The sequence below is a fragment of the Vicugna pacos genome, unplaced genomic scaffold (genome assembly GCF_048564905.1).
Source record: "Vicugna pacos unplaced genomic scaffold, VicPac4 scaffold_19, whole genome shotgun sequence".
NCBI lineage: Eukaryota > Metazoa > Chordata > Mammalia > Artiodactyla > Camelidae > Vicugna > Vicugna pacos.
In genome coordinates this window covers 43,263,625-43,335,713 of record NW_027328740.1, presented here as the reverse complement: position 1 = coordinate 43,335,713, position 72,089 = coordinate 43,263,625, and the positions used below count along the sequence as shown (strand labels likewise).

The 72,089-nt window shown below is 41.6% G+C and overlaps 1 long non-coding RNA gene across 1 annotated transcript; it reads left to right on the top strand.

Moving 5' to 3' along the window:
* The first annotated feature begins 31,263 nt into the window (after positions 1 to 31,263).
* LOC140693297 (uncharacterized) lies at positions 31,264 to 62,539 on the top strand. The gene is made up of 6 exons (XR_012069018.1): positions 31,264 to 31,388; positions 38,812 to 38,964; positions 39,722 to 39,829; positions 58,938 to 58,997; positions 60,897 to 60,969; positions 62,346 to 62,539. It is a non-coding gene; the product is annotated as an uncharacterized lncRNA (long non-coding RNA).
* Positions 62,540 to 72,089: the final 9,550 nt, after the last annotated feature.

The window sequence follows — 72,089 nt, the reverse complement described above, 5'->3', positions numbered from 1 at the left end:
AATAGTCTTTTATCAGATATATCTTTTGAATATGTATCCTCCCAATCTGTGGCGTCTTATCATTCTTTTGACAATGTCTTTTGCAAAGAAAACAAATTGTAATTTTTTTTAAAGTTCAGCTTAGAAATTATTCCTTTCGTTGATCATGCCTTTGGTGCTATATCAAAAAGTAAAGTGAACAAACTCAAAATATGGACTAGATAATCCTTTAAATAGCAGAAACTAATTTCCAAAAATGGAGCAAAATACCATAATGAACTTATAATATAAAAAACAGTTAACATGACTATTTTCTTGATATAAAGTAGAAAATATATATAAAAATATATAATTAGAAAAAATTTAACTATCCTTGTGTAGGATAGAATAATAACTATCAGAAAATAACAATAAACAGGTTGTTTTTTATATAATATTGGCAAAACTGGATTAGAAGACAGCTTCTTGAAATGTATGTTTTGTAGAAAAGTCATCCTGAATTTTAAAATCTAGAAATAGCCAAAATATTATACAAGTATGAAATAAATGAAATTAACTTCAGTGGTATAACGAATGAGGTGTTTAATGCCTGAAAAACACATCTGAAGGAAAAACAAAAGAAAGTCACTCAAAAAAAAGAAAATTAATGAACAAAGTTATATGTGGAAAACAAAATAAAGTCATAAGTAAATTAGTCAATAATACATATGGATAAGCCTAAATTGAGTCAATTTTCCTATTAAAAGATATTAAAATGAATTAATTCTCAGATATTTGGGGGGAATCTCTAGGATATTTGCAAGAGGAACACTTAAACATGCTGCAAAAATTATTGAAAATAAAAATATAGAAAAAGAAACACCAGAAAGAAATACCTATTACTATAAAATGTAGTTATATCAGTTTTAGTTTTAAGCAACATAAATGAGCAAGAGTAAATATATTGGAAATGTCATGTTTTATTTCTCAGTTTGGGTGGTAGAGTAATGGATAAATATTTTATAATCATAACCTGTATGTATCAAATATTTCATAATTTAGAAATGCAAATAAAAAATATAATCAAATCTTACTGTAATGTAACAAATAAAGAATTAAACATTCTTTTTTGTATGTAATTCCTGGGTATTATGTGTGTGTATATTATATATATGTATATTTTTGTCCTAGAATCAAATTATGCACACAATTTTGCTTTATGAACAATAGACATTCTATATTGAGAATCCCTGATGGTTTTCAAAGACTGTAAATATAATTATTAATAACAAAGTAACTTTTTATTTGTGAAAACCATAAGAAATATAATTACTCAGCTTTACTGATGTTGTTACATTGTTTTTAATGCTTCACACTGTCATTTTTCTATTAAAATAACCATTCTAATATCTCTTTATTTATACATTTGAAATGATTTTAACTTTGTAACTAAATTCTTAAAAATCTTTAGTGAATAATATAGGTTATGAAATTTAGAAACAGAAAAAATATTACTCACAAGCCCATAATTAACTAAATTTAATCTTTGATATAGAGACTTCCAGAATGGTATCATTAAAAATATACTCATTATTTTAATTATAAATTTTGCACAGAAATTTTAAAATGTTTTACATATCCAAGAAGTCATTAACTCTGTTTTCCTTTTCTTCTTTTTCCCCACTACTTATACCTGATAGGGATCAGTCTTGAAGGGATCATCAAGAGGACATGACTACTGGAATGTGTTTCGCTTGCCTTCCCTGCAGAAGCCCCACCAAGTACTCAGCCTTGTGACAGTAATGTGCTTGTTGCCGAGACCATCGGACAGTATTTTAAGGCTTCTATATAAACTTTTAAGATTCTGGTGGGGTTGCAGGGAGACTCTTGTGGCTGCTCAAGACAAGTCTCATAAGTAAGTTATCTTGCTGATAAAACCTGCTGCCCACTAAGCTGCAGGGCTCTGCTTCTTTCTATGGTCTCTCCTTCCCCTCTGTGTTGGACCAGATTGTAGATCATCAAGCAGACTGGGCTGAAGTACATCCTCCAGAAATTCTCTCTGTGAAGATGTCTGGGTGTAAATTTTTTTTCATCCTTTTTATTTCTAGAAGTATATTTGGTTATTACTCTCACAACTGCTAATTTGTCCAGATGCATAGTTTTAAGCTTCGAGTGATTTATCTTCCCTTCATCATGCTGAAAATGTCTCTCCTTACACAGATTCATTATCATGGTGGCCCAGTTTTTTTTTTTTTATTTCAATTTGAAATTATATAGGCAGAGGTATCTTTTCACCAATTGTTACATCAATGTTTTGAACTATTTTAATATACATGCTGTTTACTAAAATAAAATTGTATAACATGAGAGTTGTTTTATTTGGGGCAAAATGAGAACTATAATCTAGGAGACAGCACCTCAGATGGCTCTCAGGACCTTTTCTGAAGAGGCAGGGGGAAATTCAATATTATATATGTAATTTTAGTGAAGGGGAGTACGTGCAATCAAACACACATTGAGTTCTTTTGCCAGATATGAGGAGCAGACATCACCATTAATGAATTTAATGCTCTTCTCGATATAAGGAGATGCAAGAATTGGGGCTTATAAAATCTTCTCCTGAAAACATCTATCTGAAGCTCTATTTTGTCAGTTTTCCCACAGCACAAAGTGCTCCATTCCTGATCTCCACTGTGAACTTTTAGGGAGTGTTGGAGGTCAGTGGCTACAGTGGCTTGTGATTGGTTATAGTACCAAGCAGAGGTAGATGTCAAATGTTATAAACGATTATTCCCCTTAACATTTTTATTTGAATCATTTTTGCTTACTTTTTTCTCCATTATAATTTTATATTTTACTGAAAATATAAAGACTTATGATTGATAAAAAATTCACTGTTTAATCTTTTATTTGTAAATATTAGAAAAGAAAGTTATTTTTGCTATCTCAACTTTTTTATAATTTTCTTTTAATTGTATCTGTGTTATTAACCATATAATAATCAATAATGCAAATTGATATAAAGTAACATGCATTTACAAAATCAAACAAGTTAGACGGAAGTATCATTTTAAGAATTACTTTTATTTATTGGCATTTATTTTGAAATATTTTCAAAATAGACGTGATCCTTATTTTGTCTACCTGTAGAATCAATACCCTTTAACATAGCATTTATATAATCATATCGTACTTCTTAAATTTTAAAAAATGTATCCTTTTCTTAGTATTTATATTTATTTTTTAGGGTAAATATATAGTTACCATTCCTTCTGATTCTTTGAATGTCTTGGTATTACTTTGGCTTAACTACAAACATAACAACATTAGTGGTAACACAATTATAGAATTATAATATTTTTTCTTAAAGCTTTATAGCTATTTCCATAATATTTGGTGGCTAGTCAGTCTTTAATAGAAGAAGACAAGGCTATTCTTTGTTTTCTCTATAGAAGTAATTTTGTTTTTTGTTTTTTTTCTGGTCCACTTTTAAATTTAATATTTTGAAATAGATATAGATATATATCTATTTTGCATTATAATTAAGCTTTAAACATGGTATATTCTTTTACTTATCTTGATATGCCTATTTCCCTGCCCTGGGAACAAATCTGGATATCCAACAGTTTGGCACATTTTCTTGGTTGTTCTCTGATTGCTTAGAGTCAGGTCATACCCATGCTTTAGCTACTGCACTGGATGACTGAATTTCTAATGCTATTTCCGTCTTTTGAGCTGCAGTTTCATTAAATTTATGTATTATTTATTGTAGAAGCAAATAAAAGCTTATATTTGTAGGTAAATGGCATAAGTTTTAGTGCAATGTGGAGGTCACAATACAAATGTTTAGTTGATATAGATCTTTACTTTAAATAATGATGAAGTTTTTTGATGTTAAGTTGCCTTCCTGCTTTCCTTCCCTCTTCTTTTCTTTCTTTTTGATTGGTATTTTTGGCTCTAAAATTTATTTTTTTGGCAAAATCTTATTTGAATTGATACAGAGATGAAGGATACACACACACACACATAAATGTCTATATAAACTCTGCTAAATAATCATAAAATCTCTGTTTCTCGAATCAATTCAAAATATTTTAAGAATGCTGCTTTCCTTGAATTAAACTTAATTCTTCTCACTTATTTATTAAGCAGCATTCCTTTGTCATGCACTGACTACAGCCTTGTTCTTCCACTAAGTAATTGTGTTTTATAAATTTGCAAGCAACCAGAGTGATTTCAGAATTTGTTAAAGATTTACAAAAAATTGACATGATCTTAACCACATGCTGCTATTGCCAATATGCCCGTTAGAGTGATGATTTTACTAAAAGCAATGTCAAACTCCTTCACATTCCTACAATAATGGCCTTACTATTATACTACAAAAGATGACATCTTCAAATAAAAATGTCTAACTCTATAACAATATTCCATGAATTCACTTATTACACAATATTAACAAACTACTTAAAGAATGAATCAAAACCATATAAGATATTATTTCACATGTATTGGAAAAAATAATACGATGAAGTAAATTAAATCTAATGGTGTTAAATTATTCACAGCCTTTCTAATGATAAAAACTTTAAATATAAAATATTCTGCTTCAAAAATGCTTTCAGAGATGTTATAAATGGTGAGAGGATTATATATCATATATAGTTTTCTGTTTATGAATTTGATTATAGCAATGGAACAGTGCAGTATTAAATTTAAAAAAATGCATATCAATTGAAGATATAAATTAACCTCAAATTTGGGTTGTAAATAATTTTATATTTAGCTTTCAGTTTTTTAATGCGTTTTTATATAATTTCAGGAAAATAATTATCATATACAAATGTACAGATCTGAGTTATTATCTAATATGTCTCAATCTCAAGAGTTCTAAAACCCCTCCATTTCCTTCTTTCCTTCCTCCCTTCCTTCCTCTTTCCTTCTTTCCTTCCTTGGTATAAAAGTTAATTGTTGGCAATATTTTATCAGAACTTATAATGTGAATGAAGGATGAAAGATATATACATATATACACACACACATATAGTGATGATCCAACTTGGAATAAATATTTCCATATTTCTATGAAAAAATATGAATGAATTTAACTATAGTATGTAATTCCTTAACATTTTTCATAATATACAGTATATGTACTTACAACTTCATACAGTGAACTTAATTGTTGAATATCAACCTTCATGCATGGAAGCGTTTTTATGTTATTATAAAGTATACTTTAATAATTGTGATAAAGGAGAATTACATGGTGTTTAGGAATTATGTTAATGTAATGGGCTTTATGAATTCACAAATTAGCTGAGCAATGAGAGTGATTGGAATTAGATAGGCAAATCCCTTGAGGGGAGTAGGGGATTGATCTGTAAAAGATTATTTCTAAGAGTGAGAATAGCATGTGCATGCCCCTGTAGCATGAGGGAACATAGTTAAGTACGAGGATTGTCAGAAGTATATCTATGGTAATGATCCTGAAGGTGAACAAGGAGTGATTTGAGGCTACTAACAAGGGTAAGGCCAAATATGTAACAGTCAACATATTATAGCAGGCTGTCCGGCGAGCCGGCCCTCCGCCCGCGCCGCGGGGTGGGAAAGCGCCCCGCTGGGGTCTCGGGCTCCCAGCCCACTGCCCGGCCTCCCTGCCACATGCTATGCGTCATCCGGGGACACCCCTCGCCGAGAGAGACCCTCAATCACAAGTCACCCGCCCTCCCCACCCTCCTCGCCGTGCCTTGCAACCCCGCCCCCGAACCGCCCTCCCGATCCCCGTGCAGTACCCCCCGCCCCTCGCCGGGAAGAACGGCAGTGACTCCAGCAGCCGTGGCGGCTATTTGAGCCCAATGGGCGAGCGAGGCAGCCATTGGCGGAGGCCGCTGACGCTGGCTGTCAATCCCGCGGCCCGGCCCCGCCCCACCGGCCGAGCGTGGCAGGACGCAGAGCCGCGGGGACTGTCGGGACGGCTCCAAGATGGCCGCGCGCTTGGGGTCCGCACCTGCTGGCGTCCCCGAGCCCCGTTCACTGCCACCGCTGCTGACCGGAGCCGCCGGTCGGCCCGGCGACTCCGGGGGCTGTCCCCGCGTGGCGGGAGGCCGCCATGGTGAACCTGGAAAAGCTGGCGAAGGCCTTCGAGTGCCTCAAGTCCTTCCAGCAGCCGCTGCCGCCTCAGCCCCCTCAGCCGGCACCGCAGCCGCCGCCGCTTCAGCCGGCACCGCAGCCTCTACCGCCACCGCCGCCCTCCCAGCTATGGGTCAGGAGCCGCTGCACAGACGGTGAATCCCTGCGGGCCCCTCCCCAGCGCTGCGCGGGTCTCCGTCCCTCCCTCGGCCTCCCACGAAGGCCCCGAAGCGGTCCGGGCCCCACGCCTCTGCTTTCCCGGCTGCGAAACTCGGGAAGGAACGGGTCTGTGTTGTGATCCGAGGCCGCGCATCCTGTTTGACTTCCTCTGAGCCACTCCCCACCCCTCTCCTCTGGGCCAGGTGTAACATTTTGTCTTCCCTTTTCAACTGACGGTTTAAAACAGTGTTTCAGATAACTGTCAAAACACTGTATATGCAAAATACTAGGTTAACTTAAGGGAAGGAGTAGGAGAGAAGGGGGAAAGGAGCGAAGTTCACCGGTCACTTCTGTGGGGGTGGGTTAGGTGGTCACAGTGGTGAACGCGTAACTGCTACATGGCCCCGTGCGCTTACCATCATAGTCGTTACTGTTACTAACCCCAGACAGCCCTGGTATTAAGGAGGCATGACCACAGAACATGTGCTCATTGAGCTTAATTTTACACAAACAGTAAGATTTCCACGGAATCAAGACAGGCAGTAAATGCCAGCTGCAGAGGACAGCTTGTGTAGGGCTGGGAAATAGCATGGCATGATCAGAACTTTAGTCTGACTGGCTTGAAATGTAGAGGGAAAGGGAAACTTCACACTGATGAATCAGAGAGGAGATAGCTGTTTTTTATTAAACTAAAATGGTTGAATGAGCCTTGTTGATTAATGATTTACCTTAGCAATTTGAATTTGGATTCTGCAAGTATTTTACAAGTTCTGTAAGAAGCTTGTTTTAAAACTTCAGAACTCTTAAGGTATTAGAAGTCCAGTTTTATTTTATAAGAATTTTTAAAAAGTGTTTATTTAACTCAATTAGAACAGAGTTCCTTTAACATAGGAGACTTTATTATCTCATGTATTAATACCCTCTAGAGGTACACAATGAAAAATGTGATTTATAAACAGATACATACAGACACAAGGAAAACAGAGCATGTAGCTTCAGTAACAGTTTAAGAGAAAAGTCAGAAACAGAAATTTTCCCTGGTCAAAATATCAGAAAAAGCACCTGGGGCTTATATCCCTTAATTGATTTGGCTCTAAATGGACAAATACACATTTAAAAAAAAATTGCTAAGAACAAGATTCTTTTTCATGTTGAGTAATAATTTTGGAGTTTAAATAAATACCAACAATAGATCTATGAGGGAGGAAAAATATAAAATACTGATTTTTTTTTTATTTCACCGTAAGGTGCATTCTTAAATACATAGGAGAGAACTGTCATGATTTGCGCAACTCGCTTGCAAATAGTTCAACAGTATTAACAATGATTGAATTTAGGTGGTGGGCATATGGGAATTTATCATCCTATTAAACAGTTTTCTGTACTTCTGAGACTTATAATAAAACATTGGAAGGAACCTGTTAGACATAATGCTCTATGTGAAGTAATTTGTTCCCTTTGTGAAATTCTAGGAAGGTTAAAATGCATGTTCATAACATCAAGAAAATCACAAGCATTTACGATGTAATCAGAACTACCTGAGGATCTGTGAAACTTGGTAAGTTGGTGAATTTTTTAAAATGTCTTAAAACATTTTGTTTTTACAAAGATTACAGGAGTAAGAGAAGATAAATCTTAATCAACTCTTAATATTTTTTTCCTGGTTGATGTGATATAATTAAATGTGGGGAAAAAAAGATAAATTTTAAAAGGAGATACTACCTTGATGGTTTTGTATGGAGGAAACTCAAGCAGGAGGAAGTTTAATTTAAAAACATAAATTACTGCTCTTTATAATACATTCTAAGTTGTCATTCTTTTGAATGCCTTCCTTTCCAGACAGATGTGTTATTCTGGGTGATCATCAGGACCTCTGGGTATTTGGAGGTATTGACCTAACCAGTGGAACTGCTGATTTATAAGAAGTTGTCCAGAAATTTGGAAAACTGATTAGTAGAGGTAAATAATGTTTCCTTGGCAAGTGATGACAGAAAGTGACTTCAGTGAATTTTCCTTTGTTTTTAGGCAGATGTACCTAACCATGTATGTTAACAATGATTACAAGCTGGAGACTGAGAAGAACTGCCATTTTTGCCAGCTGGGATGCAGAAAAATTTGGACTTCTGGGTTCCACAAATGGGCTGAGGTAACTAAGACAGTAAACATATCTTCTTGGTCAACATGTATCTCAGGGTAATCACAGATGTGTTCCATTACCTGATACTGTTTTAATTTGGATAAAAACAAGAAAATTTAAGAAATAGAGTTTGGTTTTGCTTTTACATCAGTTTGGCAAAACAGAACAACCTCTTAATTACTAAGCACAAACCAACTTTTTCATTATTTTTAAAATATTTTAGTTTCTATTTATATTTGTTTTGTGATAACTAAGTAAAATCTGTAAGCTCAGAAAATAGTCAAACCTAGGAAGCTGCTTCTGACAAGTGAATTAGCCTATTGAAAATCTGATTTAGATCTTTGGCATTAATTTTCAAGTTTTTACAGTTTCCTCGGATTTCTTCTATCCAGGAAAACAACATGCTCTTTTTAGATGACTATACTCTGATTATAGTCTCTCCTTTATGGATTCCATACTAAATTGTAACCATAGGTATATTTTACCATTTACAAAAGTGTCTGGTTGGGAAGTATAGTACAATGATTTTGTAAATTGAATTACTCTAAAATTTCAAGGATTTATTTTTAATTCAATTATGATTAATTTTCATTTGTCACTGACTCAATGCTTTATTTTAAAGTGTCTCTCATAGACCCCCTTCTTTCATCTTCTTCCCTTAGGCTCTCTGTCCAGTAACTCTAAGTTCTTACATGTTCAAGGTAGGCTTGTGTATTTTTTTAAAGGCAGGTGCACCAAAAAGCACTTTCCTGTGACTATCCTCTGTTTTGTTCATCATTTATGAGTCCAAATTTTATAGAATTGATTTAAAGAATGTCATATCTTTCTTATTATTGTGAATGGTTTTTAAAATGCTTTCCTTCTGACTCATTTCTGCATACTTTAAAGTAATAATATGAATCAAATAAGTATGAATCAAATAAAATCACAGTTACTTGTATCACATTTGATTCCATTTATATGGCAAAGTCTTATTATTATGTTGGTGTTATGAACATGCATTTCATAATACACTTATTTAGATGAAACAGAGCTTATTCATTAAGGCCATTTACTTTTAGAAATATGTAATTTCTTGTGAATACATGTATATAGAAATACATGTGTCTTTTTATAATTTAAGCAGCTTAAAATACAGATAAAATAAATCCAAGATACAAGATAATATGCCTTGCATTAATTTAAATTCATGTGAGTTAAAAGACAATTTGAATATTGTTTCCCATTTTCTACTAGCTTCTTGATCATATTCGGCAGCACATTTACATTTACATATAGTTAAGGAATCTTTTTTATTTCTACTGTAGCTCTGTCATAATGGAAACACTGCAGCAGAATCAGCTGTTATCTATCCCATGTGGTAAAGTGCAGAGGTGAGAATTCTCATTTGTGGGATGACCACTCACGGCTTTAAATGTTTTTACTGTAACTGCTTTTATAAGTTAGCAAGCTAGAGAGAGAGAGAGAAACAGAGAGAAGAAAAGAGTTCTCTCTGCATATTCCCATGTGTGTGATGGCATTAGTCTTCTTCAGCTGTATTTCTCTAGAATGTGTGTGCGTGTGTGCATGTATGTGTGAGAAATGTCTTGTCTTTGTCCTAATAGCCACTCTTCTCTCCCTCTAGCTTTTTCTCTATCCTCCCCTCCTATATTTTTCTTTTTCATCAATATCTTCTCTTTCAAAAAATTCTTGATAAATCAAATTTCCAACTTCCTCACTTTTAATATGGTAAAGTTACTTGGATCCCCAACATCAAGTGATCTCATACTTTAATGTCTGTAAGGATTGCCAGGGACACCTTTCAAAAATACAGATTTCCAGGCCTTACTTTGAGCAGTCCTCTTCCAGTAGATCCAGGGTGAGGCTGAGCATCTCCGAGCCTTCCCCCTTCATATTATGGTGCAGGGGATCAGGGGCAGTTTTCCTCTGGGTATCCCTGCTTTTGCTATGAACAGTGGCTACAGCATCACTAATATTTTTCTTTCTTGTTTTAATTGCATTAATATTATCAACCAGTTAATAGCATTTTCTTAAAATTATGGTCAAAAGCATAGGTGTTTGATTTATAATGGTATCTGCAAACCACTCTTTTACTGAATTAATTTGTTTTGCTTGTATTTCCAAAATTGTAAACGCTGTGAGTTAAATGACTGCTTTGCTTCAACTACAGGAGAATATGAAAACACTCCAGGAGAGAGAGGTTGCATATATCAATGCAGACTCATACACAGAAGGTAAATTTTATTTCAGATTGTCATTAAATAGTATACCAGTATTTAAGTCTATCAACTCCAACTCATAAACTAGGATTATCCTCTTTCTATGAGATGCCTCAATAATACCTCCATTTCTCCATTTTACCAGAGAGAACATTATTATGATTCAAATGAATCAATATGATTCATAACTAAGCTATTGATCCTAATTTCTTTAGTCTATTTACCATTTGCGTATCTTGGATTACTACTTAAAACTTTAGTACTTTTGACATTCTTCCTGTGGAGCTATTTTTACAAGTTGGGCTAAAATATTTCATACAGAAATAGTTCCTGTATGTATTGGAACAACTCAAATAAGCACCCACTACAGACTTCCTTTTGACCCTGACATGTGGCATGTGCATCTGTAGGCTTTCATCGTATTATGGTTATTTCTAGGTAAGTGTCACAGGACACATGTTAGTTACTGACATGCTCTAGTCTAAAGTCTTGATATTGAATTGAATGAATGAATAAAAACATGAACATTATGGCCTTACCACTTCCTTTGCCAAAGACCCCTAGGTACTGCTGCCGTAATGAGCAATGACCCTTACTGTTACTGCAGGAGCTGCAGCCTTAGCAGCAGAGTCTGCCTCTGCAGTCTCCTATCCTGAGTGTGTGCTGCAGCCTCTCTGGCTCCTGAAGAGTTATTTCCACCTTGTGTTTTAGTTTTAGCCAGACTGTCTGCCTGTCTGTCTATTTATCTCCCTACCTATCTATCTATTCTAAAATTGTATTTATTTCTTTTTACTGAAGTACATTTGATTTGTAATATTAGTTTCAGGTGTACAGCAAAGTTACTCAGTTATATACATATACATATACATATACATATACATATACATATACATATACATGTTTTTAGATTCTTTTCCATTATAGGTTATTATAAGATACTGAATATAATTCCCTGTGCTATACAGTAGGTCCTTGTTGGTTATCTGTTTCATATATAATAGTGTATATCTGTTAATCCTGAACTCCTAACATATCTCTTCCCTTCCCCCTTTCCCCTTGGGTAACCATAGTTTCTTTTCTATGTCATGAGTCTATTTCTGGTTTGTAAATAAGTTCATTTGTATCATTTTTTTTGTTTGTTTACATTCCACATATAAGTGAAGGAATGTGATATTTGCCTTTCTCTGTCTGACATACTTCACTGAATATGATAATCTGTAGGGTCCACCCTATTTTTAATTCTCCAGGAATGATGCCTTCAATTTGAAATCTGTTATATATTGTTTATAATTAGAAAATAAAGTTAGAATTAAATACAGGTTTGTAGTCCATTTGGAGGTATTAAGATTCTCTTTTATTTATTTTGCAGGAATTATACTCTCAGAGTTGACTGTACACCCCTTCTTTTCCAGTTGGTATATAAACTGACAAAAGAGGTATGTAAGTAGATCTTTCGTAATGATTTCTGATGAGTAGATAAATCAATATCTTTTGTTTTCTAAATTACTAATATTTAAACTGGTGACAGACAGCTGATTTGTATAAACAAGAAATCAGAACGAGCTTTAATACACTACTTATGTGACATAACTATGAGAACAGTAGTGCTAGTCTCTGTTCTAATAATAGTTCCTAATAATTGTATACATTTGTTAAAATGTGCAGGGTCTATTGTTTCATGAGGCAGAGTCTCTTTGATATAACAGAAAGAATACTGACCTGGGTTGGGGAAGCCTTGGCTGTGAAGATTGCCTTGGCTATTCATTCATTTATTCATTCATTCAGGAAGTATTTATTGTGTGGTTACTATGTATCAGGTCCTATGAAAGGAACTCTAGCAGCAACAGTGATAAAAGGACAAGGTTACTGAATCCAAATACTTTGTAATCTAGAGAGGCCACAGACCTGTAAATGAGGACTCATACTTCACTTGAATATTGGATGCTATATACAGTGGAGGACAGTTGCAGAAGAGAGAAGTTAAAATCCTGGGGTAGCTGGTGAGGTTGGAAAGCATTAGAAGGTGTTTAGAGAAGGATTAGTTTTTAGGCTGTAAAATGGAAGGATGTGAAAGTGGGGAGAATGTTTCTCCTCAGAGGACACAGGACCTAATAAAGATGTGGATGTGTGAAAGAACATTTCCTGACCTCTGGGTAATGCAATATAACCTCAATGTAAGGTGTTGGTGAAAAAGCTGGTAAGAAATGGGGCCTGACACATAGGCCTAAATGTTCATAAATCTGGTGATGGTGAAATTAAAGAATCTTTAACAAGGTTGTACATTATCATTTTTATTCGTTAGAAAAATTACTCTGTATCAGTGCAGTGAATAGGTTAAGCTGTAGTAAGTCTAAAAGCAAAATGGAAATAATTCCACATACTTATTTAGCACACAGGAATTTATAAATACTAGTTATTAATGTAAAAAGTACTCTGAAAATGCTACTGCACTCTGAATCTCTAAAAATTATGTGATCTACTCATTGAGTATATGTGTGCTTCATTTAAATAACCCCCCATTATAGAATTTAACTGTAGAAATGTTTCTTTCAAGTAGGTATCACTTAGATGACAGTGGGAAGTAGATGTCACATCTCTGTGGTCCTGTTTCCAAATCGCCCTTCGTCTTGCCCTGTCCTTTTCACTGTTAGTGTCTTTAACATCTCATCCTCCCAAGTGAGCATCCTCCCATGCCCATCACAACTCCCACCATACTGGGAAGCTTAGGTCCTTGATCCTTTTATTGAAATGTCCCATAAAAACATCTAAAAGCACGCTGAAAAGACAGCCCTTGTTGGGGAATCCTTCTCAGGAGATACATTTACTCTCTGTCCTACAGAGGAGGCTCCTGCCTTTATAGGAGGGGTAGTAAGAATTTTAGGGCCAAGAAGGAGAAGCTTAGGTCTATCCCCTTTGTACATTTATTTAATAAGTATTAAGTGTGTAAGTGGTTACCATAGTGACAGGATAAATCAAACATAGTTTCTATTAGTGTGTTACCTGTGTAGCCAGGAGAGACTATGATCAAGAATTTTCAAACCCAAGATAAGAGATTAAAATCACCAACGCGAATACAGATAAAAGTTTGGGAAGCAAAAAAATAAGTATCTTAGTTTATTATTTTACATGTTGGAATTAAACAGCCTGCTTAATGGGAAATTGCAATTTTTTTTCCCATTTTAAAGCCTCTTTTATGTTAATTTGAATTTAATTTTCATGCCACTTTAGATACAATATATTTGTCTTTCAGAGTTTTTGTTTTAGGTAGATTTTAACAGTTTAACTGGGAAATTAAAATGTATATTTAGAAGTTACATTATCAGGATGAACTAATTAATTGTCCAGAAGAGAAGAGTGAGATTTTATAATCTTGTTTGATTTGATTGTTAGTGGAAGAATCAGACATCATTCATCTGGAGAAATGCTATTGGTTGCTGAGGGCTCAATCCCAAACTGGATGATTTGATTTAGAGACATTTGGCCCATTGGCTTCACCACCAATTCGTCCATCTCTGAGTGAAGGTGGGAATCCTTCTATTTTCTACAAATGTTCTTTGCTAAACACGTGAGCCTTGTTCCACCTTTGGAGCCTTGTGTAAGTCGGTTTACCTTTCTGCACTTGAATATTCTCATATATAAAATCAGTTTGACCAAGACAATCATTATGAAAGTGTGCTTCAGTGCGGTGCCTCAGCATCTGGTGCAGGGTCAGGGTGGTGGACACTGAATAGGCAAAGCTCTAGCTTCCACACATGACCCCACCTCTTCCTCAACTGAGGAGTGTCTATTGTATTTCTTTTATATAGAAGAAGGTTCCACTGCTGTATCCTTCCCCCACCCTTAAAAAATTAAGAAACCACTAGACCATCTTTAAGGTCCCCACTTAGCTCTAAACTTTTCACTACTATTTATTTATTTATTTATTTATTTATTTATTTATTTATTTATTTATTTATTTATTTATTTATTTATTTATTTATTTATTTATTTAAAATGAGGTTTACAAGGAGCAGTTGTGGGTGATAATCCCAAAAACTGTATTTGAAATCTGAAAGCTTGGGTTTTTCTTCTGATTCAGACCTTTTTAAAAAAATTTCTTACTTTTAGCAAGTCATTTAACTACTTCTTAGCTCCAATTTTCTGCTCTTTGAGGGCACAGAATTAGATTCTTGAAATAGACAGTCTGTATTCTTCAGGTTTCTAGTGTGTTTTAGAAATATTTATTTGTTAGGGGAGCTAGAACAGACAGGGTTTCCACTTCAGCAGTGCAGTTATGTTTTTACCTTTTTATAATTAGAGATTGAGAAATCATTTCATTTGAAAATAAAATGATTCCTTTTATTTTTTATGAAAAGTTTAAAAACCACAGGATTAGATTATAAATTGCCCTTTATTTCTGAAATTTAATATATTTAGTTGTACAGATTAAGTGGTACAATGAAGACTGCAGTACAGAATTTCTGTCTCTTATAATATAGTGTGTTAGTTTTCTTTGCTTCATGAAGGAGCCGTATGAAGCTCATTAATAACAACACAGTATATCTTTGATAGAGTTCAACTTTTCTTCTTCCTTTTTCCTTTTTCTTCTTAGTCTTTCCAAATTAGGATAATTGTGGTCTCTGACTTTTTTCCAGTTAAATTTTTAAAATACATTTTTATTTTTTACATTCTACAATCACTTTTGACTTTTGGAATTAATATAAGATAGAGATAGGTATGCAGACAAAACCAAACACTAAATGATAGTATTTTCTTCTAGGAAGTTAAATTTTGGTTATAATTATGCCAGGGGAAAAAAAATAAACTTCCTAAGACAGTGGAAACTACTGATAACTTTTAAAAACTAAATCAGTTTATGCGAGTCATGCCTCCTTTCATAAGCATGTCATTATTAACAGGAAGTTTGTTGGCTGTGATTTATTCTGTCTGTGTTCCTATTTTACAGGTTTATTTAATGCTTTTGGTGGAAATCATGACAGCCACATAGATTTTAAGGAGATATCCTTTGGGCTATCAGCTTGTTGCAGAGGACCTCTGGCTGAAAGACAGAAATGTAAGTGTGTTAAACATCACAAAATTTGGAAGCTATACAGAGAAAAACATAGCATCCATTCATGTAAAAAATCATCTGATTAAGGCTTGAATTTTCATCCCTTTGGCAAATAGCAATCTCTTGCTGAGGTTTTACTGAGGTCAGTGTAAAGGTTCAATCATCTATTCTTTTTTACTGTGGAGTAATTTAAGATCTTTGTTATTAATAATGGTTGATTTTCCAGATAAATGTACAATTCATGATAAATGAACTACATCAATCATGATGTGTTTAAAAATGTTAAGCATATAGAAAATATTTTCTGGTAGTCTATATAGAAAATTTGTCTTGCTTAACTTGAATTCCAACTTATTTTCTATCACTGTGCATATTGATATTTTATTAGCAAAATTAAATTTATGATAAAACAATTTTATTAAGTACTAAATTTATCTTTTAAACCTATCTAAAATATTATGGCATAATTTATAAACATATTACATACCTAAATCTTAACCATATTTGTTTAGGAAAATGCAGCAGTTTACATTTAATTGGAACATAATTCTTACATATTCACTAGGGTAATTATCTCTGCATCTTTCTAAAATACAGCTTTACAAATACTGCATATTTTGGGTATGATACTTAATAGTTCAATATTCTTTAGTAATGTTGTACTGTGATGCACTTAGTTAATTTAATAGCATAAATATTACATGGGTGTGTGAAGTAGATAATTATTTAATCTTAAAAATTTAGATTTCTTTTATCTTCCCTGATAGTATACCATTACTCTAACCTGGCTTTGTGATAGATTATTTGTTCACATTAAAGTTCTGGTATTAAAGAGGCTGAAGTCTTTGTTTCTCAATTGAGGTTAATTGTTGTCTTAAATTTTTTTTAAATTTATTTTTTTGCCAGTGGACTAGTGGAAGTTAACCAACTAGACTAACTAGCAATTTTGCTGATATTGATGTTAATTAGCAAAGTGCTGATATTTTGGATTTTTAGCTTGTTGTATATAAACTTCATTGAAGATTTGAAATTGTTCTTAGGCAAAAATATTGGGTGCACATTAATTACATTGGAGAGGCAAAATCGTTATACAGTCATCTCTCATTATCTGCTGAGGATTGGTTCTGAGACCCCCTCAGATACCAAATCCATGGATGCTCATGTCCTTATGTAAAATGGCATAGTATTTGCATATAATCTATGCACATCCTCTTGTATACTTTAAATCATCTCTAGGTTACTTGTAATACCTAATACAATGTAATTATTTGTAAGTACAATGTAAATGATATGTGAATAGTTGTCAGTGCATAGCAAATTCAAGTTTTGCTTTTGAGAACTTTCTGGGAACATTTATATATATATATATATTTTGATCTATTGTTTATACCTGTGAATGCAGAACCAATGGATACGGGGAGCTGATTGTAGCAGCTTTTTGCTGATTCTTAATGTAGATGGAATATTTTCAGCATTGTAAGAATCAACTCTGAAGTGATCAGTTATAAATATTAGAAATTAATTTAAAAGCTTGAATTACCTTCTCAAAATCTGTGAGATATTCTATAGTAACTTGGCCCTTCTTTTTCAGTTTGCAAGAAATTTAACTTTAGGTTTAGGTGAAGGATAGAGTTCTCACAGCTGGCTAATGATATAAGGAGAGAGACTTGTGAAGTGTACAGGAATTCCTACAAGTTCAAAGGAATGTAATGACACAATCTCCTCCAAATAAGAACTTAATCCAGAATGTAGTTGTTTGAGGAACTAAGTAATTTCACTAGGGCAGCTTGTAATAAAATGTATTATACTTCAGAATATAAAAGTAATTTTCCTCCATAAGAGTTTCTTTTCTTTAGTTTGCTTCAAGGTATTTGATGTTGACGGTGATGGAGTTCTTTCTAGGGTTGAACTGAGAGACACGTGGTTGCACAGAGGTCTGGAAGGACAACTGCACCAATGATACCCTGGTAAAGTCTGATTGTATACATCTTCTTGCATGTAAACTTCCAACAGGAACATAGAGTGAAGAATTTTTTAAAAGAGGTTGAGAAAAAGATTTCTTACTACTTCTAGGTTCTATACTATGCTACTCAAAATATTCATAGCCAAAGATGCAAAATTGGGAAGAGAATTTGCCTTAGAAAATTTAATAAACTGAATGTATTATGTAAAAAAAAAATGAAACCACTGGAAAATTGTCATAAATTTTTAAGGTAAACGAGCAATCTATTTCTGGAATTAAAAAAAAAAAAAACTTGACCGAAAAAATATTTTATACTTCAGCTACTGGCTAATAAAAATGATACCTTCTCTTTCCTAACTACTGATTTGGGTTTCTGGTTTTAAAGGAATTACTTGTGGATCTATCCAACATTGTAGAAGACACATAGAATGCACATGACACCACAAAGGTGAGTCTAGCAGAGACTAATTTATTCTTTTCTAAAAATACATTATATTCTGAATTGGTATACATACCTTACATATACATACTTGAATCTCTTCTACATCATCCCTGCTAAATGCTTATTTGGACCTGTGGTTACAATAACTCTAAGTTGTCCCTAAGGAAAGCCCATTCGACCTTTAAACAACTCCATTAAGTGTTATTTACATAAAAACATTATATTTTATAAGCTAGGCATTTTGTAAAAATTAAGTAGATACAACCCTTGCCATCTGTAGTTTATAATCTTTACTTCTCCCAGTTTAATACATTATGGTAAGACAAAACTTATATTGAGCAAAAGAAGCCACAGAATAAAAGAACACATTGTACAATTTAATTTATATGGAGTTCTAGAACAGAGACAGAACTAATGTTAATAAGTGTTACAATAGTGATTTTGGAGATGGGTGACTTAACTGAGAAGGACCATAGGATATCTGGGATGATGGAAATTATTTTTTATCTCAATCTGGGTGGTGTATATAGTTTTTAAAATTTTTTTTCAATAATATTGGTGAGGGTCTGTCCTAAGTTCTTTAATAGCAGCCAGAATAAGTGTATAATAGCAGAAACAAGCATGTACTTTACAAAGAATAAAGCCTTGAATTTTTTTAGTTTCACAACATTTATTAAAGATATTATAATAGGTTTGCCTTAATGTCTATGTATCCCTGTGAAACTGAAGATAATCCGTATATGTGAGACACATATGAGTTAATTTGACCCTTTCTATTCAAATGTTGACATGTACCAAGTTGCAGATGGTAGGACGTAGACCATAGTGGCCTTACACAGGCTTAGAAAAATAAGTAACATTTTTTTCAATCACAAATCCAGAAGAAATCATCATAGTCTTATTAACTGACACTCAATAGAAATAAATAATAGAAATGAATTTTTCAGGGCTTGATCTTTGTTTGGCAATTCAGATAACCGTCTTCATTTACTTTTCTGCCCAAAACTAAGGTAGCCATTTCTATTTGGTATATATGAAAACAGAAACACAGGAAAGTTTCTACTAGGAAATACCTTATGTAGAGATACAATTTCCATCGCCTTTCTTCTGGGTGTTTGATAAGTATGAAGGTTATCATTGCTGTCTATTTTTATATAAGACCGAGTTTCTTCTTATGGCTGTACTTTTGAACATTAAAAAAAAGATCATTTAGCTACTCCATCTCCATGTAACCATAATAATGAAATGGTAAAAATTTAGAATAGAATTTGGACCTTTCAACCAAACCTATTACCCATATTCACTGGTGACTAGACGGTGACAATATTACCCATTATTTTGTACCATTACGTTGGTGTTAATATACTTCAATGGAAGTTGCATCATGAAAGCCAATAATTACCATCACAGTGCTTTAAAATCTTTCCTTATAATAAATGGTAATATATATTGAATGAATACATGAATATCATTAATAATAAATATTATTATATATCATTAAATAATAAATCATTAGATAATAAAAATATAATTAAGTAATAAAAGCTAAGAACATTATTATTCATCTAGGATTGTTAAGGTGATTGTTCAAAACATGAAGTAAGAAGCATTTGGTTATATTTTTGCCTGCCAAGAAATATTGTCTGCTGTATATAAATGTAATTTTTGGTACATTTTGACACCAAAAAAAAAAAATACTGCTTTACTCAACTTGTGAATGTAATGTTAAATTTTATTTTGAGGAAATGTTAATATAGATACTCATTTATTATATATATTTAGTTTTTTTAAATCTCTTAAGAAGTCTAATAATATTGCCAGATGTTTTAAAGATCTTAGAAAATTGTTAGGGTCAAAGGGCATAATCCAAAGAGTTTGGAAAAATGCTTTCAAAGTTAGTAAATAGTCCTTTTTCTCTACCCAGAACCTTTTGTGGGTTCTGTTAGTAAACTTCACCTTGAGCCAGAAGATACTGAGAGTTATTTCCCAGGTCTTACTTGAGGAAGATTTTTGGTGATAAATTGCCCACGTTATGACTGACTACTTCAGAGTTTGGTTACTTTTGAACTTACTCTTGCTGGCCTACTTTCAGATGAATACATAGCATCTACATTAAATCATTAGTTTTCTTTCAGACAAATGACCATTGCAAGTTTAATAAAACAAATTTAATTCAAATAATATAAGAAAATGAAGATTTAAGATATTCTTAAATATTGTTTCTCTTTCAGAATGGCCATCTTAACTCTAGAAGAATATCAGATCTGGACTGTGAAAAATGTTCTTGCCAATGAGTTTTTGAATCTACTTTTCCAGGTATGTTTAAGGTAAATAACAGAGACCGAGGGCAGTGGTACCAGTAGTTCTACATCTTTTCCATTATGTAGTAGTTAGACAACTAGACTACAAAACCATATATTGTCAAAAGAACTGCATTAACCTGTACACCACCTGCAGATGGTAAGTTAGAGTGTGCCTGCTTCTCAGAGTCACAATGTGCATGATAGGAAAGTAGAGTATAGCTGATAATGTCTATCTTAATTACTCTTGATAGAGCAGATTGTAGACACATAAAAAAGAATTTAAAATGAAAAAGCCATTATAATTTGCTATTTTTCTTTACTGTTTTTAAGACCCTCCCTAACAAGTAAGGCAGTGTGGACAGAGACATAGATCATAAGTTGGCAGCTGTAAATTTTTCACAAAGTATACCATCTTTCCAGTTAGGAGGTTATTTTAGATGCAGAGCTGTTTCTTAATTTTCTTTCTTTCTTTCTTTTTTTCTTTTTTGTAATTTAATTCTTTAGAAGGTCCAATAAAGATTGAAGGAGAAAGGAGGAAAGAAAAGCTGTCAGGGGTGAACATGAAATCATAAAACTTGCCAGATTTTAACTATTTTCCCAGTTAAAGTAGTTCTCTTTGCTCCAATTGAAAGAAACAACTTATAGTTTCCCATTTTTCATAATTCTTCAAAAATATATGTTGATTTAATAGTATTTTACAGGGGGGAGGGCTGTGAGTAGGGACAGACTGGAAGTTCAAGATTTGTAAATACTGACAGGTATATATAGAATAGATAAACAAGCTTCTACTGCATAGCACAGGGAAATATATTCAAGAATTTGTAGTAGCTCATGGTGAAAAAATATGAAAACAAATATACGTATATTCACAAAGGACTGAAAAATTGTGCTGTACACCAGAAATTGACACAACATTGTAAATGGACTATAACTCAGTTAAAAAATAAAAGATAAAACTGTTAGAACACTATAAAAAAAGTAGTATTTTACATTTTTCTTATTTTATTCTCCTTTTCTTATAAAAGCACCCCTATGAAGATCAATAAGGCTTGATATCTTCATATCTATCATGATCCTCCATTGTGAATACAGAGTAACCTGCCTGTGGCACAGCTATGTTAGAATAAATGAAAATTGAACTCTTCCTGACAGCTAATAATTAATGTATATTTAAAGCATATGAAATCTGATAAGCCTGTGATGCCCATTTAAATCAATCAGTTGCTCCACTGTCAGTTATCTGCCAGGATCTAAGTTGATGTCTTTATAGAATATAAATACATGTAAAAATAATATAAACCTACTATAAACAGGAATGACTTGCTTAGTAATATGAAAATTGAGCAGCTATTTTTATCTCATTTAAAACGATGCCCTCAATTACTTTGTTATCATTAATTATATAGATATTTTGACCACTTAAGTTTGTGTCTGAGTCATCTGGCAGCTCTTACATAGCAAAGCATTTTGAACTTTTATATTGTCTTTCCTATTTTCTCATGCTTATCAGGGACTTGCATAGGCACTATTTTTTCTATGACTCTATAAACAGATTTATGCCTGAAATTTTCTTTTGTGTCTCAGGGTTTCTAGCATTATATTACTGACAGATTTCTTGTTGGTTACCAATCTCATTTTTTTCTTGGTATATATAGTCCTTTCAAATATATATATATATATATGTAGTCAGTTTACAATGTTGTCTCAATTTCTGGTGTGCAGCACAATGCTTCAGTCATACATGAACATACATATATTCATTTTCATACTCTTTTTCACCATAAGTTACTACAAAACAGTATTGGATATAGTTCCCTGTGCTATACAGTATGAACTTGTTTATGACTTGGGAGTTTGAGATTTGGAGGTACTAAATATTAACATTACATTTTATGATGCTCACTTTATCCCATATTCAGACATGCTTTTAAACTTTATGTTCACTTAATATATAAGTAAGCAGACTTACTCTAAATTGTTTTATTTTCTGTCTGTTTCTAAAATAGAATTAGCTAATAAATTCAGTGATAAAAGCTTGAATTATTCTTTTATTTTATTTGCCAAGATCCCACTCCTGGCTGACCATTTTGGGTATTTAAGTATAAAGTAAGTAAATGTCAGTAGAATTAGGAAACCATTCCTGTGGTAATATTATTTTCAGTCCTTTCAAATAAACTCAGTGCCCAATATTTTGCAGAGGAAGCATTCTAAACATGATCAGGATCTTCTGTCTTGTACGTTTGTCAGAAAGCGTGAAATGTTAAACAGTTTGATAAACAGAATAGTTCACCACACTGACCCCTACCTATATCCATGTTCTAATCCTGAAATCTGTGAATATGTTATTTTACATGGCAAAGGGGATTTTGCAGATGTATCAGGTTAAGAACTCTGAGACAGGGAGATTAGCCTGGATTATCTACATGGGCCTAGTCTAACAACAGGAGTCCTTAAAAATTGAAAATCTTTCCCAGATGTGGTCAGAAAGATATGACTTTGGAAGAAGGATTAGAAAGCTGTAAAGCTGTTAGCTTTGAAGATAGAGGAAGGGCCATGGGTAAAGAAATGTGGGTGAACACTAGAAGCCGGAAAAGACAAGGAAATATATTCTTCCTTTGACTTACAGAAGGGCATACAGCCCTACTGACATCTTGATTTTTAGCCAAGTGATACCTGTTCCTCACTTGACCTACAGAACCATAAAATAATAAGTTTGTGTTGCTTTAAGCTGCAAAATTTGTGATAATTTGTTACAGCAGTGATAAAAATAAATATAGGGGAGGTAATCCAAATTTATGGATTGGAGGGCTCAACATTTTAAAGATGTCAGTTCCCCTTCAACTGATTCAAAGATTTATATGTGCACATCAAAATCCCCAAAACTTAATTGTTGTTACTGTTTATTTGTAGAAATTGACAAGCTGATTCTAAATACATAGAGAAGCTTGAAGAGCCAACAATAGCCAAGATGATATTAAAGAACAATGTTAAAGAACTTACTATAAAACAATATTAAGTCTATGTGATAACTACCTAAAGTTAGACATATAGACCAATGGAACAGTATTGAATTAAACCCTGTACCATACATGAACAGTAATTTTAGATAGATTATAAATCTAATAAATTTGAAACAAAAAGCAAAGCATCTGGGGGAGAGTAAAGCTCAGGTGGAATGTGTGCTTAGCATGCGTAAGGTCTTGGGTTCAACTCCCAGTACCTCCATTAAAATAAATAACCTAATCCCCCACCAAAATAAAGCATCTAGGAAATAGTGTAGGAGATATTTTAATGACTTTGAAGTGGCAAAGAGTTCTTAAACAGGAGACAGCACTAAACATAAAAGAAGAGTTTTAAGTTAGACTTCAGTAAAATTAAGAATTATTTTTATCAAGAGATACCATTAAGAAAGTGAAAAGCCACACGGTGGGAAAATATATTTGCTATACCTATATCCAACAAAAGACTTGTATCTAGGGCATATAGAGAACAAAAACCAGTGGAGAAAAAGGCAAAACCTCAATATTAAAATGTGCAAAAAAATTGAACAAGTGCTTCACACACAAAAAGAAAAATCCAAATAAGCTATGAAAAGTGGCTGACCTCTTTAGTAATAATAAAAATACGTACTAAAACCACACTTGGAACACCATTAGACATCCACTAGAATAGTTAGTTGTTAAGTGATATGAAGCATTGGTGAGGGTAACATGCAATGGGGACTCTTACACATGGCCAGTGGGAATATAAATTCTTTCAAATACTTTGAAAGTAGGCTTTTTGAATGAAAGTTATATATGTATATGTGTGTGTGTATATATGTACACACACACACATACATACATACACACACACACACACTCCCTGTGTACCCTTCAGAAGCTTCTACCTCTGAGCACAAAAGGACATCCAGAAAATTCTCATAATCACTATTTGTTATAGCCCCAAATAGAAAATGACCCAAACACCTGTCAACAATAAATACATAACCATAAGTGGTGGCACATGCATACAAATTGTATACTTTAAAGCAATAAAAATAAATATACCAGTTTACAGAAAACACTAGTGGATGAATCTTACGTAATGTTAAGTGGAATGTAAGGGACTAAAACTTTCAAAAGCAAAAAAAAAATCCATGGTGGCTGAATTTAGGATGGTGAATCCATCAAAGGGGTGCCATAGTATCTGGGAAGAAACCCAAAGTGGAACAGCAATGTTCTGTTTCTTGACTGGATGAAGGTTACATAGATGTGTTTACTTTGTGAAAAATCACTGAGCTGTATACTTAAGATATGCTCACATTTAAGCATGTATATTATATTTGCATTTTTTAAAAAAATGTTTGCTGCAAAAAAAGATATCCAAAACCTAAGTATTTATCAGTAGGAGAATGGATAAAACAAATGATAGTATATTCAAACAATGGAATACAATTCAACAATAAAAAAGAATCAACTACTGATACAAGGATGAACCTCAAAAGCCTAATTTATACATTTCATTGTCAGGTAAATTTTAACTCAGAAGGTAAACAAAACTATAAACAGGCATGTGCCCTGGGGGGAGGGGTGCTGAAGCCTTTGTCTCCTCAGACCTGTGCCATTACTGGCACATCTCGCAAGAAGAGAGGCAGGGCTCAGCCACAGCTACCATCTCCTCCTGTGCATAGTGCCTGGGTGGGGGCAGGGCTGAGACCTGAATCTGCACATGGGGGCTCCACAACCTTTTAGGCAGGACTGAGACTTGTTTATAGCCTGAGGCAGAGAGGATTTTTCTACCCTGACACCTCAGAGAACTTGTGCTGCCAAGGGAAACAAGGAGCTCAGATTTGGCACAGAGCGTAGGCGGGGCTGTTCCGTGGTCTTCCCTGAGCCCACCTACAGACCGCCTACCCGAGGCAGAGCAGGCTGCTGCACAGAGCAGCAGAGCGACCAGCACCAGGAGAGGGCAGGTGGGCAGCCACCCACCTTCCTGGCAGGAACACAGCACCTGACCACGGTGCTGGGGTGGGGTGTGATCTGCCCACCTGCTTTCCCCCAAGCACAGCATCTGACTGTGGCATCAGGAGGGGGAGTGACCTGCCCACCCACTGGATAAGAGCTCAGTTCCTGACCTAGTGTTAGGAGGGGACACAATCTGCTGGCCAACAGCCACTGAGAGCAGCACAGATGAGGGTGCCAACAGAAGGCCTATGAAACAGCAAGCTGAGTTCGTGAAGCAGGGCAAAGACACAAAGACCTCTCGATAAAATCATTAAGGGCACACCATCTCCAGGATAAGTAGGTAACTGCTACTCCTTAAGCCACGGTGCCAGAGAGATATGAGCAATGTGAAGAAGAGAAACCACTCCCAATGAAAAATTCAAGAGAAATCCCCTGAAAGCATGATCAAGGAAATAGACATTGATGGTCTATTAGATCAAGATTTTAAAAAAGAGTGATCAAAGTACTGAAGGAACTAAAAGAAATAGTGTTTAGGTATATAAAATGTATCAAAAATGAAATAGAAACTATAAAGAAGAACTAGGTAGAATTAGTAAACTCATTGGCTGAGATGAGAGCTGACCTAAAGGCTGTGCAAAGCAGACAAGAAAATACAGAAGAATAAATAAGTGACCTAGAAGACAGGACAACAGAAAGCACCCAATCAGAACAGCTGAGAGAAAAACAAATGAAAAACAAAACAATATATGGGACCTATGGGGTAATATAAACTGTGCCAATGTATGCATAATAGGAGTTCCAGAAGGGGAAAAAGAACAAAGCGGGTTGAAAAGGTATGGGAAGGACTCATGACTGAAAACTTCCCAAACCTAAAGAAGGAATCATATCCAAGCACAGGAGGCTCAGAGGGTCCCAAGCAGGAAGAACCGAAACAGACCCACACCAAGGCATATCCTAATCAAGATAGCCAGATTCAAGGATAAAGAAATGATCCTAAAGGTAGCAAGAGAAAAACAAAGAGTGAGTTACAAGGGAACCCCCATAAGGTTTTCAGCTGATTTTTCTACACTATTTACAACAGCTAAGACATGGAAACAGCCTAAAATGTCCATCAACAGATGACTGGATAAAGATGTGGGATATTTATATGATGGGATACTATTCAGCCACAAAAACTGACTACATAACGCCATTTGCAGAGATACGGATGCTCCTGAAGAATGTTATTCTAGGTGGAGCAGAACAGAAAGAGATCACTCCACACATGGAGCAGAACAGAAAGAGATCACACCACACATGTGAGATCACTCATGTGTGGAATCTTAAATATATGCAAGATCTTGTGGTAACTCACAGCAAAAAAAAAAAAAGTGACAATGAATATATGTACGTTCATGTATAACTGAAAAATTGTGCTCTACACTGGAATTTGTCATAACATTGTAAAATGACTATTACTCAATAAAAAATGTTTAAAAATAAGTAAAATAAAATATAACCTTTAAAATACTGTATAATGAGAGGTGTGATGTTCTAGTATCTGTTCTAAGAAGTACGTTAGACACACATAAGAATAGCCAATGGTCAGAAAGATCACATGTTATCAGCTACCACCCCATGCAAATTAATGGCATTTAGCAGATATTCATGTATGTGTGTAAATATATAAAATAGGTATTAGTCTATATGTAAATCAAATCAAATATTATAATCTAACGTAAAATCATATCAGCAAAAGCACTTTGCTGACATAAGTGTCTTGGTGTAAACAGATTACAATTTTTTATTGAGTTGTCATAATGGGATAATATTGTGAACCAAGTGGAAATTGTAAAAAAAAAAAGTTATCCAAAAAAAAAAAAAATCCTGACTACATGAAAAGATGCACAGTTACTATAAGGCCTCTCCCATTATTTACTATCAGTGTCAGAAAGTCTTGGAATAAGTTAGGAGAATTAAAAACTCTAACAAGACACAAGAATGCACTCTCTGTTAAAGAAAATAAACGAAAAGAAGAAAACAAATGAATAGACAATTAAGGTCCTACAGATAAAAATACCAATTTTTATGGGAAATAGCCTTAAAATCAAAAATAAGGAGATTATATTCTAATTTCACCTTTTGAATAAAGATATACAAAATTTAGCTGAATACCTTCGTATTTTGCACTTATGAAGAAAAAAATGTATTTGCAATGAAAAAGCAGCCATTACCCTGCCTTTTGAGTATTCTAAAGTTTTAGGTTTGAATATATTTCATCTTAAATGATCTTAAGCACTATGCAGTGGTTGGCGTTTTAAAAATACCACTGTGTGTGGAACTTCTAAAAGTGCTTCAAAAAATTTATATTTTTGTAATAATTTAGTAATGGCCTGGATATTATTTTTAACAAGACAACTCATCATGGAATACTGCAAGATTTTTTCAATGAGTTTATATTCACACATGTTTAAGATTGTCACTGTATTATGAGAAAATGTCAACCGTGGCAGTATTTTGACTTGAAAATGAGATAAGCTGAGAAGCATATTTTAAGTATAAACTAAATGATAGCACTCCTTTAAAGACAAGAAAGTAAAAGCATGATAAACTCTGACTTTGACACACTTAAAATATAAAAATTAACATAATGTAATTTTAGACACTTCTCTTTAACTCTCAGTACTTTCTCAGCCCCTTTCCCATTACACCCGCGTCCCCGCTCCTGACCCTTGGTGTACACACCTCCGTTCACACGGAGGAAGGGGGGACCCGGGCGGTGAGGACCAGGGGCGCGGACACCCCAGCGGCCCCGATGGACACGGACACTCACCCGCTCCCGGCGGGCGAGGAGAATAGTCGAAGAGGGCCCGCCAGCGCACTCGTCCCCTCCTGCCCTGCTGGCCGGGGCCCCAGCTCGGTCAGGTCCACACACATCCCGGCAGGAAGCGGGCTCAGGCCGTGGGAAACCGGAGTAACTTCAGACAGAGAGCGGGGAGCATCCTCCCGCAGACACGCAGGCAGCGCTGTCCCGGAGCCTCCTTGGCGCCGCCCGCTCAGTCCTGAGGAAAACAAGCTCCGCCCCCAAGGAAGACGCTGGCTGCTGATGCGGACTGCGCATGCGCACCGCTACCTAAGACACGCTGGCTTCGTGCACCCCCTGCAGGTCCTCGAGGACGGTGCAGGATACTCGGAACTCATTGTAGAACACATGACCCCTCCCAGCCATGATGCTAAATCACTGGAAATCTCAGTGCCCTGGCCTCTTTTTTAATGGCACTGGTGATGCTCTCATCCACCTATGCCTGCTCTCTTGCCTGGCACATGCCTCAGTCCTTGGAATCCCGTCTGAATCAGATTCTGTTCTGGAGGAAGGACAGGTGCAGAAGAATATCAAAATTCCAGACTTAGAAGATGACCAGGAACCCAAGCTCAACTCTGTCAACTCCCTGGGGTCCCCTGAGGAGTGTGGTTTTCTCAGAACCATCTGCCCTGTGTCAGGAGCAGACCAAGCCTCAGGTAGCTTAGAGAGGCTATCATGCAGCACATGCTTTGAATGGTTCTCAGTTCTGACCTGCATGATCTTGAGACCCTTTTGTAACTCCTAACACTCTGTTTTCTCATACCTATAGTGATGGTTATTGACGACTGAGTTAATCCTCTTACAATGCTGATGTGCTATTGTTCCTTGGATAACAGAATATTTTGAAGGGATCAACAGTTTATCACTTCCCCCTAATGAAGTATGTTTTTAAATCTAGAAATCTTTCAGGGGGCACTCAGGTCCTCCTCTTGCACCAGTTCCTGAGGTGTTGGCAGTTTCTGCTCTGAGCTCCAGATCCTGATCCTGCCGGTGGTCTATGGTGATGCCATTGTGTACATGCTCTTCCTTTTGCACCGGTGTGGAAAGGAGACAGCCCTTCCCCTACATGAGGCTGCAACATGCTGACACTCAAAGCAGGCACAATGAAGAACCAGCTAGAGTCCCCGGTACCAGCTGTCCCAGGTAGAAACGTCACCTTCACCACAGTGTTCCTGTGCTCCTATCAGGCCTTCACTACTCCCAGCAGGCCATGCATGAGCAGTGTGACAGGTGACTGTCTGTCCCAGCATGGCATGGTGGTGATGATCCCACCTTATCTGTTTGTTTTTGGAATGTCCCCACACCTCTCTGAGCTTCACTTTGCTCTTCTCACAGGCAGAGTTGTACAGGCATGAACCTCACAGGGTTATGGTAGGTAGTCACGGTAGCTGCTCACCCAGTGGCATTCTCTGCCGAGAGGGCTGCTGGGAGTGCTGTGTGTCTTCACACTTGTCCTTCACTCTTCCCAATGAAAACACTCTTGGCCTTATTCTTCCCTGGCCTGCGGCCTTTCTGTGCTTGCAAAAGAACATGGAAACAATCTGCAAAGAAGTTTTGAGGTTCTGTCCATCTTGTCCAGGAAATGCTGACTCTGCTAGATATGCTGTTGGGTGGGCTCTCATGGGAGGGGCTTGGGCAGGACTTCCCTTTGCAATAAGCTGCCCCACCCAGGCCTTTCCATGATCCAGACCCCTGGGACCAGGGTGCAAATCCCCAGCTCCCCACTTGTCAACCATGTGACCTGGGCAACTTTCTCAAACCCAAGCTTTGTCCATCCAAGGTCAGCAGAGATGGGGGATAACAGGATGTCCCGCACAGAGTGTCTGTGCAGATTAAGTGAGGTAGAACAGATAGAACAGTGGTGGGGCCTGGCCCATTGGTTGGCAGAAGGGAGCTCACCATGTGCAGCAAGTTCCGCGGGTCACCCAGCAATCTGCCCAGAGGCTTAACCACTCCATCGCTATCAAGCATCTGAAGTCCACTTAACCACATGGGAGAGAAACAAACACATATTCTGAGTGTAGCTGCCACAGGGAAAATTGCATCTTAGCGGGGAGTAATACCAGAGGGTGATCAGGATGGCGGCAGATGCCCCCTGGGTTTGAGCAGACTGGAGCTGCCCTCCAGAGACTGGGGTTAGTGAGGATGGGCTTGTAGAAATGCCCCTCTCCTTTACCCATCAATGCTGGGTCCTGCGGGTACTGAGTCCCACAATCGGTGTGCTGCTAGTGCCCTCAGCACAGAGAAAAACCCAGGGGTTCCCACAAGGCTTCGGCCACGTCCTCTGCTTCCTGAACTCCCACTCTGGTGACCCCACCTGGGATGCAGAGATGAGGTGAGGCAGGGACCTGTGCTGTCAACATCACTGCTCTACCCTGGGAATCTGGCACACAGTAGGTGCTTGGTAAGTCATTGTTGAATGAACAGCAATACTGGGCCAAGTTTCTGTGGGTGTCTGTGCCTCCAGATCAGGGACCCCTCAGGGCCCACCTCACAAGTGACATGAAAATAATGATCCCACCAGGAGCAACAACAGTTCCTCAGAATAAATGGGCTTTTCCAAGCACTCTCCACCTGTTGCAAAGGCCTCCCAGCAGGGAAGTGGGCTGTCAGGGGCAGCACTGCACTCTCCACTGTAACAAGGAGAAAGCCAAGGGCCACAGAGAGGAGTGCCTTTCCAGTGTCACTGCTCACTTTCCCACCTTTTGGGAGACCAGGAGGCTTTTCTACTACATTCTGGCTCTGAAGCCCCAATACTGTGTGGACATGCCTCCCTCCCTGGAGCAAGGAACCACTAAGTGACCTGTCACTTGTTACGAAGCAGACAGGCTCATTCCAGCTCATTGTGCCACCAGCAGGTTGTGCTAGAAGCAGGATCCTCTGGGAGACATCACACTCTCCCAAGCTGGAAACAGGTGAACAGCTCACAGGTTTCCTGGAGAGGATGGTCACATGGCCTTGATCTGGCCGATCAGCATTTTCCATCCTCCCTGGCCACTGTGATTGGCTCAGGGCTGGGCACCAGCCCAATCAGGCTCCACGGAGGTCAGGCTTAGTTGCTGGAATCCTGGGAGCAGAGAAGTTCTATTTCAGTTGGGAGTTGAGGGGTGGTGATGTCAGCCTGTGGCAGTTGGTGACCATCTTGCTTACATAAAGGCAGAGCCATGTGAAGATGACACCAGTGGCAGAGCCCAGAGGTGGGGAAGGATGACTTCTGTTGATGTCACTGAGCACCAGGTACAGACCTGCCTGAAGCTATCTCCCTGTGGACGTCTCAGTTAGTCATTCTCTCCTGCCCTGTTTGCTTCATTAAGCCACTTTGGTTTTCTGTCACTGGTTTTAAGAAAAAGTTTGACTATTCCTTCAAGCTGGCTAAATGGAGACCCTGGAACTGCAACAGTGAGGTGACAGGCAACAATGTGGCTAATAGAGTCCAGAGGCGTCTGTTCAAACAGGGGACTGTAAATGACAAGGGAGAGTACACATGGCCTCAGTGAACAGATTTGCTACTGGTAGCTCCCAGTTCCTGGATATTAGAGTGCATGCACTCAGCCAAGTCTCAGCTCTGCTGTCACACCTGCTAACCCACACCTCTCCTCTCCCACCTGCCGGGCCTAGGGGGGCTGGACACCCCCGGGCACCTGAAACAGCCCAGGGCTTTGTGTAGTAATTTAAACAGGCTGCCCCCAGTTCTGAGGGTGAGGGTGACTGGGTTCCAGTTTACAGAGAAAACAGACTAGACGGTCTCACTGGTGAGATATGGGGGTGGGACCCCAATCTACCTTCTGACCTATGACTTCAGAGTGGACAGCCTCCCCACCCTCAGCCAGGATGCTTGCTAAGCCTAGGGGCTCAGGAGTCCTGCTTCCTCCAGCACCCCCCCTGGAGGTGAGAGTGGGGGCTCTTCTCTATACAACATTCACCCCTGCAGGGGCACACATGTGACCTCACAGTCTGTCATCCCTTCCTTATGACCTGGACCTCCTTGATGTGTGAGCACTGCAGATCATGGGTGCACACGTGGGCAGGTGCACCATGACTGAGAGGACAACACTCCAATTTAAGCCCCTCCTTGCTCAGATGATTACATCCTGGAATTGAGGGGTTCCCAGGGGTCAGTTGGCCAATTCTGGCCTTAGGGGCAAATTCTTATCACCCAGGGGGCTAATTTTTAAATTAAATTACACATTTACAATTCAATAGTCAAGCCCCTTTCTAGGCAGCCTTGTAGCCACTCAGCTTTTACCCCTCGCTGTGACCATGTTCTTAGCTTCAAATTGAGTGTCATTATGGACATGAACATGTCCCTTTCATGTGTCACCTTCACAGTAATCGGCCACCCCAAACTCCCCTCCCTTCCCCTTGTCGATATCTCCACTCAGGGAGTAGGGCCCTTTTGATGCAGTTGTGCAAATGTGTAAGCTAAGGGTTTAGAATGTCCAGGCTAGGAGGGGTCTGCCCCACATGGCAGGGCAGGTGGGCTGGCAGGGGGTGATGGTTCACTTGCAAAACCTCAGCTGGTTTCAGGCAGTGACAACAGACTGGCAGCCAAGGGCTCAGCTGGTGCAGAGTAAGCGGATTAACTGTGTTCACCCAGACGCCTTGGGGGTGGCAGCCCTGGAGTACGACTACAAGTGAGGAAGGTGGAGGGTCCCCAGTGCCTGGACCTCCACCTTCTAAAAATCAGGACTGAGATGTGGCTCTGAAGTCAGAACACTGGAGTTCAAAGCTTCCCCCACCACTTTGTCAATAATTCAAAGCAAATGAGCCTCAGTTTTCTCATGTGTAAAATGAGAACTTTGAAGCCTCTCCCTCTGAGGGTGTGGAGGGAAGTAAATGCGGTGACAGCAGAGCACAGGAGCTGTCTGGGCTGAGCCTGCATACAGGCAGGCTGTTGTTGCTGCCATGACCACTGTCTTCCAGGGCAGGGTCTGCACTCTCTCCCTGTGAAGGTCCAGACAGTAAACATTCTAGGCTTTGAGGGACCTACAGTCCCTGTCACAACTACCACCCTCTGCTGTTGGAGGGCAAAGACAGCTCCTGCAGTAGGTAGTCCAGTCTCGCACCCCTGCTTCCTGACATAAGTATTCCTGAGATACAATTTTCACATAACTTTGTTGGCTTTAGGTGTGCAGCATAATGACTTGTTACATGTGCATATTGTGAAATGATCAGTGCATTAAGTTTACCTGACGTCTGTCATCACCCATAGTCACACACTATTTTCCTTGTGATGAGAAATTTTAAGAGGTACTCTCTTAACTATCAAATGCACAACGCAGTGCTGTTAACTACAGTCACCTTGCAGTACATTATGTCCCCAGGTCTTGTTTATCTTCTAACTGGAAGTTTGTACATTTTGATTATCTTTCCGAATTTCAATCATCCCCTGACTCACCTCTGGCAACCACCAACCTGATATCTGTTTCTATGTGTTTCGGTTTATTTTGTAGATTCCACATATAAATGAGATCATAGGTATTTGTCTTTCTGTCTTATTTATTTCACTTAGCATAATACCCTGAAGGTCCTCCCAAGTTGTCACAAATGGCAGGATTTCACTTTTTTAATGTCTGAATAAGATTCCATTTTATATACATATATATGCATCACATTTTCTGTACCCATTCATCTGCTGATGGACACTTAGGTTGTTTACATATCTTGGTTATTGTAAATAATGATACAGTGAACATGAGGGTGCAGTTGTCTCATTGACATAGTGATTTCATTTCCTTTGGATATATTCCCTGCAGTGGACTTGCTGGATCATATGGAAGTTCTAATTTTAAATTTTGGGGGAGCCTTCTTACTCTTTTCCCGAGTGATGGCACCAATTTACATTCCCACCAACATTGCACAAGTTTCCCTTTTCTTCACACCACCACCATCACTTGTTTTCTCTTGTATTTTGATGACACCCACCCTGACAGGTGAGAGGGGGTATCTCATTGTGGTTTTGATTTGCATTTCCCTGATGGTGAGTGATGTTGAGCACCTTTTCATGTACCTGTTAGACATCTGTGTGCCTTCTTTGGAAAAATGTCTATTCAGTTCCTCTGCCCACTTTTTAAATCACATTGCTTTTTTTTTTTTGCTGTTGAATTGTAAGAGTTCTTTATATGTTTTGAGTGTTAACCCCTTATCAGATATATAGTCTGAAAGTACTTTCTCCCCTTCTGTCTGTTACCCTACCCTCTGCTTTCTGGATGACAGGGGTCCAGGCACTTGGGAATCTCTGCTTCTCACGTGTTTCCAATGTTGGTTTGGTGAGGGCTGTGTTCTGATAAAAGTGTGCACAACCGTGGGTCACTACCCCTTATTTTAGAAGGTGGGCTCTGAAGAGTGCAGTGTGGGCAGGGATGTTTCCCTGAAGTCATCATTTGGATGGTCATGTGCTCTGGAACTCACATCAACTAGCCCGGATGTGATGGGGCAATTTGCAAAGGGAGGACCTTGCAGCTAAGACACAGACCAGGTGCTCTTGTGTCTTGTTGGAAGGACCTGGAAACAAAGTTGTGTGGAACAGGGAATCCTCCAGGTCACAAGGCTCAGTTCAGACTTCTGGGGTGCAGAGACCTGCTCTGAGCCACTGTCACTGAGGAGCGAAGGGCCTCAGGCAGGAGGGAGGAGTTGCTGGATTTCACTTGCCCTGTGTGTCAAGTTTCAGCTCTGGTGATGTGTGGAACATGGGCTTAGCTTTGGGAATGTAAGAGGAGAGGTTACTGGGGAAGGGCTGGCTTTTTCCTTTGATTGAGGTCCTACTGTGTGCCAAGCACAGCAGTCCTCTGAGTCAGGGCTGGAAAGCCAGGCACAGAGAGGTCAGGGAGTTTCCAGGTCACACAACATTAGGCGCATCATTAGGGTCTGTTGCAGACCTGACGCCCAGCCCACATTCTCTCTCCTTTCCCAGGACCATCATGATCCCACATGTCAGAATCACCCAGAGAGGCCCAGGTATGGGCACTGGGACCTTTCCTGCCTAACATGCAAGGAGCCTTAAGAGGGACAACAAGGCACTTCCTGAGTCCATGATGCCCAGAGGCTGCTCTTAGCAAGAGGCTCAGCACACACTCTTGGATGAATCCTAGCTCTGTCCTGAGTCACTCTGTCCTCCCTGCCTCAGTTCTTCTGCCCACATGGGGCTGGAAACAGCAGCCACTTCACAAGGGTCTAAGGAACCTCCAGGATCCTGGAAGCAGCACCCTCACACAGGGAGCACGGTCTCCTTAACTTTTCCTCACCTCTTTGCTGGATGTAGAGTCCCAGCGGGGCCCTGGCTTGTCCCAATTCTCACCCCAGATCAGGGTCCAGCAGGGGGTGGTGTCCAGGCTGGACTCTGTCCTCTGCCCCTTTTGGGGACCCTCATTCATCGCACCTTGGCTGCCTAGACACTGTCTTCCAGGGGCCACTCTGTGCCTCCCACACCTACCTAGCATCCACCCACCCTGGGTTACTCCAGCGCCCTCTGGACCTTGGACACACACCTACTCCGTGTTGAGTGGAAATGAGGTGACCGACATGCTGGGCCTCCTGGACAGTCTGGAGGAGACCGATATCCCCAACCTGCCCACCACCCCAAGAGCCCAAGATGGGGAGAGGGTGTGCCTCCATTCATACTCTGATTTGCTCAGATTCTCAGCACCTACTTTGCTGGGTGGATATGGGGGCAGAGGTATGATGTAAAAGCAGGAGACCTGGACAGCAGACCATGAGAAGGGAGCTAGCCCAGGCTGGTCTCATAACCCCCTTAGCTTTGGTTTTATCATCTTTAAAGTGGGACAGACTCTTGTGAGGTGAGCAGGATCCTGACCCATAGCCAGGAACTGTCCTACACGCCTTAGAGAAGCTCACTGACTCCTCACGAAAATCTGTGGGGCAGGGACAGGCATTATCACCCATTTCTGCAGAAGTAACTGAGGCACAGAGAGAACAGCTGAGGTGACCACCCCAGATTACAGAGCCCAGGTCATCTGGTTCCAGTGTCCAGGCTCATGGTCAGTGCCCACTCTGGGTTTTCCTCCTCCCTTCATCCACCACTGGGACCCATGGCCGCAGCCTCATCTCAGTGTGATTGTTCATGGGGAGCAGGATGGGTGCACTGAGGGCCCGTTTCTCTGAGGACTGCTTTCCCAGAAGGCTCAAGGGGTTGACTGTATTCACTACTGGACACCCAGGCCTGGGCCCAGGCCAGCCACACTGCAAAGCATGAATCAATGATTGTTGAGTGAATACCTGAACCTCTGCATGTACCTGCATGTTGCCCCCATTTCCTCATCTCCACAGCTGGCTACCCGGCCAAAACCCCGTGTAATCAGGCCTGGGCCAGGGACAGTCACGGGGACCAGAGATGCTCAGCTGGGGACAGGAAGCCTCAGGGGCCCTGTGGCTGTCCCAAGCATCTCCTGGGGCAATTCACAGGGAAGCCCAGCCAGCTTCCAGGAACAGCAATCAGGTCCCAATCCCAGGGGTATAAGGTAGGTCTTGAGGGGTGTTTCCTGAGACTGACTTTGTGTATGAAGGGGGCCTGGGGGTCAGGCTGCTTTCAACGTCCATTCCAGGCCTACATCCCTGCTGGCAGCATGGAGCTAGTCATAAAGGACACAGGCCGTGGGGCCAAGGCTATAGCAGGGCTCTGCTCCCTCTCTGTGGCTCAGTGTCCTCATCTGTAACAGAGAACTAGTAACAGGGCCATGGGAGGGCTCACTGAGACCCTCCTCTGTGGCTTTGGTTGGACACTGCCCTCCCTCTGCTCAGTGCCATTCTCTGTAATAGAGAATAGTAACATTTCTCTTAACCCGTTTTGGCCCCATTTTTCTGAGTCTCTTTCTACATTGGGCCCAGGGCTTTCACAGAGATCACAGACTTGGGATGTAATCAGAGTGTGGTCACAGCCCTAGTGGTCCCAATTGAGGCCAGAGGAGCTTCGGGGGGCGTGGGAATCCAGAACTGCTTCATGGAGGAGGTGAGATCTGAGCTGTGTCCCCAAGGATGAGCTGTCATCTAGCTGAGGCCTGACACTGAGCAGGACCCATGTACATGGTTAATGAGGGTGTGAATGAATGAATGGGCACCCCTCTAACAGAGAGTGAGGGGGGAGTCCCCTAGGCCAAAGCAGGAAACACAGGGCACCCTGGGGGAGCAGAGGGCGTGGCTGCAGTGTGATGCCTGCCTCACCCTTTATGGGTGTCTTGCCACCACTTTAGCATGTGTTCTGGTGGATTGGGAGCCCTTTTCTCTCCTCTGCTTCAGTATCCTGCTCTTCATTCCGAGGAACACCCGCCTGTGTCACCTCAGTGTCCCCAAGTGGACATGGACCTGTCTTGTGGGAGATTTTGAAGAGGGATTTGGTGTGCAGCCCAAGACTGAATTGGGAGGGAGAGGATAATAGGGACCTCCAGAGGGGATCATGGGCTGGGAGTCATCGGAGGGGTGGGGAAGGCAGAGCCTCAGAGCTGTAGGATCCTGCTAGTGGTGGCTCCTTCACGAGGGGCTTCACAGGGAGGAAGCAATCATGGGGAAAAGGCAGAGCTCAGTTTGGGGCTTGATGACATGGAACAGCTCATCACAGAGACGTCCAGAGGAGCTGGATGTAGGGAACGAAGATGCCACTGATGTCAGGGTCAAATCCTGAGACCCACATGAGGTGGGGCGGTGGTGCAGGGGAAGGGGCTTGAGGATATCAAGATGTTCATTCATTGGGGTCCTCAGGGTGGGGACCTTCATGTTCATTTCACAGCCACCTGGTGCCTGACAGAGTTAGGCTTAGGGAGGTCACTGAGTAGACACGTGCCGATAACCTAGATTCTCCTCTTTCCACATAAAGTCCCTGGTGTGAAGCCAGCAGGCACTCTTCAGAGTCATACACCCTCACCCCTGGGCTCTCTGTGTGCCTAGAGCCCAGTGGCCCCTTACCTCCCACTCCCCACTGCAGGACCCTTTGCACACCTGCATTTCCACAAGCTATAAAACATCTTCTCTTGCTGTGTGTTTACCCTGTGAAACCTCATTGCCCCAGGAAGAGAGGCCTCACATCCTTCCCTTATTAAAGTGGTAAAGCCTTTTGTTCAGAGAAGCCCCTGTCAGATCTCATAACCAACCAGGTACCTGTGCATGAATTGATCATGCAGCCCCCTCCTCCTTGTGTGCACAGCACCCCCCCAATAACAGACCCCACACACTCAACCTTTGCGCTCGTGTAGGCACCTCTTACCTGTGTGGCCTGATGTTGTCTATAGCAGTGTCCCTATTGAACTTTCCTAAACCCTTCTCAGACGCTGGTATTTCTTTACCAACCCAAGTAATTAGCCTGCCATTGTGCCCACAACACCTGAAACAGATTTGGCTAAATTATGCAGATTGATGATGCAGGTTAATTTGCTATAAAGCTGAAATCAAGGTTTACAAATAAAAGCAACATACATACTCAAGGCAGGACTAAGAACTCACACGGATAACTAAGACCCTCCACATACATCTCACTTTGCCTTTAGGGCCTTTGCGATGGCTGCTCTTCCAGCCAGGATCTCTCTCCGCCTGCTTCTTAAACACCTCCAGGAATCTGCTCAAATGTCCTCCCTGACCTTATTTTTCTCCATGGAACATATCACCTCCGGACATTGTGTATATTTTACTTAATTTTCTCTGTGTCCCCCACCAGGCTGTCTGCTGCATGAGGATGGAGAACTGACTGCTTCACTACCTGCTGTGCCCGGTATCTGGAACCCACCCAACACACAGTAGGACCTCAGAAATTGTGTGACGGGTGTGTGATCACTGTAGGCCACAGACAAAAGTCTTCCCAGCAGTCATGGTAAGAGTCATTCATTCTCTACTTACTGAGCCCTACTGTGTGCTGGATACTGACCTGGGTGGGAGGCATGCAGTGGATTAGACACAGTGAGCACACACAGCATGTTAGGACGGACATGTGCTCTGGAGACCACACAGGGCTGGGGGAAGTCAGGAGTGCAGGAGTGGAGGAGAAGAGGGCCAGGTGGAGACAGTGGTGCCAGAGGAGACAGAGAGGTGGGGCCCAGGTCGTGCAGGGCTTTATGGCTCCTGTGAGAGCTTTTCCTCAGGGCAGCGGAACCATGGCTGGGTACGGAGCAGGGGCCCAGTTCCTGAGTGCTATGCAGGAAATGGAGCAGGTGTCTGCTGGGGAGATGTGCGTGGAGGAGGCTGTCTCTGTAGACTGTGCAGGCAGAGAAGGCTCCTCTGAGGAGGTGACATCTGAGCTGAGCCCTTGTATGGACCGTGTTTCCACCTTCTGTAGACTGGATGCTTTCATCTGCCCTGCAGCCCTATGCAGGACACACCCTGTTCTCAGTCACCTGGACTTGGCCTCCTGCCTGCCTTTTGGGCCCTCCCACCCCAGAAGGAGTCCTTCTAGATCTAACTCACTACCTCCTCCACTGGACTTGGACTCACACTGAGCCACTGTCCACCTGCCCAACTCACCCAGAGTCAAGTCCAGACACTTGGGGGAGCCCCTCCACTCCAGAGCCCATGAACTTACTCAAATGGCCAGTCCTCAGCCTGCTCACATGCCTCACACTCCCCTCCTGCAGAAACCCTGTGACAGATCATGTCCACAGCACCCTGCTCCTCCGATCCTGACCCCAGGCTTTCCCATGTGGTGTGACCCCGCATAGGTTGCAGTCCCCTCATCCAGTCTGGTGAGTAGAAACTACCTTTTCTTTTTTCTTTTGTTAATATATTTATTTTTTAATTTTTATTTTATTGAGTTATAGTCAGTTTGCATTGTTGTGTCAATTTCCAGCATAGAACATAATTTTGTCAATTGTGTTTACTCTTTCAAGAAACCATCACTTGGCTTGATTTTTTCAAATGTTCCTTATATCTCTATTTTATTTTTTTCCTCCCTGATCTTTATTATTTCCTTCCTTCTGCTTACTTTTGTTATTTTTGCTCTTCTTTTTCTAATTCTTTTAGGTGGTAAGTTTGATTGTTTATTGCAGTTGTTCCTCGTTTTTGAGGTAGACCTGATTCTCTCGCTATAAACTTCCCTCTAAGCACTGCCTTTTCTGGATCCCATAGGTTCTGTGTGATTGTGTTTTCATCATCATTTGTCCCAATGTGTTTTTTATTGCTTCTTTGATTTCATCATCCACCCATTTTTTTTTAAAGTAGTATGTTGTTTAACCTCCATACTGTCATTTATTTCTCCTTTATTTTTCTGTAGTTAATTTCTAGTTTCATGGTATTGTGGTCAGAAAAAGTTGCTTCAAATATTTTCTATCTTCTTCAAATTGTTAATGCTTCTTTTGTGCCAAAGTATATGACCTATCCTAGAAAATGTGATATGTGCACTTGAGAAGAATGTATGTTCTATTTTAGGGAAATATAAAGTTCTGAAAATATTACCCAAAACAAATTGTTCTATTGTATCATTTAATTTCTATGTTGTCTTATTAATTTTATGTATGGAAGATCTGTCCAGTGATGTTAATGGATTGTTAAAGTCTTCTACCGTGATTGTATTCCGATTAAATTTTCCTTTTTTATCTGTTAGTATTCTCTTTTTGTCTGTTATATATTTAGGTGCTCCTATGTTGTGTTCATATATGTTAATGAGTGTAATATCTTCATCTATGACTCCTTTAATCATTATAAAATGGCCTTCTTAATCTTTCTTTATAATCTTTGTTTTAAAGTCTATTTTATTTGAAATCACTGTTGATATTCCTGCTTTCTTGTGATTTCCATTTGTGTGGAATATCTTTTTCAATCCTCTCACTTTCAATCTATGTGTTTCCTTCTCCCTAACGTGGGTCACTTGTATACAGCGTATTGTAGATACTTGCTTTATTATCCACTCTGCACTCTATGTCCTTTGATTAAAGCATTTAGTCCATTGACATTTATAGTAATTATTAATAGAAATGTGTTTATCACAATTTGAACTTTGTTTTGCAGTTCATTTTGTATTTCCTCTTTGTTCCTTACTTTTTCTTTTTGTGGTTTGATAATTTTCCTTTTTATTATCTTGGTGTCTTTTTAGTTTTGTGACTCTATTGTAACTTTTTGGCTTGTGGCTACCCTACTTTGTACATATATTAACCCATTACTATATCTGTTTGTTTTAAACAGATAATAATATAAGCTCAAACCCATCCTACCAAGAACAAAAAAGAGAGAGAGACAGAGAGAAAGAGAGAGAGAAACCTGCATATTTTCTTGCTCGCCTCTCCCACGCTTAATGATTTAGATGCCCTCTTTTATGATTTCATGTTTATTATGTTGTAATTCATTGTAGCAATCACCTTTCCAATTATGGTTTTCTCCTTTTTGTAGCATCCTGCTTCTTTTCTATTTAGAGTAGGTCTTTCAATATTTCCTTTAGCATAGGTTTAGTGTTGCTGACTTCTTTTAGTTTTTGCTTCTCTGTGAAGTTCTTTATCTCTCCTTCTATTCTAAAGGATACCCTTGCTGGATAAAGTATCCTAGGCTGCATCATTTTTTCATTCAGGACTTTGAATACACCTTGCTTCTCCCTTCTGGCCTGTACTGTTTTTGTAGAGAAATCAGCTGAAAATCTTATGGGGGTTCCCTTGTATCTCATTCTTTGTTTTTCTCTTTCTCCCTTTAGAATCATTTCCCATTCTCAACCCTGGTCATCCTGATTGTAATATGTCTTGGTGTGGGTCTGTTTGGGTCCTCCTTGTTTGGGACGCTCTGTGTTTCCTGTACTTGGATATCTGATTCCTTCTTTAGGTTTGGGAAGTTTTCAGTCATGATTTCTTCAAATATCTCTTCAATCTCCTTTGTTCTTTCTTCTCCTTCTGGGACCCCCATTATGAGTAGGTTGGCATGTTTTATGTTATTCCAAAGGTCCCGTATATTGCTTTCATTGGTTTTTATTTGTTGTCTTTCAGCTGTTTTGTTGTCCTGTCTTCTAAGTCACATATTCATTCCTCTCAATTATCCAGCCTACATTTTACAGCCTTTACCTCAACTCTCCTCTCAGCAAATGAGTTTTCCAATTTTCACTGGCTCCTCTTTAGAGTTTCACTTTCGTTATTTGACATATTCTCTGTCTCTATACACAATCTCTTTTAGTTTCTTCAGTACTTTGATCACTCCTTTTTTGAAATCATCTAGTAGACTATCAATGTCTATTTCATTGATTGTTCTTTCAGGGGGTTTATCTTGTTCTTTTAATTGAGACAGGTTGCTCTGCTTTTTTATCTTGCTTATATCTCTCTGGCACTATGGCTTATGGAGTATCAATTATCTACTGTGGTCTTTTAAGAGTTTATTTATTTATATAAAGTGGATGCAGAAATAAAACTAAACACAAAGAAATTAGTTTTAAAAGCAGTATAATCAATAACAGAAGAACATATTGAAACAAGATAACAATTGAGTTGGGATGAATTTTTAAAATATTAAAGGAAGAAAAAATATTTGAGAACAGAGTATAATCACAACAGAAGAACAAAACAAGGATAAAACTGAAATTGGACAAATTGTAAGATAATAATAAAAGTATTTTAAAAGAAAATTTTAAAAGGGATTAAAAATAGAAATATAAAAATTATTTAAGAAGTAACATTTAAAAAGTAAAAGAAAATGGAACAGAAAAAGAAAAGAGTATGTTCCCTTGGAGATTGTGTGCCCTTAGTAATTTTATCAAGAGGTCCTTCTTAAACATGTGTGGTTACCAAGTCTTACTTCTGTGCCTTTTGTCTGTTATCCCTTTGGTTAATGATGTGGCCATTAACCTGTTAACCAGAGCCTACCCTGGCTATTGAATGGGGACTCCTCTTTGTTTTGTTGTTGTCAAAGCTCCTGCCCTTGCCTTGCTTCATGAACTCAGCTCGTTGTTTCCAGAGACCCTCTGGTCACACCCTTGGTCTGTGCTGCTCCCAGTGCCTGTAGGTAGACATGTCACTTCTCCTCCCAGTGCTGCATCTTGGTGCTGCACTCCTGCATGGTAGGTGGACAGGTTGTGTCCCTTCCCAATGCCGTGTCCAGGTGCAGCAGTCCTCCACAGTAGTTGGGTTGGTTGCTCCCGTATTCAGTGCTACTCCCCACACCACATCTGTTCCACACTCTGTGGGTGGGCTTGAGGCAAATGGCCACACCAGCCCTAATCCCTGCTCTTTGCCAGAACTTTGCTCCTTGTTCATTTGTCTTAGAGGTGTGAGTTCATAGAGGCACCAGGACAGAAACTTCCTATATGTCTGGGGATGTAAACAAGTCTCAGTCCCACCTATGAGGTTGCAGAACTGCCAGGTACATATTCAGGTTTCAACCCCATGTCTGCCTGGGTGGGTATGATGGCTGTGGCTGAGCCTCATCTCTCTTATTCTGAAAAATCACCAGTTATGTTGCCGTGAGTCAGCAGAAACAAAGGACGAAACACCCCTTCCCCCAGGCAAGCCAGCAATATTGCTTTGCTTTATTTTTTTCTTATTTTATGGGAGGCCCAGGCTGTTCTGATCTGTATACAATCCAAGCAGTTTTCCACAGCACACTGCAGTCCCCCAGGGTTACCTATGTACAGTCAACCAGAATCTGCCTGGATCCAGCAGCCTGTCCCTTCCCATCCCTGATTCACTTCTAGGTTTGGGGGTTGTTGACACACTTTGTGCCCATTTAACTTAATTCTGTCAGTCAAGGGTGGTTCTGTACACATCTGAGCCTCAGAGGTTCCCTGTCCATCCTGCTGACCTCTCCGTTGGAAAGAGGGAGACCCAGTCAACCGGCACTATCCCTCCTTTGCTGCTCCCTCTTCAAAGGACCAACCCCAAGCCATTTTGCATTTTCTTCCTTCTTTTTTCCTTTTCTCCTAGCAGATTGGTGGCACATTTTGTCTTTTGAAGATGGCAATGTTTTATCAAAGTTCAGCAGATGTCCTGAGTGGATGGGTGTGTCTGTGAATGTCAGTCTTGGTGAATTTATTGGAGAGGATAAGATACAAGCATCATTCTACTCCAATATCTTGGCCTTTCTCCAAGAATATACACTCTTAATAATTTTGTCATAAGGTTATTTTTAACTATGGGTGGTTGCCAAGTCTTCCTTCTACGCCTTTTGCCTGTTATCCCCTTTTTTGGTGGTGTGGCTGGTGTTCTGGTGGCCTGAATCTGCCCTGGCTATTGAGCAGGAGGTACTTTTTTTCCTGTGGTTGTCACACTCCTGCCCATATCCTGCTGTGAAAACTCCACTTGCTGGTTCCAGAGGCCGTCTAGTCGTGCCCCTGGTCTGTGTCCCAGCATCAGTAAATGGGTGGTCTGCACCCCCCACCAGATGCCTGGTCCCAGGACCACACTTGTGCAAGGTAGTTGGCAGGTAGCTCCCCTGCCGCATTAGGTCCATGCTTTGTAGGTGGACTCAGAGGAAACAGCTGCACTAGCCCTCACCCCTGCTGTGTTCCAGAACACTGATTCTTGTGCATTTTTCTTAGAAGAACCAACTCAGAGAGGCATAGGTGTGTAATGGTCCCTTCTTCTTGGGACTGTAAACAAATCTCAGTCCCACCTATGAGGTTGTGGAGCCCCTAGGTAGAGATTCGGGTTTTAACCCCTCCTCTACCTGGGAACCATGCACCAGAAAATATGGTGGCTATGGCTGAGCCTTGACTCTCTTCTCCCAAGAAGTCTCCAATAATGGTACTGTGGGTCTGCGGACACAAAGGCTATGGCTCCCCTTCCCCCCAGGGCACACCAGCAGTGTTTTTTGCCTTTTTTTTGTATTTTATGGGGGACCAAGGCTGTTCTGTATACTCTCCCAGCCATGGCACACAGAACATTGCAGTCCCCCAAGGTTTCCTTTGTAGAGTCAGCCCGAGTCCTCTGCTCAACTCAGACAGCCTGTCCCATCCCACCCCTGCTGGTTCGTGTCTAGGGCTGGGGATCGTTGGGACCCTTTGTGCCCAATTAACTTAGTTCTGTCAGTCAAAGTCTATTCTATACAGATCTGAACCTCTGATGTTCCATCTCCATCCTGCTGAACTCGCCATTGGAGTTGGGGAGACCCAGTGTATTAATGCTATTCCTCCTTTGCAGCTCCCTCCCCATTGGAATGGTCCAGAACTATTTTCCTTTTTCTTCTTTTCTTCTGTTCTCCCAACAGATTTGTGGAAAATTTTATCTTTTGAAGAAGCCAATATTCTGTCAAAGTTCAGCAGGTTTTCTGGGTGGTGGGTGTGCCTGTGGATGTCACTCTTGGTGAATTTGTGGGAGAGGGTGAGCTCTGAGCATCTTTTTTACTCCACCATCTTTCCTCCTCCTTCACTCTTTTTCTTTTGATTGGAACATTTAGTCCATTGACATTTATAGTAGTTATTTTATAGATGTGGGTTTATTGCCATTTTGAAATTTGTTTTCCAGTTGATTTTGGTATTTATTTGTTTCTTTCTTTTAATTATTTTTATTTTTGTGGTTTGATAAATTCCTTTTCTATTAGCTTGGTTTCTTTTTGGGTTTTATGACTCTATTATATACTTCTGATTTGTGGTTATCTTGTCATTCAAGTATGGTAACCCCTTACTTCATCTGTTTGGTTTTAGTTGATAGTCATGTGGGCTCAAGTGCATCCTAAAAAGAAAGAAGACAAAGAGAAAAAAGAAAAAAAAAAGAGAAAAAATATATATTCTCTTGCTCTCCTCTTCCACCTTTTATGATTTTGCTATTCTCTCTTTCTTGTTTGCTTTCTTGTTTTCTTTATTGACTTACTGACTTATTTATATCCTCATGTTTTCCCTTGCAACTCACTGTATTTATCGCATTTCCAATTATGGTTTCTTAATTTCTATAGCTTCCTGTTTATTTTTTATTTAGATTAAAACTTTCAAATTTTTTTTAGCATAGATTTAGTACTGCTGAATTCATTTAGTTTTTGCTTGTCTGTGAAATTCTTTCTCTCTTTCTGTTCTAAAGGATAGTCTTTCTAGATAGAATATCCTAGTTTGCAGCCTTTTCTTATTCAGGACTTTGAATATATCTTGCCACTCCCTTCTGGCCAGAAGTTTTTAGGTAGTGAAATCTGCTGAATGCTTATGGGACTCCCTTGTAACAAACACTTTGTTTTTCTCTCACTGCCTTTAGAATATTTTATTTAACTTTAGCCGTTTTAACTATAATATGTCTTGGTGTAGGTGTGTTTGGTTTCTCCTTGTTTGGGACCCTCTGTGCCTCCTGTACTTGGGTAGTTCTTTCCTTCTTAAGGTTTGGAAAGTTTTCAGTCATGATTTCTTTAACTAACTTTTCAATCCCCCTTTCTCTTTCTTCTCCTTCTGGGACTCACCATTATGCATAGGCTGGCACACATTATATTATCTTGCTTTAATTGGTTTTTATTGACTTTTCTGTCTGCTGTTCTTTTTGGGTTATTTCTTTTATCTTGTCTCCTAAGTCATTTATTCATTCCTCTGCATTATCTAGTCTTCTTTTGATTGCCTGTATTTGAATTTTCTATTTTTAACTAGCTCTTCTTTATAGTTTAAATTTTATTTTAAAGTTTTCTGTCTCTATTGATAGTCTCTTTTAGTTCTTTCAGTGAGTTGATCATTCCCTTTTTCAAGTCTAGTAGACTATCAAAGTCTATTTTACTGCTTGTTCTTTCAGGGGATTTGTCTTGTTCTTTTAATTGAAAGTGGTTCCTCGGCTTCTTTATTTTACTTATATTTCTCTGGCTCTATGTATTTCTTCTAGACCCGTTTCTGAGCTTTTACATGTAGTAGGCAGGGTTGGAGCACTTCAGTTGTGAAGAAAAATAGGCAGAAGATGTTCACTGGGAAGTTCTCTCTGTGGTGTTGCCTGTCACTTGTTATGCAGACTTACAAAGTCCTATTTGTTGATTTTGGCTTTATCCCTGCCTTAGCTATGGGAATGTCAGCCACCTACTCTGGTGCCACTCAGGTTCTGAGCCCCAGGAAACATCAGTGCAGATCCAGCAGTGTCAGTCCCTTGGACCTGCCTTAGCAAGTGTGCAGTCACACATATGAATTTGTGGTCCACTACAGGTTCAGCTCAAACCCCAATCCCACACTCACATATGGAACCATACACCACCCTGTTGTAAATACCCTCACTGGCCACCCTTCTTGAGTAAGAACTCCACTCACTACCTGTAAGTCTCAGAGGTGTGGATCCACAAAGTGACCAGATACAGCAAATCCACCCTCTCTGCCTGGGGCTGTAAACAAATCTCAGTCCCGCCTGTGAAGTTGCAATGGCACAGGGTATGGAGTCAACATTCAGCTCTGCCTTTGTTCAGCAGTGTTGGCTCTCACCAAGCCCCATTTCTCTTCTCACGAGAACACACCAGCAATGGAGCCAAGTGGAGTAAGTGACTTTGGCACAACTGTGTTTCATTCCTCCCCCATTATATCAAAATTTGTGCTTTTTTATGAGAGTTTCAGTCTTTTCTGTTCCACACACACACACACAGCCAGAGCTCACACTGCCCTCTAGTTTCCTGAGGCTGCTTCTCTGCAGTGTGACCCAGCCCTCTGCCTGGGCTCTTCACTGACTCCAGTAGCCTGTTCTGGCTCATCCCTTCTAGCTCATGTATAGGGCTGGTCATCACAGGGACCCTCTGTGTCAGTTTTCCCCAGTTCTGCCTGCCATGCAGTTGCCACTGTCTCCTCCAAACCTTGGAAGCTCTGCTTCTTTCCTAGCTGATCTCCCAGCTAGAGAGGTTGTGTCCCAGTGTGAGGGTGCCTTTATTCCTATGCTACTCTTTCCCTGCAGGATCAGTCCTGCACTTAATTTTTCTTTTCTCTTTTTATTCCTTACCATATTTTGTGAGAATCTTCCTGTATTTCAAAATAAGAGACACTCTACCAGAGTTCAGGAGGTTTCTGTGCAAATCAATGTTTTTGTAGATGTAATTCTTTGAGTATTTGTGGGAGAGGTCAAGCTGTGAGTCTGTCTACTCTGCCATTTTGGCTCCTTCAAATTTTAAAATAGGGCTAGTTCTTTCTTAATTACTCTCAACAAGCTGTTGTAGTTTTCAGCGTACATGTCTTGTAATTTTTCCTTGCCTCTATTGGATGCTGATTCAGAACATACACAACCTTCTAGAGAAACCTGTCCCACCCTGCCATTTACTGCCAACTAGCTGGCCTGTGTCTGAATCACCAAAAGGTTTTGTTCTTTATCTGATTCTTAATTCTTTAGAATTTATCATTTTACTCTCATAAATGCTGATAGTACTTGTAACATATATTTTAAAATAAAAATAATAAACTTTATTCTATAGATGAAATATGAATGAATCTCAAGTAACATATGCTTTTAATACCTTAGAATTAGTAAAGCAATATAGATACATTATAAATGCTTGAAATGTTGCCTAAAGGAAAAGTGCAGAGATTTGCAAATCCCACTCCCAGAAGTGACCGTCATTAATGGTTTGGTGAACATCTCTCAGTCTCTATCTCTCTCATTCTCTCTGCCTCTGTGTCTCACACACCACAAGATTCATTTACATCTATGATGATTTGACACATATGTGGTTATAGAGATGGCATCTGGGATGTAGATGATGGATTAACAGGCATCCAAACTGAGGGCTTCCTTGACATCAGGTAAAGACCAAGCACTCATTTTTCCAGCTGCACAACAATCATTCCTCCATGTGAATCAGAACTGATGAATCCCACCCCCTCTCCATGAACATTAGTGTTGCTTCCATTTCCCTAGTAGTTTAACCAGGATTGTGATGAACATCCTTGAAAAGACATCTTTGAAAAATTGTGCAAGAATTTTAGTATGATCAACACTAAGCATCAGCACTGCTCGGAAAGTGGTGCACTTGTGGAACTGTGATGCATTCTGCATACTGTTCTCCCAGAGAGGAGAGTCTGCTCACTCTTCCCTCCAGGGGATCTACTGTGGCCTCTGCCTCCTCATGTTTTCACTAGAGCTGGTTGTCTCCAGGCTAAAGGCCTGCCAGTGTGATGTTGACCAATGCTGTCTCCGAAGTGTGGACATCTTCGTGCATCCTCACTTGAGAGGTCGAGCATCTCTAATATACACTGGCCACCTGCATTGCCACTTGTTGGAATTGCATGTGTTTGTTCTGTTTCTGTTTAGAACACAGTGTTTCAATATATTTTTGGACCACAGGGATGTGAAACCTTTCTCTGACTTTAGGTTATGAAAAATGATTTTTCCATGTTATGGTTTGTCTTTCATGGATTTTGATTATTATTATTTTTTTATTTTGTTAGGTTATGTTTTGCCACAGGAAGAGCTAAGCATCTCCCTCCTGGCTCTGGTTTCACACATAGAATAGCAGTGCCTATCTCGAGATTATGCACATAGTTACTAAAAATATTCATTTTGTATATCTCATATTTAATCCACCTGGATTTCCCTTTGAAATAACCATAATGCTACTTCAAGTAAAAAAAAAAACACCAATCCCTTGTTAAAATATGAGAGCAGACACAAACAGCCACCTTTTGTATGATTTCATTGATAGGGAACATCCAGTGTAGGGAAAGACACACAGAGAGAAAGAGGATTAGGGCTTGTCAGGGGTTGGGGGAGGGATAAAAGAGAATGTGTGCTTTGGATACGGGGTTTTATTTTGAGGAAAGAAACAGTCTGAAACTAGACAGTGACGATGGTTACACAACATTGTGAATGCACTTAATGCTCCTGAATTGCACAATTTAAAATGGAAAAACATCTAAATTTTATTATGGTAAACTTAAAACATAAAAATAGATGGTACTCTAAATGACATGAAAGAAAACAAGGAAATGACAGAAAAAACAAACAAAAATGATGCCAGGAGAAGGGAAGTAAAGTTCGGGTCTGGGAGTGGGTTGATTCTTAGAATTAGATGACAGTGTTGGTGGTTGCAGAGACATCTCAGCCCGTAAGGGTGGTGATGCCTGAAATGGCTCTGGGTCTCATAGAAGTATGTGTGTAGGTTCAGGGGGAGCTACAAGATCAGGCTCAGGGTCTCCCTGCAGGACTGGTAATGTAACTTGGCTCTAGGTCTCCTGTAGGGCTAGTCTTACAGTCTGCAGAGCTGGTGGGATGTGACACGGTTCTGTGTGTTTTGCAGGTGCAGGCTCGGGTTCCCCAGCAGGGTTGTTGGAATGGGACCCAGTCCTGGGTCTCCTGCAGGAGCCAGATCAGGATCTCATGCAAGACCAGGCTCAGGGTATCCTTGTAAGGCTTGTGGAATGAGACCCCATCATTTTTCTCCTGCAGCAGCAGATTCAGGGTGTCCCTGCAAGGTTTTTCAATTTCACCCTGCTCTATATCTCCTGCAGGAGCAGGCTTGGACTGTCCCTGCTGGGTTGTTGGAATATGACCCATCTCTGATTCTCTTTCAGAAGCAGGCTCAGGGTCCCCCTACAGGGCTAGTCGATTTTGTTCCAGTCTTAGGTCCTTTGCAGGTGCAGGACTGGGGTCTCCCTTCAGGGCTGGTGAAATGTGACTCAGCTGTTTGTCTCTTGCAGAAACAGGCAGAGTTTCTCCCTGCAAGCCTTGTGGAATGAGACCCAGTGCTGGGTCTCCTACAGGAGCATGCTCAGGGTCTACATGCAGGGCTAGAGGAATTGGACCTGGCTAATGGTGTCCCTGCAGTGCTGCTGGAGTTGTTCCAATTCTTGGGTGTCTTGAAGGTGTAGGCTCTAAGTCTCCCTGCATTGCTAGTGAAATGTGACTCTGTTGTGGTTCTCCTGAAGGGACAGTCTCAGGGTTTCCCTGCAGGGCTGGTGGATGGGACATAGTGCTGGGTCTCCTGCAGGAGCAGGCTCATCTTGCAACATGACCAATCTCAGGTTCTCCTGCAGGAGTAGGCTCGGGGCCTTCCTGCAGGGCTAGTGGAATTGGACATGGCTCATGGTCTCCCTGCAGTGCCATTGGAATTGGTCCAATTCTTGGGTCTTTTGAAGGTGTAGGTTGCAGGCTGATAAATTACCTGTAGGGCTGGTGGAATGTGACATGGCTCTTTGTCTAATGCTAGAGCTGATTCAGGGTCTTTCCACAGGGTTGGTAGAATTGGCCCAGGCCTGGGTCTCCTGCATGTGCAGGCTCTGGTATCCCTGCAGGGCTTGTGGAATGTGACTGGGTTTCTGTTTCCTGCAGGGGCAGGCTCAGAGTCTCCTTGCAGTGTTGCTGGAATGGCACATGGTTCTGAGTTTCCTGCAACAGCAGGCTTATGTTCTTCCTGCATGGCTAGTTGAATATGACTCAGACCTTGGTCACTTGCAGGAGCAGGCTAGTTTTCTCACTGCTGGGATGGTGGAATCAGACCCTGTCTTGAGTCTTCTGCAGAAGTAGCTCCAGGTCTTCCTACAGGGCTGTTGGAACATGACCCATCACTGGTTCTGCTTCAGGAGTAGGCACAGAGTCTCCTTGCAAGGATAGTGTAATTGGACCCAGCTCAGGGGTCACTACAGGGCTGATGAAATTTGTCCTGGCTCTGTGGTTCCTGCAAGTGTAGATTCTGTGTCTCCCTTCAGGGTTGGTTTAGTGGGACCCATTCCTGAGTCTCCTGTAGTAGTAGGCTCAGAGTCTCCCTGTAGGGCTGGTGGAATGGGCCCCTTCTCTAGGTCACCTGCCAGAACAGATTTGGACTCTGCCTTCAGGCTGGTGGAATTGGGCCTGTTCTTGCATCTCCTGCAGGAGCAGGCCTTGGGTCTTCCTGGAAGAATACTGTAATATGACCCATCTCTGGTTCTCTTGCAGGAGAAGCTCATGGTCTCCCTAGAAGGTTAGCAGAATTTGTCCCATTCCTTGGTCCAAGGCTCAGGGTATCCCTGCAAGGTTGGTGGAATGGGACCTAGTCCTGTGTATCCTGCAGTAGCAGGTTCTGTTCTCTTTGCAGGGCTGGTGGAATATGACTCCACACTGTGGTTCTTTGGCAGATGCAGGCTCAAGGACCCCACCAGAACTGATGGCTCTTAGTCTCCTATGGGAGCAGGTGAGGGATTCCCTGGAGAGCTGTTGGAATTGGTCCCAGTCCTAGGTCTCTTACAACTGCAGGCTCAGTGTCTCCCTGCAGGGTTTGTGGAATATGACTTGGCTGTGGGTATGCTGCAGGAGCAAGCTCAGTGTTTCCATGCAGGGTTGGTGGAATGGGATCTAGTTCTGGCTCTCCTGCAGGAGGAGGCTGGGGTTCTCCCTGGAGAGGCTGATGGAATTGGACTGGGATGTCTGTCTCCTGCAGGAGCAAGCCTATGGATTACCTGCAGAGCTGGTAGAATGTCACACAACTCTTGTTCTTCTGCAGGAGCTGGCTCATATTCTCTGTGAATGGCTTGGTCTCCCCCAGGAGTAGGTTTGTAGTCTCACTACAGGGCTGGTGTTATGTGACCCACACTGTGTTTTCTGCAGATGCAGTCTTAGTGTTGGACTGCAGGTTTGGTGGAATGGGACGAAGTTCTGGGTTTCCTGGAGTAGCAGGCTCACGGTCTCCCTTCTGGGGTATTGGAATGTGACCCAGTCATGTGTTTCATGCCAAAGTGGCCTCAGGATATCCCTGCAGGGCTGTTGGAATTGTACCTCACTGTGTATCACCTGCAGGATCAGGTTTGTGCTCTCCCAGCAAGGCTGGTGTATTTGGACCTATTCCTGGGTCTCCTGCAGAAGCAGGCTTTCAGTCTTCCTGCAGGGCTTCTGGAATATGACGTATCTCTAATTTTCCTGCAGGATCAGGCTTGTGGGTCACCCAGCAAGGCTAGTGGAATTGGACCCAATTCAAGGTCTTAGTGCATGATTGATGGAATGGGACCCATTCCTGGGTCTTCTGCAGGAATTGGCTCAGAGTCTTCCTGCAGGACTGGTGAAATTGGACCAATTCCTGAGTCTCCTGCAGGAGGAGGCCCTGCATCTTCCTGGAGGGATGGTGGAATATGACAGAGATCTGTTTCTCCTGCAGGAACAGGCTCAAGGTCTCCCTACAAGGCTAGTGTAATTGGACACATTCCTGGATCCATTGCAAGTGAAGGCATGATGGTCTTCCTACAAAGCTGGTGGAATGTGATTCGGCTCTGAGTCTCCTGCAGGAGTAGGCTTAGGGTCTCCTTGAAAGATTGGTGAAATGGGACACAGTGCTGTGTCTCCTGCAGTAGCAGGTTCAGGTTCTCCCTACAGTATTGGTAAAATTGGACCTGGCTCTAATTCTCCTGCAGTAGCAGACTGAGGGTATACCTGCATGGCTGGTTGAGTGTGAAGGAACAGCAAGTCTTAATACATTGGCCCACTCCTGGGAAAAGGATAAACAGCGCGTAGTGCATTGTCTCTTGTATTGTCTGAAAAAGCCCCTTGAGATGTGTTGATTCTGATGACCTCTTCCAAGAACTTGAACACTTTTAGAATCTCTGCCAACTCATCTTGTTTAGACTGAAGGACTCTGCCTTTCATCAGTTCTTGGAATAGAGATCAACACAAAAGGAAAGAGGGAAGAAAAAATTACCAGTCTATCTGTTGAGAAATCAGCTGAAGACATTAAAAAGTTCTCTTGCAATGCACTTGTTTCTATTTTGGTGCATTTAGAATCATTTCCTTATTATCAATTTTTGCCATTTAAATTAGAATATATATTGTCGTAGGCCTACTGGGGTTCATTATGCTTGGACGCTCTGTGCTTGCTGTGTTGAGATAGCCGGTTCTATCTTTGGTTTAAGAAAATTTCAGTCTGATTTCTTCAAATACCTTTTCAAACCATTTGTCTTTATTCTTTTCCATGTGGGATCCCTATGAGTCATACACTGGTATGTTTTCTCTTATCCCAGGTTTCAGTTGCATTGCTTGCATTGGTTTTCACTTGCTTTTCTATGTCGTGTTCTGACTGAGTGATTGCGGTTATCCTGTTTTCTAAGTCATTTATTTGTTCCTGTGCATTATCTAGTCCGATTTGGACTGTCTTTAGCTTAGCTATTCTCACCATTGAGTTTTCTGATTATATTTGGCTCATCTAAAGTGTTTCTCTTTCCATTTATACTAGCCTGCATTTGTATTCATAGACTCAAGATTTCCTTCAGTGTTTTTATGTCCTCCCTTTTCAAGTCATGTTCTAGTAAATTTTGGGGGTCTAATACATTGGATGTTCTTTCAGGAGACTCCTGTCTTTTGAAAATTTGGAATAGTTCTTTTAACTTTATTATATCTCTCTATCGCTATGGGTTAAGGATTATCAGTTATCTATTATAGACTTGAACGGCTTTTGTAAGTGAAATCATTTCTGTGCACATTTAGTTTTAATGCTGTGAGGATTGTTTTTGGTATGTAATGATGCCATGCATTCCTTCTGTGTCCGTTGCCTGTTATATCTATGATTGCTACTGTGGTTTTTGTTGTGGTGAATATAACCTATTCTAGTAAAGTTAGCAGAGTGTCATTTTGGTTAAAAGTTTATCATAGCTCTGACAGTGCTGGGACAAGTAATTTTTGCTGGAATAGAGGTTTCCAAATGGTTTCTGGGCTGCAGGCTGGATATGTGGAGAGGGAATGGTTCCAATACACTCTCATGAAAGTGCATTCGTCCTTACTCTTGCCACGGAAAAGTCAAAATTTTATAATGGGTTCCCTCAGGTTCTCTCCAAGCAAAAACAAAAGTGGAAACAAATCTAATGATGTCACACATTAGAACCTGCTGAAACAATCCTGCAGTGCCACAATCGGGTCCTTAGTGTAGTACTGGGTCAGCACCACAACTTTAGTTGCATTAGCATGTGGTAGGCAAGGTTGATGGAAAAGCTTCAAATTCTCCTATTTTTCAGCAGATCTCTGCTCCAAGAACTCTTGTCAATAAGGCATGGGAACTCAAAGGCAAGCATGGAGCATTTCAAAAACCTCTGCTTTGGACAATAAGAAATTTCAATCCTGCCTATGATAGTTGCAGATCTTTTGGCTATAGAAACTTATTTCAACACGAAATTGCCCTGGATTCTAGAAACCAGATAAAGATGGCTCTGATTGAGACCATTTCTCCTTTATGGAGAAAATGAGCAATTATACTGTGGATGTGAAAAGGCTGTGACTAAGGCCCTGGGTTACTAAGCTAATCCACAACACATATGCCAGCAGATTTAATATTAAGAGAGGACCCAGGCAGATCTGTTCTCTAGATAGTACCAACCACAGCCAAAAACAATCTCCAAACCCCTGGGAATAAATTTGTGACATCAGCCACACCCCTAACACAGATTCCACAGGCACTCCTAGCTCAAAACTGGCAGATGCAGTCTTGGTCTGGGAATCAATTGCAGAGAAATTTTGTGATTATTGCTTTCAGTTATGTCAATCAAACGTCCACTAGGCACTCTTTTAACCCTCAGCGCATCGTCTTCCATCTTAAATGACCTGTCCACTTTAGAGAGTGCATCCCAGTAAAACACAGTTTCCCCTTTACTGCTCCTTCACCAAAGGTCAGGTCCTGCACTGATTTCCATTCTCTACTTTGCCTTCTACTCTTTCCCGGTTATGTGAGAATTCTTTCTGACTTTTGAAGTAAGAGATGTTTGGCCATTATTCAGCAGGCTTCCTGAGCCAAGGGCCGGGAGATGGATGTTTAATTTGCTGTATACATGCGAGAGAGTGAGCGAAGTTTGCACTGGTACTCTGCCAGTTTGGCATAGATAAATTAACACAATTTAGACATAACTCACAGACACTTGATCCTTGTTTAGCTATTTTTCTCTATATCAATGGTGGAAGGATGTGTTCGAAGATTCCAAGTCTGACAATGTGTACATACCTCCATTGCAGACTTTCAAATAGTTAACAGAATTGAATTACATACTATGGGAAGTGTATCAAAATAAAGATAGTTTTAGAAATAGACTAAATCTAACTACAAGACAGAGTTGCCATATTTAGGTATCAGCTTGAAATACCAAAATAAGAAAAATACACAGAAAATATTAGTTAGCAGCCAAAATTCATGAAGGAGGCAGGTCAACACTTTTCTCTTGGTGCTTCCAACACTAAGAAAAACAATGAAATAAATCTTAGAATCATTAACAACCACAACCATGGGTTTCCATTGTTCATGTGGTGCCCTTTCCTAATAATGGCACATACTGGTCAATGTTGGCGATTCAAGGGGCAACATTACTATTTAGGAAAGCACAAAGAAACCCAAACAATGTATTTTTATATAGGCTTGGTTTCAATAGCACTTAGAGACATTATAGATATGAGAACACTGCTGCACTTCTGCTAGGCTATTGAGAATCATGTGCTCTTCTATGAAAGATGAGTATGTTTAATCGTCCAATTATGTTGAGAAACACAATTAAACCCGACAAATATGGCAACCACATTATATCCTGCACCCGGTACTTGACTGAAGGGAAAAGATGGTCCACAAAAAATGTGTCACTACATATCTATGTCAACAATTACACTTCATTTCAATAACAGAATTATAATAGTTACAAATACTGTTTTGAAAAACTGAGGATAAATAAATATTCAAATTCAGGCAAAGAATCCACTCACTTACAAAACACCCTTCACACCAAAGTAGATATAACCCCAGCATGATCTGAATCTGGGGGAAGGTAATCATTTCACAGTGTGAACTAAGAATTCAAACCAACCTATTTTAGTCCAGAGTAGTTGACCATGGAGGAGTTCACTGTTGTGCACAAAATGTGAAGGTGGAGGAACTCTGAATCTAGGAGGGTCTTCCTGTGCTCCTACTGGCTTCAATGCAGTTCAAGGGCTGATTCTCTGAAATGGATAACTGAGTGAAGGGGAGGGAAAAGCAAGTGCTTCAGAGCAAGGCCCAACCCTGGGAAAAGGCTTACCAGGGCTTGGTGCTTGGTCGTCTGAGTGGTTTATAAATGCCCCGTGGGAAGTTTGGAATTTCAAGACATCTTCCAAGAACATGAGAGCTTCTATCATTTCTACCTTCTCTTCTGTTTTGGACGGAAGAAATCTTGGACCCGTACTTGGAGCAGAGAATTCAGTAACTTCCTCAAGTGCACGTTCAGATTCCACATGTAATTGACAGTATCAACGAGGCTCAATATGTCGATGAATGTCTTCCAAGCTTGGTATTCTCTACAGCTGTCTCCATGCCAGTATTCTTCATTGTAGCAGAACAACTCTCATCAATGTGTTCGCATCTCTCCTCAATCCATGCAGCCAGCTTTTCTGACAGATTCTCTTCGTGTCTCCTATAAAGTCAAATTCTAAATGATTGGGCAAATCTGAAAGTACCTCCGAGACTAACCAGTGAGGTGATGACACGCATTTCTTCCACTGTCTGCTCTTTAAGGTTCTGGAAACTGACCCGTGAACACAGGCCATTGGGCAGCAGCAGGATCTCGAACTTACACAGCTTCCCAAAAAAGAGACCTAAGCCAAGCTCCAAAGAGGGCGACAGCCCATCCATCACACTGATCCACACACAGGGCTCTGCCCAGTTTCCATGGATCCACAGGCCACAACAAACCTCATGGAACAAACGAACATTCCACCTGGAATTAAACCGGCAACTGCCATCCCCAAAGGTGGCTGCAACTTGTCAGTGTTGGGGGAGGGGCTGTATGAGACAAGAGGTTCTAAAGGTAAATGTGATTCTATCCACAAGCGTCCCATGGGCTTTTCTCTTCCCTCTTTCCTTTTATTCAGATCTGTACGCACAGTACAAACGGAGGGAAGTGTGTCCAATTATAGTTGATGATTTCACACGTCTATAAACTTTCTAACAGTTCACAGTACACAGAGACCCACTAAAGGAGACTTATGTTCCTATAATATCCGTACACCCGGAATACATATGCGTCGCCTGATTTCTGCTGAAACACCCGCACTCTCAGGACATGGATCCATTTATTTCATGGGGGCTGAAATTCCTACAAATGAAACCAATCCCAATGTGCAATTTACTGTGTGTCTCTTTTGCCCTTAGAACACTTTTGCAGAGCTACTTGTCTTTGTTATAGGCTTATGCCATTTCTTCTCTACGTAGGGTATAATATGGCATACATTCAATCTGTTGGGAGACTTGCAAATTTATATCACGGACTATAAATCCATTTTATTCCAAATAGGCATTTGAATTAGGTCACGATATGCTCTTATGAATCAATATTTATGAATATTAATGCACGCATCTGTTTTCTGAATACAAGTGTGTTGAGTACATGCAAGCTGTGATATTGGGTCGATGAGTGCTGAATGATTCTTGACATCACCTTGAGTACTTTCTTGAGAATATTCGTGGTTCCATTGTTTTATGTCAGCCAACCGTGCCCTTTTGGTGCTTGTTTGTTTGTTTGATTGTTTGTTTGTTTGCTTCTTGTTTGTTTTGCAAACACATTAGGCCATGCATCACTCCGTTCACTTAAGAGAGTCATATAAGCAGATTCACTTAAGATAGTGCTTACAATCATCTATGATTTCCTGCTTCACTCTCCCATATATAGGGTTTTGATGTCCTCTTGCTTTCTTCTTGTTTATTCTCTGCAACTCATGCTCCTCTTGCATTTCCAATAATAGTCTTCTTCTTTCCATTTCATCTTGCTGCTTTTCTAATCAGCAAAGAATTCTCAATCATTCTTTTAGGATAAGTTTTGAACTGCTGAATTCTTTTAAGATGTGCCGGTCTGTGGAATTCTCTAGCTTTGCCGTTATTAAAAATGGCGGTCATGTGGCATAGGCTACCCTAGATGGCAGCATTTTCCCATTCAGGATATGGTCTAAATCCTGGCACTTCTCCCTTTCCTGAAATATTACTGCTGAGATACAAGCTGAAAGCGCTCTGGAGGTTCCCTTGTGATTATGTTGCTTTCCTCAAAGTGCATTTTTTTCATTTTTTTTCCTCCAGGTGCATTTTAAATCACATGGATGCTCATGAACTTTGTTGATTAGAATCATCTGGCTGCTGGTAAGTCTATTGGGATTTCAATTCCGTTGGATGCTGTGTACTTCCTGAATTCATATACATGATTCTATCTTGGTTTTCAGGAAGGTTCAGTCAAATTTATCTACAGATATCTTTTCAGAATTTTTTTTTTTACCTCTTGCTTTTCCATCTGGGACTCTTATGAATCCTAGTCTTACATGCTTTACTTAACCCAGGACTCAACAGCAATGTTTTCATTGTATTCAACTTGCTTATCTATGTCTGCTTCTGACTTAGGGATTTCTGTTCCCCTGTATTCACATTCATTCACGTGTCCCTCTGCATTATCTAGTCAACTTAGGACTGAATTTAACCCTGATATTATCCCATCCATTGAGATTTCTGATATAATTTGGCTCGTCTTTAGACTTTATCTTCCACATTTCTGGTATTCTGATTTTGTGATTCTGAGACACGGTTGTGCTTCAGTGTTTCCCTCATCTCCGTTTTCAATACTAGCCCTGGTAGCATTTTGCAGTCTAGTTGTTTGAAAGCTTATCTTTTGGGCCTTCAATCCCTATGGAACTGAAAATGGTACTTCCTGTTTCTTTTACTGTACTTCTACATTTCAACTGGTCAAGTAATATCAGGCATCTAATGTAGACTTCAAGGGCTTTGTTAAGTGAAAAGTTTAGACCCTTGGCTCTATGCAATTCCATGGGATTACTGTGAGGACAATTTCTCCTAGACACTGATGCCATGTCCTGTTCCTGTGTGTGTTGTCTGGTATATCTCCAATTGCTGGTGTTGCCTTTGCTGTGATGAACAACCCGTACTATTTCGATTAGCATAACCTCATTTTGATTACGCTTATCTCACAATTCTGAACGTGCGCAGGACACTTTCTCTTGTGGAAATGAAGCTTCAAAAAGTTCTCAGCTCTGCATTCTTCTCTATGTCACTTTGGAGTGTTTCCTAAACAGCAAACTGAGAGTGCGCTTGTGCTTTGCAGTGCCACGGGAATGTCCCAATGAAACCAGTGCTTCCCAGAGCTTCTCTGTCTACTGAAACACCAGTGGAAGCACATCCATGGATGTCACACATCAGGGCCTGCTGGAATGATCCCGCAGACCGACCTTGGTGTCCTCGGTGCCGTACCGTGCCATCCAAAATGTAGCAGCTTCATTCTGGAGATAATGCTGAAGGAAATGCTTCAACTTCTCATGCTGTGGACTTGGACCACTCTTCCTTGTCCTCTCATTCTTGTGGCACAGGTGCACGAAGACAACCACAGAGCTGTTGTGCATCCTGTGCCTCAAACCAAACCATAATCCCAGCCCAGGTTATGAATGTAGCAGATCCTAAGGCTTTTCATTCTGATATCAAAACCAAGGCCCCCTGGATCCTTCAGACCAAATGCACGATATCTCTGATTCAGCCCCACACGTGCTCTATTGGCAAAATGCCAAATTGTTCCCTGGTCTTGCAGATGCACTGGGTGTGGCCATGGGACATATCGATAATCTCAACCTCGCGCGCCAGTGTGGTTGCTTTCTCATTGGGCTCACAGGTCGGTTTGCTCTCTTGATAGGACCCACCACATCCCACAACGCACTCCAGATCCCTGAGACTCAGCGTGTGCCATCATCCGTAGCCCTATCCCTCCCTGACCGCTGACTCTGCTACCTCAAATTTGGAAGCTCAGATCTTGGTCTCAGAATCAAGTGTGGGGATATTTTGCGCTGGTTTCTTTGAGTTCTGTCAGCCAAGCATCTGCTGTGCACTCTTCTAACACTCAGCGCATCACCTTCAATCCCATGTCTCCTGTCTGCTTGAGAGTGTGCGTCCAAGTTCAACAGAGTTTCAACTTTGCTGCTCCATCACCAGGGGCCAGACCCTGCACTGGTTTCCATTCCCTGCTTTGCCTTCTCCTGCTTCCAGGTGTTCTGAGGCCTCATCCTGTCTTTGGAAGTAACAGACCTCTCTTCGGCAAGTGTCCTGTGCCAAGGGCTGGGTGAGTGGATGTTTCCATTGCTGTGTACATGGGAGCGAGTGAGCGCAGTTTGCACTGCTTCTCTGCCAACTGGGCATCGATGAATCAACACTTTCCAGATACACTTCCCAGATATGTGATTTTTGTTTAGCTCTTTGTTTCTATACAGCCGTGGAGGGAGGGATTGTCCGAACACTACAGTTTTGACATTGTGTTGATATCTCATTTGCAGTCTTTAAAAAGTTTAATAGAATGGATTTACAGGTTTTGGGAGTTATACGAAAATGAAGTTAGTTTCTGAAACATACTAAATCGACCTAGAAGCCAGACTTGTCAATTTCGGTAACATTTTGTCAGCTCTAAGGAAAACATAGACAGATAGAATGCAAAGTAGCAGTCCAAACTGCTAAAGGGGTCATGTCAACTCTTTCCTGTTGAAGCCTCCGAAACCAACAGGAACCATGAAATATCTATTGGAAACATGAAATAACCCCCAACCTTGGATTCACTTGTGCATATGGTGCCCTTTACTCCCAATGACACCTACTGGCCAATGTTGGCATTTCAAGGGGTAACATCCCTCTCTAGGAAAATACAAGAGAAAACAAACCAAATATATACATTTAGGCTTGAATCCAAAAGCACCTAGAGGCATTATAGCTTTGAGAACCGTGCTGCAACTATGCTAGGCTATTGAGAACCAGGTGTTCTTCTATCAGTGATGAGAACGCTTAATCATCCGATCATGTTGGGTAAAGCAATTTAACGCAGCCGAGTCTGCACCCCCATGATATAGTGCCCCCGGGGGCTTGACTCAAGTGAAAGACGGTCCACATAAGCTGTGTCTTTAATGTCATTGGCGACTTTTACAGTTCAGTTCACTATCTGACTTATAGTATTTACCTATACTGTCTTGAAAGACTGAGGCCTGATACATATTCAAGTTCAGTCAAAGATTCCCCTCACTTACCACACTCCCTTCACCCCAGAGAAGACACAAACCCAGCATTTGCTGAATCTAGCGGAAGTCCATCGTTTCTAGGTGTGAGCTAAGTATTCAATTCCTATCTATTTCAGTCGAGACTATTTGAACTTTAAAGAGTTCACTGTTGTTCACAGAGTGTGAAGCTGGGGGAACTCTGATTCGAGGAGGGGCATGCCCTTCTTGTACTGGCTTCATTGCAGCTCAGGTACTGATCCTTCAAAATGGATGCCTGAGTGGAGGTGAGGGAAGAGCTTTACTTGATAGCTTGGCGCATACCAGGGAAAAGGCTTACCTGGGCTTGGTGCACTTTGGTCTGAATGGCTTGGAAATGCCCCTTGGGACGTGTGGATTCTCAAGAACTCTTCCAAGAACATGAGCATTTTGATCACCTCTGCCATCTCTTCTCTTTTAGACGTCAGGGATCTTGGACCCGTTCTTGGAGCAGGGAATTGAGGAACTTCCTCAAGTCCACGTTGGCACTCCGTATGTTTCTGCCAGTATCAGCGAGGTTCAATATGTCTCATGAATGTCTTTTGAGCCTGGTATACTCTACAGCTGTCTCCAGGCCAGTATTCTCCTTTGTAGCAGAACATCTCTCATCCATGTGTTCGCATCTCTCCTCAATCCGTGCAGCCAGCTTTTCGGCCAGCTTCTCTTCGTGTCTCCCATAAAGTCGACTTCAACAGGACTGGGCAAGTCTGAAATTACCTCGGAGTCTCACCAGTAAGCTGATGACAGGCAGATCTTTCACTGTCTGCCCTTTCAGCTTCTGGAAACTGACCCGTGAACTCAGGTCTTTGGGCAGCAGCAGTATCTCGAACTTACACAGCTTCCCGGACCAAACACCTAAGCCAAGCTCCACAGAGGGCGGCAGCCCCTCCATCACACTGATCCACCCACTGAACTCTGCCCGGTTACCTAGGATCCACCGGCCACAACAAGCCTCGCGTTACACACCAACATTCCACCTGGAATCCAACCGGTAACTGCCATCCCCAATGGCTGCCGCATCTTGTCAGTGTTGGGGGAGGGGCTGCATCCGACGAGAGGTTCCTTAGCTAAATGTGATTCTACACACTAGTGTCCCATGTGCCTTTGTTCTTCCCTCTTTCCTTTTCTTCAGATCTGTATGCACAGTACCAACGGAGGGAAGTGTGTCCATTTTCAGTTGATGGTTTCACACGTCTTTCAACTTTCTAACAGTTCACAGTACACAGAGACCCACTAAAGGAGACTTATGTTCCTATAATATCCGTACACCCGGAATACATATGCGTCGCCTGATTTCTGCTGAAACACCCGCACTCTCAGGACATGGATCCATTGGTTTCATGGGGGCTGAAATTCCTAGAAATGAAACCAACCCCAATGTGCACTTTACATTCTGTCTCTTTTGCTCTTAGTACACTTTTACAGAGCTACATTTTGTTATAGTCTTATGCCATTCCTCTTTGACGAAGGGTAGAATATGGCATTCATTCATCCTGTTGGAAAACTTGCAAGTCTATATCACAGACTAGGAATCCATTGACTCCAAATCGGAATTTGAGTTAGGGTTAGAGTTAGGGTTGGGGTTAGGCTTAGTGTTTAACTTTAGGGTTAGGATTAGGGTTTGGGTTAGGGTTTAGTGTTAGAATTAGTGTTAGGTTTACGGTTAGGTTTAGGAGTTTGTGATAGTTTTTGGGTTAGTTTAAGTGTTTCGGTTATGGTTTAGTTTTAGGGTTAGGGTTATGGTTAGTGTTCAGGTTCGGGATAGGGCTAGGGTTAGTGTTTAGGTTACGGTTTAGGCTTCGGGTTAGGGTTACGGTTAGGGTTCGGGTTCGGTTTTCGGTTAGGTTTAGGGTTAGGGTTAGTGTTCAGGTTAGGGTTCGGGTTCGGGTTAGGGTTTGACAAGCATTAGCGCGTGCATCTCTGTGGGCAGTGGAGTGTTTCAAACTGCTTCTCCAATCTTGGTGCACCTGTGCCACCATAAAGATTTGTGGAATATGTTTCCCCACCTCCAGCACACACACGGAGACGTGTTCAGGCATCCTAATTGTGGGGAGGTTCCTCCAAATGACAGCACCGCCTGGGTTCTAATAGAATCCCTTAGTTTGTAATAAGAGTGTTTCCGTGGTCCGGGATGTGACGGAATTCGTGGGGTTGTGCTTCGAGTCCAAGTAGCAGTGGGTGCCAACTGATCAATTGAGGAAGTACTTAGAGGACTTCTCCCATAAGGGAACACATTTGCCGCCGTTCATCTGGGTGAAGTGGGGCTGTACAACTCCCACACACAGAAGAATGTGTTCTGGAATCCTGAGTGCAGGGAAGATCCTGCAACTGACATCAGAGCCTGGGATCTAATTGAATCCCTTTGCTTGTCTTCCCTGATGGTATTCCTAGGCGGGAGTGCAGGGGAACATGTGGTTTGGGCTTCAAAACCAAGTATTTGCGAGTACCTCTCTGTGGTTAGTGGAGGTGTTTTAAATACATCCCTAACCTGGGAACACCTGTGCCCCCATAAAAATCCGTGGAGTCTGTTTCAATACCTCCAGCACACACATTAACACTTGCACAGTTATCCTGAGAGTTGGCAGCCTCCTCCAACTGACAGCAGCGCCTGGGTTATAATAGAATCCTTTAGCTTGTAATATGAGTGATTCCCTGATCCGGGATGTGAGGGACAGCTGGAGGATGGGCTTCGAGGTCAAGTAGCAGTGAATCCCCCCTGATTGATTGAGGAAGTACTTAGAGGACTTCTCCCTAAAGGGAACAACTTTGTACCCATTCATCTGGGTGGAGTGGGGCTGCACAACTCCCCCACACACACAAGAATGGGTTCCGGAATCCTGAGTGCAGGGAAGTTCCTCCAACTGACAGCAGCGCCTGGGTTCTAACTGAATCCCTTTGCTTGTCCTCCCTGATGGTATGCCTAGGCGGGAGTGCGGGGGAAAGTGTGATTTGGGCTCCAAAACCAAGTATTTGCGAGTACCTCCCTATGTTTAGTGGAGGTGTTTAAACTACATCCCTAACCTGGAAACACCTGTGTCCCCATAAAGATCCGTGGAGTCTGTTTCCAGACCTCCAGCACACACACGAACAGTTGCACAGTTATCCTGACAGTGGGCAGCCTCCTCCAACTGACAGCAGGGCCTGGGTTCTAATAAAATCGCTTACCTTGTCTTCCCTGTTTGGTTGCCTGATACGGTGTGCGGGAGGAGGTTGGGGTTGGGCTCTAAAACCAAGTATTAGCGAGTGCTTCTCCATGGGAAGTGGAGGTTATTAACCAAAAGCCCACAATCTGGGAATACCTGTGCTCCTTTAAAGATGCGTGGACTCTGTTTCCCCACTTCCAGCACACACATGAAGAAGTGTTCTGGTATCCTGAGTGTGGGGAGGCATCTCCCACTGACAGCAGCATCTGGGATCTAATAGGATCCCTTAGGTTGACTTCCCTGAGTGTTTTCCAAGGACAGGCTGGGAGCGAAGGTGGGGGTTGGGCTCTAAAGCCAAGTAATAGCCAGTGACTCTCTATGGGCAGTGGAGGTTTGTAAAGTACATTCCCTCCTTGGGAACACCTGTGCCCCCATAAAGTTGCATGGACTATGTATCCCCAACACCATCACACACACAAAGAATTGTTCAGGTATCCTGAGTGTGGGGAGACTTCTCCAACTGACAGCAGCGCCTGGGTTCTAATAGAATCCCTTAGCTTGTCTTCCGTGATGGCATGCCTAGGCTGGAGAGTGGGGGAAAGTGGGGGTTGGGCTTGAAGTCCAAGTAGCAACGAGTGCCCCCGATTTACTGAGGAAGATCTTAGAGGATTTATTCCTAAAGTGGAACACTTGTGCCCCCATTCATCTGCGTGAACTGGGTCTCCACAACTCCCCCACACACAAGGCTGGACTCCGCAATCCTGAGTGTGTGGATGTTCCTCCAACTGACAGCAGCGCCTTCGTTCTAATAGAATAACTCAGCTTGTATTCCCTGAGTGTTTCCCTAGGCCGGGCTGCGAGCGAAATCTGGGGTTTCGGCTTGGAGGCCAAGTAGCAGCTTGTGCCAACAGTTTGACTGAGATAGTATTTAGGGAACACCCCTACCGGGGAACACCTGTGTCACCATTCGTCTGCGTGGATTGGAGCTGCACACCTCCCCCACACACAAGACTGTCTCCGGAGTCCTGAGTGTTGGGAAGTTCCTCCAAGTGACAGCAGCACCTGGGTTCAATACAATCCCTTAGCTTGTCTTCCCTGATGGCTTGCCCTGCCAGGAGTGCGGGGGAAATTGGAGGCTGGGCTCTAAAGCGAAGAATTAGCGAGTGCCTATCCATGGGATGTGGAGGTGTTTAACCTACATCCTCTAACCTAGGAATATCTGTGCCCCAAGGAAAATGCGTGGACTCTGTTTCCACACCTCCAGCACACGTGCGAAGAAGTGTTCTGCTTTCCTGAGTGTGGGGAGGCTCCTCCAACTAACAGCAGCACCAGGGATTTAATAGAATTCCTTAGCTTGACTTCCTTGAGTGTTCTCCTAGGCTGGGCTTTGAGCGAAGGTGGGGGTTGGTCTCTAAATCCAAGTAATAGCCAGTGCCTCTCTATGGGCAGTGAAGGTGTTTAAACTACATCATCTACCTGGGAACAACTGTGCCCCCATAAAGATGCATGGACTCTGTTTCCCCACTTCCAACACACACACGAAGACGTGCTCAGGTATCCTGAGTGTGGGCCGGCACTTTCATGTGACAGCAGCGCCTGGGTTCTAATAGAATCCCTTAGCTTGTAGTCCCTGAGTGTTTCCGGAGGCCTGGCTCTGAGGGAAAGCTGGGGATTGGGCTTTGAGGCCAAATAGTAGCGAGTGCCCCCCGATGGACTGAGGAAGTATTTAGATGAATTCTCCCTAAAGGGGAACACCTGTGCCCACATCAAACTACGTGGGGTGGGTATACACACAACCCCTCCTCCCACAAGCCTGGCTTCCGGAATCCTGAGTGTGGGAAAGTTCCTCCAACTGACAACAGTGCCAGTGTTCTAGTAGAATCCTTAAGCTTCTCTTCCCTGATGGATTGCATAAGCTGGAGTGCGGTTCAAAGTGGGATTTGGGCTCTAAATCCAAGTATTAGTGAGTGCCTCTCCATGGGAATTGGAGGCGTTTAACCAACAACCCCCAACAAGGGACTACCTGTGCCCCCTGAAATATGCGTGGACTCTGTTTCTCCACCAACAGCACACACACGAAGAAGTTTTCTGGAATCCTGAGCATGGGGAGGCTACTCCAATGACAGCAGCACCTGGGTTCTATTAGAATCCCTGAGCTTGTGTTCCCTGAGTGTTTCCTTAGGCCGGGCCATGAGGGAAAGCTGGGGGTTGGGCTTGGAGGCCAAGTAGCAGCGTGTACCCCCCGATGTCCTGCGGAAGTTCTTAGAGGAATTCTCCCTAAAGGGAAACACCTGAGCACCCATTCATCTGCGTGGAGTGGGGCTCCACACCTCCCCACCACACAAGGTTGGGTTCCAGAATCCTGAGGGTGGGGTAGTAACTCCAAGTGACATCAGCTTCTTGGTTTTAATAGAATCTCTTTGCTTGTCTTCCCTGATGGTTTGCCTAGGCCAGAGTATGGTTGAAAGTGGGATTTTGGCTCTAAATCCAAGTATCAGCGTGTGCCTCTCCATGGGAAGTGGAGATGTTTAACCTACAACCCACAACCTGGGAATTACTGTGCCCCCTGAAAAATGCGTGTGCTTTGTTTCCCCACCTCCAGCACACACACGAAGTTTTCTGGTATCCTGAGTGTGGGGAGGCTCCTGCAACTGACAGTAGCACCTGGGATCTAATTGGATCCATTAGATTGACTTCCCTGAGTATTTTCCTTGGCCGGGTTGTGAGCGAAGTTGGCGGTTGTGCTCTAAAACCAAGTATTAGCGAGTTCCTATCTTTTGGCAGTGGAGGTGTTTAAAGTATTTCCCCAACCTGGGAACACCTGTGCCCACATAAAGATGCGTGGACTCTGTTTCCCCACCTCCAGCACACACACGAAGACGTGTTCAAGTATCATAATTTTTGGAGGCCCCTCCAACTGAGAGCAGGCCCTGGGATTTAATAGAATCCCTTAGCTTTTCTTCCCTGATGGTTTGCCTAGACCGAAGTGCGAGGAAAAGTGGACTGTGGGCTCTAAATCCAAGTACTAGCGAGAGCCTCTCCATGCGAAGTGGAGGTGTTTAACCTACAACCCTCATCCTGGGAATACCTGTATCCCGCTAAAGATTTGTGGGATTTGTTTCCCTGTCTTCTGTAAACACACGAAGAAGTGTTCTGGTGTCCTGATTTTGTTGAGGCTCCTCCAAATGACACCAAGACCAGGGATCTAACTGTATCTCTTAGGTTGATTTCCCTGTGTGTTTTCCTAGGCCGCAGGGTTAGCGAATGTTGGGGTTGTGCTCTAAGTCCAAGTGTTAGCGAGTGCCTCTCTATGGGCAGTGGAGCTATTTAAACTACATACCCAAACTGGGAACACCTGTGCCCTCATAAAGATGCTTGGACAATTTAACACACCTCCAGCACAGAAAATATGTCGTGTTCAGTTATCCAGAGAGTGGGGAGGCTCCTCCAACAGACAGCAGCACCTGGGTTCTAATAGAATCCCTTAGCTTGTATTCCCTGAGTGTTTCCGAGGCCGGGCTTTGAGGGAAAGCTGGGGTTTCGGCTTGGTGGCCAAGTAGCATCGAGTGCTCCCCGATGCAATGAGGAAGTACTTAGAGGACCTCACCCTAACTGGGAACATCTGTGCCACCATTCATATCCGTTGAGTGGGGCTCCACACATTCTCCCTCACAAGACGGGGTTCCAATATCCTGAGGGTGGGGAAGTTTTTCCAACTGAGAGCAGCGCCTGGGTTCTAATTGAATCCCTTTGCTTGTCTTCCCTGATGGAAAGCCTAGGCGGGAGTGCGGGGGAAAGTGTGGTTTGGGCTCCGAAACCAAGTATTTCCGATGACATCTCTATGGTTTGTGGAGTTGTTTAAACTACATCCCTAACCTGGGAACACCTGTGCCCCCATAAAGATCCGTGGAGTCGGTTTCCACACCTCGAGCACACACACGAACACTTGCACAGTTATCCTGAGAGTGGGCAGCCTCCTCCAACTGAGAGCAGGGCCTTGGTTCTTATAAAATCGCTTAACTTGTCTACCCTGTTTGGTTGCCTGATACGGAGTGCTGGGAAAAGGGTGGGTTGGGCTCTAAATCCAAGTATTAGAGTGTGCTTCTCCATGGGATTTGGAGGTTATTAACCAAAACCCCACAACATGGGAATACCTGTGCTCCTTGAAAAAAGCATGGACTCTGTATCCCCACCACCAGAACACACATGAAGAAGTTTTCTGCTATCCTGAGTGTGGGCTGGCAATTTCAGGGGACAGAAGTGGCTGGGTTCTAATAGAATCCATTAGTTTGTAATCCCTGAGTGTTTCCCAAGGACTGAATCTGAGAGAAACCTGGGGGTTGGGCTTTGAGGCCAAATAGTAGCCAGTGCCCCCGATGGACTGAGGAAGTATTTAGATGAATTCTCCATAAAGGGAAACACCTGAGCACCCATTCATCTGCGTGGAGTGGGGCTTCAAATCTCCCCACCACACAAGGTTGGGTTCCAGTATCCTGAGGGTGGGGTAGTTCCTCCAACTGACATCAGCGTCCTGGATTTAATAGAATCCATTTGCTTGTCTTCCCTGATGGTTTGCCTAGGCCAGTGTGTGGTTGACAGTGGGATTTGGGATCTAAAACTAAGTATTAGCGTGTGCCTCTCCATGGGTAGTGGAGATGTTTAAACTACAACCCACAACTTGGGAATTACTGTGACCCCTGAAAAATGCGTGTGCTATGTTTCCCCACGTCCAGCACACACAGGAAGAAGTGTTCTGGGGTTCTGAGTGTGGGGAGGTTCCTCCAAAAGACAGCAGCACCTGGGTTTTAATAGAATCCCTTAGCTTGACTTCCCTAAGTGTTTTCCTAGGCCTAGCAGTAAGCGATGGTGGGGGATGGGCTCTAAAGCCAAGTATAAGCGAGTGCATCTCTGTGGGTAGTGGAGGGTTTTAAACTACTTCCCCAACCTTGGAACACCTGTGCCCCATAAAGATGCGTGGAATCTGTTTCCCCACCTGCAGCACACACACGGAGACGTGCTCAGGTATCCTGATTGTGGGGAGGCTCCTCCAAATGACAGCAGCGTCTGGGTTCTAATAGAATCCCTTAGCTATCCTTCCCTGATGACATGCCTAGGCTGGAGAGTGGGGGAAAGTGGGGGTTGGGCTCTAAACCAAGTATTAGCAAGAGCCTATCCATGGGATGTGGGTTTTTAACCTACAACCCACAACCATGGAATAAATGTGCCCCCTGAAAGATGCTTTGACTGTTTCATTACATCCAGCACACACGCGAAGAAGTGTTCTGGTATTCTGATTGTAGGGATGTTCCTCAAACTGACAGCAGCACCTGGGTTCTATTAGTATCCCTTAGCTTCTGTTCCCTGAGTGTTCCATTAGGCCAGGCCATGAGGGAAAGCTGGGGGTTGGGCTTGGACGCCAAGTAGAAGGAAGTGCCCCCGGATCCACTGAGGAAGTACTTAGAGGACTTCTCCCTAAACGGAACAACTTTTCCTCCATTCTTCTGGGTGGAGTGAGGCTGCACATCTCTCCCACACCTAAGAATGTGTTCTGGAATTCTGAGTGCATGGAAGTTCCTCCAACTGACAGCAGCGCCTGGGTTCTAATTGAATCCCTTTGCTTGTCTTCCCTGATGGAAAGCCTAGGCGGGAGTGCGGGGGACAGTGTGGGATGGGCTCCGAAACCAAGTATTTGCGATGACCTCTCTATGGTTTGTGGAGGTGTTTAAACTACATACCTAACCTGGGAACACCTGTGCCCCCATAAAGATCCGTGGAGTCTGTTTCCACACCTCCAGCACACACACGAACACTTGCACAGTTATCCTGAGAGTGGGCAGCCTCCTCCAACTGAGAGCAGGGCCTTGGATCTTATAAAATCGTTTAACTTGTCTACACTCTTTGGTTGCCTGGTACGGAGTGGTGGGAAATGGTTGGGTTGGGCTCTAAATCCAAGTATTAGCGAGTGCTTCTCCATGGGATTTGGAAGTTATTAACCAAAAACCCACAACATGGGAATACCTGTGCTCCTTTAAAAAAGCGTGGACTCTGTAACCCCACCACCAGAACACACATGAAGAAGTTTTCTGCTATCCTGAGTGTGGGCTGGCAATTTCAGGTGACAGAAGCGGCTGGGTTCTAATAGAATCCCTTAGCTTGTAATCCCTGAGTGTTTCCCTAGGACTGACTCTGAGAGAAACCTGGGGGTTGGGCATTGACGCCAAATAGTAGCGAGTGTCCCGGATGGACTGAGGAAGTATTTAGATGAATTCTCCATAAAAGAAAACACCTGAGCACCCATTCATCTGCGTGGAGTGGGGCTTCAAAACTCCCCACCACACAAGGTTGGGTTCCAGTATCCTGAGGGTGGGGTAGTTCCTCCAACTGACATCAGCGTCTTGGTTTTAGTAGAATCCCTTTGCTTGTCTTCCCTGATGGTTTGCCTAGGCCAGTGTGTGTTTGAAAGTGGGATTTGGGATCTAAAACTAAGTATAATCGTGTGCCTCTCCATGGGTAGTGGAGATGTTTAAACTACAACCCACAACTTGGGAATTACTGTGACCCCTGAAAAATGCATGTGCTATGTTTCCCCACGTCCAGCACACACAGGAAGAAGTGTTCTGGGGTTCTGAGTGTGGGGAGGTTCCTCCAACAGACAGCAGCACCTGGGTTTTAATAGAATCCCTTAGCTTGACTTCCCTAAGTGTTTTCCTAGGCCAAGCAGTAAGCGATGGTGGGGGATGGGCTCTAAAGCCAAGTATTAGCGAGTGCAACTCTGTGGGTAGTGGAGGTTTTTAAACTACTTCCCCAACCTGGAACACCTGTGCCCCATAAAGATGCGTGGAATCTGTTTCCCCACCCCCAGCACACACACGGAGACTTGCTCAGGTATCCTGATTGTGGGGAGGCTCCTCCAAATGACAGCAGCGCCTGGGTTCTAATAGAATCCCTTAGCTTGTCTTCCCTGATGGCATGCCTAGGCTGGAGAGAGGGGGAAAGTGGGGGTTGGGCTCTAAACCAAGTAT